Source organism: Drosophila mojavensis, unplaced genomic scaffold (assembly GCF_018153725.1).
Source record: "Drosophila mojavensis isolate 15081-1352.22 unplaced genomic scaffold, ASM1815372v1 contig_36, whole genome shotgun sequence".
Classification (NCBI taxonomy): domain Eukaryota; kingdom Metazoa; phylum Arthropoda; class Insecta; order Diptera; family Drosophilidae; genus Drosophila; species Drosophila mojavensis.
In genome coordinates this window covers 5203197-5275285 of record NW_025318858.1, presented here as the reverse complement: position 1 = coordinate 5275285, position 72089 = coordinate 5203197, and the positions used below count along the sequence as shown (strand labels likewise).

Below are 72089 nucleotides of genomic sequence, written 5' to 3'. Positions count from 1 at the left end.
GAGCAGACTGCGGAGATCCTTCAGAGCCTGCAGACCCTGCTGCATATGACTTTTCCCATTAGACCAATAGGGCTTGAAGAATTAATCTAATAAAATAAAAAATAAAAATTTGCGGGTGTTGATAGCATTTGTAATATTATGTTCTTTTTATTAATTTCCAATGCTGATTATTTATTTAAATAATTATTTTGTATTCTTTATTATGACAAAGACTGTTTATAGTATTCAAATGGCATTGAATTTGATGACAATCGTCTCCTACTATTGCAGTTGCATAAGTATTAGTGCGTAGAAGAGAGCTGGGCATATTATCCAATTGAGTTTGCGTATCAGCACGCTTCTCTTCCGCTAATGCTCACTCCTGCCGAGAGAAAGAGACAGAAAGAAACTTAGTGATTGGTGAGCCTAAAGCCGGCTATTGCAGTGTGGGAGCGGGATGGTTATATAGGCCCTTAGCACAGGTTTTCTAAGCGTGCATTGAACGAATGGGATGCAACTAGAATTGGGCAGACAAAAAAAGAAAGATAATTAATTCAATGCGGACATTAATAAATTTTTAAATTTATAAGCGTATTTTTTAAAGTACATTTTAAAGTTATTTTTGGAAATATATATATATTTTGCATACACATATTTTCTGCCTGGCAAATGGCAGTTGTTGGCAATGGTGTTGCCTGCTTGAAAGGGCAACAAAAATCGTACTCTTATATAAATGTATATATGTAAATATATATACATTCACGCCCACATGCCTGCACTTGACTGAGGGGCGGGAGCAATATAACTGTTATTGACACGGCATCATATTGAAAATATGCACTTTTTTACGCTGCTCGAAGTGAGTTGAGTTTTTCGTTGTTGTTGTTGTTGTTGCTGCTGTTGCTGCTGTTGCTGCTAGTGTTGCTGCTGGTTAGTGTTGCAGTTGGGTTGTGCTGGGTGTTGGGTGGTGATTGAGTCGGGCGGAGCCGAATGCTTGGGTAAATAAATGCGACAACATGGCGTCGCATATATCAAAGCGCACTGTTGTGCATATTTTATGTGGCCCACCCACTCAGTGGAAGCCCATCATCATTATATTACACAGATAAACGCCTTAGGCAGCGGCAACTGTCAAATGCAGAGAGCTGAAAAGGCGTTTACCACTCAAGCGTGTGCTCATATGTGTGTGTGTGTGTGGGTGTGTGTGTGTGTGGGTGTGTGTGTGGGTGTGGCTGTTCGCTGACAGCTTATGATTTTGTAATTAAATGCTGTTATAAGCAAACACCGACTGCACACCCAAAGGATACGCACACACACACACACACACGCACACAGATGCCATATAAATTTAGTCCTTGTGGCGATCAATCAAACTCAATTGACTTGGCTACGATTGCCAGGCCACATTCGACTCAGTATTTATGCGCTGCACTAATTAAAATCTATTTATCTTACAAAATATGCACATTATTGTAAAGCATATATATTTCCCACACACACACACACACACACACGCAGAGAGAGATGGGAAAATTATTGTTGCATACTTCCTGGCGCCATGTCGAATTCCTTTAAGTATTGCATTGATTAGGTGTAAATTTATGCACTGTGTATGCTCTTGTCCTGGCACCTGCAGTTATTGTTGTTGTTGCTGTTGCTGTTGCTCTTGTTTTTGAAACAATTTGTGCATAATTTATCGACGTGCCGTTATCAGAAATTTGTGAGCATATTGTGGTTAAGAGAACTTGATTTGAGCCTCGGTTGCCAGGCCTCATTCAAATTGAGGTTTGCATCTCCAAATTGTTTTGCTTTTGCAATGAATGCTGGTTTATTCGCATGTTAAGTGTCTTCTTGAAACCATATCGTAAAGTGGCTTTCGAATTGTCATACATGTGTGTGTCGTAGACGCATTTGCAGCCAAAGAATGACGTCTGCAAGCATCTGAATATGAAACTGTGGAATGTGTATTACGATTTGTTGAACACGAAACTGCTTTGAGTGAGAGTAACGCAGCACTTGCTTAGTTAAGTGATGTCAGGGTGATGAATGATCAGAAAGTCTGAAAGGTAATCTCATAGAGAGACTTGCGATAGAAGAATGATAAGTGAAGTAAATACAGATATATCTTTATATAGTGAGTATAGAATATTGTATAATTAGTGTATCTCAGAGTGGTAAATACCATAGATGAAACCATATATGGTATCAAAAGACATTCATTCATTCAGCTGTAGGTCGATGGATGATATTCGATGCTGGTATATCTCTTGCTTAGTAGATAACTAGCAGAGGGTTTGGAAATTAATAAATCCTTCGTTATAGGTTATTAAATAAGTTCTAAAAGTTCTAAAATTTAATTATTAAAATGTAAAAAATACTATATTTTGTATCTATTATTCATGATTATAATTTTTATAAAAGGAAAATATTAGGTAATATTATTCAAAAATTCCCTTGATGTGCATAGTTCTAATTATATAAAAGTTGATTGCCTCACATTGGGGCGTCCGGCCGCAAAGCATAGTAAAATTGACTCCAAATTTTGTTTAAAGAACGGGTAATTAAGTACGGCAGAGAATTCAGAAGATGCCTGGAACTAAAAGTTGTCAGAGAGTCAGGGGTGGTTAAAGGATAAAAATATAATTTCTAAAATAATAAACAATTAAATTGCCATATAGCTACTTCTCCAGCTCTTCAACCCACTTCATTAAATATTTTCAGTTGCTCCGTCAGAAAAATCAAAAACAGTTCGTTAAGCACCAGCTTCAGAAATTGTGAAAAAATCTGATGCGAAAAAGTGATGTTTAGCAAGCGTTACTAACTGCACTTAACTGTAGTTAAATGTAATATTGTGGAGTATTTTAAATTACTATTGATAAGCATTTTATTCTTCACTCTCAATCTCTATGTCTCTATCTCTCCTGCTTTCACTGTTTCTTTCACTCACTCTTTCTTTCTATATATATCTCTTTATCTCTCTCTCTCTCTCTCTCTCTCTCTCTCTCTCTCTCTCTCTCTCTCTATTCATTAAAATTGGTACTAGCGCAGATTCCCTTTAAAGGCTTCTCCCTCTGAGCATCTCCTGCCAAAATGTAAATGCATAAAATGTTGTCAGCTGCTGGAGTTGGGCGCTCGCCATGCTCAATTGGGCGGCAAACAGCAACAGTTACTCATAGACTGACCTACCGCAAGGCCTGCCAGCGCTCGCTGGTCATAAATCCTTAACTGACCCCACAAAAAAGAGAGACAGAGAGAAAGAGAGAGAGAGAGAGGGAGAGAGAGAAGTGTGGAGAGTGTATGTGTGCACATATATATGCATGTATATGAAAATATCAACCCGCTTTTTGTGGACGTGCCTGCATAATTTGCGTTGTCCTTTTCCGTTGGCAATTTTTCGTTTTAATTTTCATATCTGGCCGTCTCGCTCTCACTTAATTTTTGTGCTCACAACTGACAGCGAAATAAATTATTACGCTGTCATGTAAAAGCCGCAGAGATTAAGCAATTATGTGGCACTTAATGTTGGACCCGGCCCACAGTTCTGTCCCCTGCCCGTCTCACTGGTTATTTCAAGCAACCGACATAAATTTTTGATTGCCAACAAGTAAAACTATAGATAAACCCCATCCCCTCTCCCACCTGCAGCACAGGTGCATCGTTACGCATGCTTAACCGCAATTTGATTGGCTGCTTGGCCAAAGTTTTCTGCAAGCAGTTGCTGCAGGTGGGCAACTCCAGCAGCAGCAGCAGCAGCAGCAGCAGCAACAGCAGCAACTTGAGGAGCTGCAGTATGAAAATTTCAAATGTACATTTTCGGCTGCTATAAACTCTAAACTGTAAGCCAAAAGTTGGCCTAGTTGTTGTTTCTATACCCTAAACCCCATTAAAATCCTTGAAAAATAGGGTAGCCCGTTTTTAGAAAGGTGTATGTGACAGGTAGGAATGGGAATATTCACAAAAAATGGAAGTGACCTTGAGCGTTGACTTCAAAATTAATAAATCATATTAAGAAGGCCATAATTGCACCAGTCTTTCATATATTAAGAATTTATGTTCATATATGTATATCAAAATTATTAACATATACAAATGTTATAATTTATTTTACTTTTGGGAAATCTAGATAAAATGGTTTTGTGAAAAGTATGTAACAGGCTGAAGGAATCATCACAGACCCTATAAAGCATATATATTCTTGATCAGGACGACGAGCTGAGTCGATATAGTCCGTCCGTCTGTCCGTATGAACGCCTAGATCTCAGAAGTTATAAGAGATACGGACTTGAAATTTGGCATGCATACTCGTGTATACCATATGCAGTAAGTTTATCATTTTTTTTTTTTTTTTTCAATAACTCATCGGTTAACTCTTTTATCGAGAATAATTTTTTTTTTTTTAATTTTATTTTGTTTTTTCCTAATCTGAACACTTTTAGACCTGGAAACTCTTACATATGAGGCTTGTGCTTTGGAATGTACCCACACGTTAACCATATGATCGTCCCCTGAAAGTGTTATGAAGATAGTCCTACTACAAGAGAATCTATTCAACAATTAAATTCTCATAATACTGCCCGCACCGCAGTGCAGCCCAAGCGCTGTTGCTGCTAGCTGCGCAGTCAGCGCAGCAGACAGTTCAGGGTATCTCCTAGTCGAGCCATCTGGACTGTAGCTTTCTTACTTGTTTCTTTTTTTTTTTTTTTTTTTAAATTCAGGTCTCTAACAAATAAATACTAATTGTGAAATATTTTTAATTTCTGACGCAACGCTCTCCTCGAGGCGTCTACTTCCTGTATAGCCCCACCATATCCCCCCTAATGGAAAAAGAAAACTAAAGCTACAATTGCATAGAAACTTCGGTTTATCATACAATGAAATTAAGATACAACAATAAACACACAAAATAAATATAAGCCAGACAAGAGCAGCTCGACGCATTGTTCAGGTATCTCTTAGTCAGGCACTTCCGGCTAGAGCACTTCTATTTGTTGATGTTGTTGTTGTTGTTGCTGGCTTTTGGCAAAGTTTTGTGCGTGCGCGAAACCATAAAACCCAACGATGTGGCAAAAGCCTTTCTGACGTTACCACAAAATCGGTTTTCAATATTTTCGCTCAGCAGAGGGAAGCGCAGCTGAGGATTGAGTTGAAAATGAATTTTCTGCAGAGTTCCGGGCCATGCAATGCATTGATATACATATGTGTGTATATATAAAAACATATAACTTGACCAACAACATTTTATGGTTGTATAGATTTTAATTTAAAATTTTCTAATTGCCTTGTTGCTGTTGCCATTGTTGTTGTTGCTGCTGCTGTTGTTGTCTAACATAGAACATTCTGCAAAACTGTCGCATGCAAATCAATCTCAGCTGTCGCACTCAGCTCGGGCCAGACAATTTATGCATGCTGCCAGCTTTTGGCTACACCATTGTCCTTGCACCCTCAAGTTCTGGCATCTTCAAAACTGTCTTCTATGTTTCATTATATTGCTTCTTTTTTCGTTGTCGGTGCCACTCTTCGCTCTCTTCAGTCTCTCGCTCGCTCAGCCTCCATTCATCTCTGTGCATTTGCTACTCGAGTAGAATTGTAGCAAATGCCATAGGAGGGCAGTGAAACGAAGTTGTTGTGCAGTGGCCCATGTCATTTGTCATTAAACACTGTGAGGGCGAGCAGCGGGTGGAGAACAACAACAACAACAACAACAAAGAAACAGCTGTTGACAACGAGCCAAGCTTATGGTTAACATGGCGTATGAGCAATATGTTTGCATATGCACATCTGCCTGCCCCCGGCTTGTACACATTGTTGAGCTCTTGCCCTCCATTTGTTGCTGTTGCTGCCATTGTTGAGATTTTGTTTTCCCCTGGATCTATCTCTATTTGTCCCCAGTCTCTACTCAGTGTCGGCAAACCATAAGTAAAGATTTTAAGCGCATTTGCTTCATGCAAATTCCATAGAAGGCGGCAAGAGAGCGAGCGAGACTGAGAGAGAAAAAGAGGGAGAGAGAGAGAGCGAATCGCAAATGCAGCATTAGACATCGAGTGAAAAAGCATCAAAAATTAGTTTCCCTCTGTTTTTCTCTCTCTCTCTCTCTCTTTTACTCTCCCTCTCTCCCCTCTCTCTCTCTCTCTCTCTTGAACTCCGCCTAAGGTGCATGTAAATAAGCCATGCAGCAATAATTTTGCAATTCACTTAACCGCAAAAATTATTTACTTTTGGCCTAAAAGAATTATGAATAAAAAATTACAAAAAAAAAAAGCAATTTCATGAATAAGAGCGCCACTGGCAATTCAAAGTGAAGCCAACAACAAATAGAAAAATAGGAAAATATTGAAGTCGACTAAAAGACTATCAACTAATCCACTCAAAGTAGCCCTAGCCACAGACCAAAAGTATTTCAGCTGCGAATAAAAGACGGTTCGGATTTGATACCCTAAGTCCAATGCCAGCAGGGTAGATGGGGCGACGGGTCAAGTGTGGCTGACTCTTTTTAGAATGGAAAGTAGTACATATTCAGACATATAAATATTGCAATTGCCGAAACTGGGGACTTTTTTTGGGGCTAAGGACAGATCTATTAATAATAAATAAAATACAAAATAGATCGATATCTAATTGATCTGTTTTGACTGCACCTATATTGAATAATTGAATTGAGTTATATGAGAAATAAAAATGTGACATTCTAATTTAGCATAGGAGCTATTCTGACTCAACTGTGATATATGAATAAGATGATATGATTTATAGAGAAAATATAAGAAATGCATCTAGAACAGCTTATCGATAAACTATCGATCAACTAAATGTTATGCAACTTGTTTAATGCATTCGATTAGTTTTGCCTGGAAAATTTATACAAATTGATAGTAAAAATGAATTTAAGTGGACTCATCTGAATTCGAAATCTTAATCGTATTCCTGAAAAATTCTTTCGAGTATACTCAGGTAACAGGTATACTTATTTTTCGCTCCAAATGAGGCCTAAAGGCCTCACTCCATTAGTCGTTCACACCCGATTCGAGCTTCTCTCACTTTTCGGCTGCTTTTCTTTTTGCTACAATTAAAATGCACTTTCATCTTCTTGGCTCTCTGCTGTTGACTTGCAACATGTGATTCGCCTCCGGCCTTCGGGCAGCTGTTATCAAAAGTATTTGCTATTTGACTTGTAGGTTCATATTTATTTAATGCTGCTGCTGATGCTGTTACTATGAATTTCTTTTAGCTCGAGTATAATATTTTAAATAGAAACAAATGTTTTCGGAGCTCTTGGCAAATATAATATAGTAGAAGCATTCACACAGATTAAGTAAGGCAAATAAATTTATGAAATTTTCAGTTGATTTTGCTCAAATTGCCATGGGTACTAAATTTAAATATTCGTTAAATAAAATAGCCAAGCGAATGTTTCAGCATTTAAAATGCAGCAGGCAATTACCTTAAAAATTGCCAAGCAAGGAGAACGATTTCATTGTTAATAAACATACATTTAGGAGCAGCTTTGCCAACAACAATAATAACAACAACAACAACACGTGTCATTGGCACTTGAGAGTTCAAGTGCAAAATGCAATTTATTCCAATACACTTTCACATATTGAATTTGTGATTAGGCAAATAAACTCAATGGAATTACAAGTGGCATACAAGCTAACAGTTTATTATAGGCACAAGCACAAGCACCTGCAGCGCGTGGGGCTGTAACAGTGCTGTGGGGTGGTCTGTGTGGCTGTGGGTGTGTGTGTGAAGTGAGAGTAAGAAAAAAAAAAAACATTGTCATATGTTTAGCTTTAAGTAAATATTCATAGGCCTTAACTTAATGCCAACAGCTACAGTGAAAAAATCAAGTTAGATTTTTATAATCGGGCGCTATTGACCGCAGAATACATGTTCAGATTTGCAAATCTGCAATCATGTAACTATTAACGTATGGGCTTTGCTGTAGGTCTTAACTTATGTGTCTAACTGTAGAATACATAGGTCAATTTCGATCCGCTTGCATTGATACACATTTGCTTCCCAGATTTTCGACGATTTCAGTAGGCGTAAAGTAGATTAGTTCCATATAAAACATCAAGCAACATTGTATAGTAGTATTTATAGTATTTTGTAGTATTTAACAGTATTTTTTGTAGTATTTTATATAATTTAGATATATTTTTATGTCATTTAAAATATATATTTTTTTCTAGTGTTGTTGTAGTTTAGTTATATGTAGTGGTATTAGTCTCTTATAGTATATTGTGTAGTATTTATGTACCTATAAATTTCCCATATTTTATCGAATTTTCTATAATATTTGATGGCATTTTTGATCGGATTACGTATTAAATATATTTTAATATTATACAAATTTTTATAGTATGTAAGAAACAAAAGTAGGCGTGGTGACCGGATGAATACTATAAACGGAGACGCTATAACTGGACATATTCCTGATCAAGGTAACGTGCTGAATCGTTTAAGTCCAGTGCAGCTGTCCGCATGTTTTTAGTATAAATATATGTATATCACATATATATGTACGTTATTCGCTGATTTGCCACGCCTAGTTTAATATATTTTAGTACATATATTCCTTTTCTTTTCTTCTTCTTCTTCGTCACACATATTCAATTAATGTTCACCCAGTTACACATACATAGATGCATACCATGTGCTGCACTACACAAAACGAATATACCCTAAGCTTAGCTATTGAGCGAGCACACAGAAAAGAATAGAAAGGAAAATTCACATGTCAAATTTCACTCTGGCCACGGCATGTGCAGTGTGGGAGGCAGCCCAAGTTGTTGTTCCCCAAAAGATATACGAAAAATTGTGCACTGCAAAAATGAAAAAAAAAGCAAAAAATTTGGTAAAGAAAAGAAAAGTGGAAGCTGTCTGGCGGGTGGGCGTGGCAGTTAGCTGTCACTGTCGCTTGCCATTGTTGCTGTTGCTGTTCTTGCTGTTGTTGTTGGTGTTATCTGTTATCATAATAAATTCAGAAATTCGATTTATTTTTCAATCAAAATAAATATTCCGATTTTCGTAGCCGTTGCAGAACTTGAATCAAATTTACTTGATTTCATTTTGCAAATCTATTTCATTGATTGCTTACAGAAACATTAAAAAAAAAAGACAATAGCAGAAATTGTGTGCAAATGGAATTAATTCATTTATGGCTTTTAAAGTTTACATTTCACTCAAATATGTTAACCACATTGTGCAACAAATTGATGTACATTATATCTCGAAACTAACATTTGTACTAAAGCCGCAAATCTCTAGTCGCAACATTGTACAGTTAATTAAAACAATTAAAATAATTTCAAAGCAGCATGGCATAAAAAAAACACACACACACACACACACACACACACACACACAAAAGAGCAGTTTATATGTGTGTAGCGAAAAACCAGCGAACAGGTGAATTACAGCGCATACCTTGTGGAATGTAGGCTGGTGGGTGTGGCTGTGTGGATGGGCGCCTTCCCTGCGTGGGCTGGAAAATCTACATAGCAACAACATAAATTATGCGTAACAATACGAGCGCCAGTGTTTTATCTTGTCTATCAAGAGTGTTTAGCAAGTTTTTGAAACAGTGGAACCATTATGCAAATATGCATACGGCTGCGAGTCGTGGGCTGGAAAGTGCACATTACAGGGGGCAGAGGGGGGCCGTCTCACAACGGGTGGACGCTCAATGGGACAGACAGCAAGAGCAAGCTCTGTGCGTAAAGCAAGGATGTGTGCATATCTCTTTTAAAATATGTATTTTTTATGTATTTATTTTATTATAAAACTTATAATTAATGAATACAATATATTATAGAGTAGAGAGAAAATATAAATGAATATCATCTATAATTTATTAATATTTTGAGTTACGTATGTTTTTATTTAATTTATATTATATGCATATAAAAATTTTTTTTATGTTCAAATATTATAGTTAATATTCGTTAAATGTATTTAACATTTGTTTTTAATTTTCAAACGATTCCATTCCTTCAAATTTTGAAATATTTTTATTGTCATTTATTTTTAATTCTATGATTTTATTCAATTTATTTTATTTTATTTTATTTTGTTATATTTATTTATTTATTTTTATTTTTATTTTTTTTTTTTATATAATAAAAATCAATTTTAATATTCTTCATATACATATATCTGTCTTTATTTTAAAAATATATGAACAATAATTTTATGTTTAATAATAATAAAGTAGTTTTACTTAATCTTTGTATTTATTTATTATTTATTTTATTTACCATTTTACTTCTTGTTGTTTGTTTTAATTTTAGTTATATATAATTTCCCTAATTTATAAAAAATTTTATTTCATTTTTCTTTATTTTCCACCACTACTATTTAAATATATTTTCGCAGCTCAAAGTTTCTTGAATTTGCCTGTCTGCTCATACTTATAGGGCTCAAATACCTGTCAACAGCGCAATGTCTGCAAGTGTGTATGTGTTGGTTAAGCTCGTCTATGTATGTTACCATCAAGTTAACAGCGCAACCACTGTTAAACGCTCACAACTTCACTAACAGTGGGTCACTTCCATAAATGAACGCTGTTAAGGGGCAAAGCTTTCCAGGCAGGGGTAACAGCTGGCACCAGCAGCCAGCAGCAACAACAGTGCTGTTAAGCTGTTAACTTAACATAGGCGCTCTGTAAACGTTTACAGCGCCGCAGCTGCTGCATCGGCACGATAAATAATTTGCACAAAATGTCGGCAAAAAAAAAAAAATAAAGTAAATGTAATGTAAAAGAGATGGAAAAAAATGCAGAGCATAATGCAAAATAAAATCAACAATTATGCTTCACTTTGCGCTCGGTAATTATGGAAAAATGTCAACAAGCTTTGGCCCATGTTGTTGTTATTGTAGGTTAAGCGTGGTTAGGGCCTTGGCCACTGTTGGTTTTTAATTTCAAACACGGAAACTGGCAAAAGAAACGAGAGTTGGCTTACGCGCTGCTTGGGTGTGGGAATGCTGGGTGTTTGGTGACCGCTCAAAGGATATACGAGTGCGCACTCAAAGTTGCGTTTTGTGCACTTTAACGCCGCGGGCAGTGGGGCGGGGGCCGGGAATGCCGCAAGTTGACACCAGTAATTAACATAAGACAAAAGGCAGCGAGTCCAGTTTTAAGTGTTGCGCTCTTTGCCGCCGCTTTGCACTTTACAGTGATTAAAGTAAATTTACCTGAAGTCCTTGAGTCTGTTTGCCTGTGTGTGTGTGTGTGTGCGTGTAAGTGCTATAAATGTTTGCCAGAATCTCGTTGCGCATAGAAAGAGCAGCTTGATGTCGGGGTCGTGGTCGGGGTCTGGCTAGTGACACTCCAAGGTGTCGGGGTCGTGTTTTAATCTTAGGCATTATCAAAGGCTGCCTAGCACTTGTCTCTTGTTGTTGTTGTTGTTTGTCATTTCCGCTTGTCGCGCACATAAGTATGCAACAGTAGAACGAACTCTGCAGCGAATGTGTGCTGCAGCCTGCAGACACTTGGCAATGCATCAGCATCAATATTGGCACTGACTGTCACTCGATGCATGCCAAAAAGACAGCCGAAATTGATAGCTGAGCTATAAATAGCTGTGTGTGTGTGAGTGGGTCTAAGCAGCTGCCAAGTGGGTGAGTGTGTGTGTGGGCTATTAGCGGTTACTTGGCGGCTGCCTAAGCTGATTGTTGCTTTTAAAATTGCAGAGCTGAACATGATATTTGGCTGTTTGAGTTATAAATACATTTTATATATGTATGTAATATATATTTTCTTTTTCATTTTGCTTTTTTCTTAATTTTTTTTTTTTTTTTTTTAATGAGAAGAATTTGTACAACAACTTTATACTTTGAAATTTTATTCACTTTTCTAATAGAAGCAGTGGATGAAAACAGAATTTAGGGAATTTGCTGAATTTGCTCAGATTTCAAAGTGAGATATGACAGAGAATGAATGCAAAGTGTAAATAAGGAACTAGGAGGCAAACAAGTTTGAGAGGCATGATATTTTAGTGTTGTAAAGTGGCAGCTAAAGAATGCTTATGAGATAGTATGCAAAGCCTTGTTATGAGTATAAATGAAAAATGTATGCTATAAGGGCATATATTATTATACTTCCTTAAGAAACCATATTAAGCTTAAAGAATCCACATTAAAAAGATAAAAATGATTTTTTTTTTTTTTTTTAAGAATTGAAGTATATTACATATGTATATATATATTTTCATATAAATCAGTAATTCTAAATACATATACAATCGAGTTAAAGTTAAGCTTCTCAAAGCTATGCAGATGAGTACTACAAGCTTAAACACCTTTTATTATAACCTGAGGAATATATTTCTATTCATTTAAAATTTAATACATTAGCTTATTGTTTACTATAAAACAGGCTGCAATAAAAAAATGGGGAAAAAAATATTTTTTAAATTAATTTATTCCTATTAAATAAAAAATTTACAGACTTAAATCTTTTCTTAGCCAGAGCGGCTATATTTATTTGTTACTATATAAATATAAAAATGCAATTATTACGATCTAATTCTTCCTTGAAAATTTGCAATAATATCGAGGCTATTCAGCTGAGCTGCACTTTAGTTTACATAAATTTCTTAAATTTGCATTTGCCTGAGTCAATCTTAAAGTAAATGTACATAAAATAAAATCTGAAATTAACTGAAATTTTCATTTTCAATTTCCTGGTAGAAACTTCAGAAACTTGAACCTTTTCGGGGCTATGCTTAAAAGTTTTGTTTGTCCCTTTCAATGAATTGTAGTTTATGATTTTCTTCTTTGATTTCATTTGTTTTTTTCTTTACCATTTTTTTTTTTATATAAATTCAGGAGTTATTTTGGGTACGATTCATATTTCAAAGACCAAAACAAATGCAGTTGACATTTTTACGTCTTTAAGCTTCTGTGTCAGTGTGTATGTGTGTGTGCCTGTGTGTGTTCTTTGCTTTTTCGATTTGTGCTTGTCCTTCACATATGTCGCCCTTTGCGCCCCGCCTTTGTCTCGAGGCGCTGGCAAAAAGGTTGCCCATTGAACATTTCATAATGGCGAGTGAAAAGGACGCTTTAGCAGTTCAAACGGCTTCAAAGTGACAACAACGATTCCATTTTATATGCTCATTCACGAAAATGAAATGAGTATATTAGCTATGTGCAATGTCCATCCGCCTGTACGTATGAATAGAAAGAGACTTGAGATTTTTATCATATACTTGTGTATACCCTCGGATTATAAGAGACCAGAGACCAAAAAGATATATCTACGCCCATTGGTGTGGGGCAAATCGTTTCTTAGCCAGAAAATCCTAGCTGAAAATCATAAAATGAATCTGGCAGCATTTGTGCTGTGAATGAGTATTCTGCAGTCGTTAACGCCCGCCTGCAACGGTTTTACATGTTTGTTCCTTTTGTTTTATATAGTATTCGAGCCCACCTTAGCACGTGTAATCGTGTTGGCATCGGGCTCCTCTTGGCATTCCGTGTGGATGACTGTAATTTAATGCCGCTTCAAGCGAATCTAAAATATCGAAATGGTGCGTAAAAAAGTGTTTTGTTTGTGCTCGTTTCTTTTTTTTTATTGTTGCTGGAAAATTTAGTGTTTATTTCGTTGCTGGCAGCGAAACACATAAATAATTTCAGCCTGAGAATTTTATGTTAATTTTTTTTTGGTTCTTGTTGGAGCTTTGTTCAGAGAAATTTGTTTCACAATAAATAGCACAAAAATACTAATTGCCTGAATGCCTATAAATCAAAATTATAAAAAGAAATTAACATAAATAAAGGAAAAATTATATAAAAATTAAAGCAAGTTTAGCAAATAAATCAGAATTTAAAAAGAAATAAATATAACAAAATTGGGAATAAAATTTAAAAAATATGTTTGCAGTATTTTCCAGATTTGTATGTTATCATTTTATGGAAAGTGATAAAAGTGTATATCATTTTGATGTCAGTGAATCTGTAGATTGAACATTTGGAATATATAAATATGTGTTGGTGTCGCTTGTTTATAATTTTTTGAAAGTTCAACATTAAACTGAAAATATTACTAATTACATTACAAAATATATATATATAAAAAAAAAAATTATTTATACAAATCACAATGATTAGACTATAAAATATTACAAAATCTGATAATTGAAATAAAAATTATTTTATATACACATTTAACAAATAAAGTTATAATTTGACCTCATTGTTTTCAAGCTATTATACAATTTAGTTTAATTAATTTAATTTAATTTAATTTAATTAAATTAAATTTAATTTAATTTAATTTAATTTAATTTAATTTAATTTAATTTAATTTAATTTAATTTAATTTAATTTAATTAATTTAATTTAATTTAACTTATTATTTTTAGTATCTTATTCAACGAATAAGATCTTAAAAATATATATACAAGCCTTTACATAAATAAATACAAAATAGAATTTTTTCATTTTTGGCGGCTAGTTTAAAAATGAAAGTAAGAATATAAAAATAGAAATACATTTATGTATAAAGCATTAAATAAATAAATACAAAGTACAAAGAGAAATGTGTAAGCTTCTGATGTATGTGGAGTAAAAATATGTTTGAAATACTTAGAGCAGTATTGCTTAAGATTTTTTGCTCTATTTGGCTAGATTTCAGGCCGAGAGAATTGGGTAAGGAAGTAAAAACATATTACACATACGCCAGGTAAACAACGTGAAACTTGGCTGCAGCACATTGTTGTAGTTTTTAATAGAATTTCATTAAGACTAAGAAAGAGAGAGAGAGAGAGAGAGAGGGAGAGAGAGAGAGAGAGAGAGAGAGAGAATGAGTGAGAGACAGAGTGGGGAATCGAGAGAGGGAGAGAGAATAAAAGTATTGTACGAATTTGAGAGAGAATGAAAAGCTCTTAAGAAGTTGATTACAGTGATGGCAAGCCAAGAGCCAAACTGGCCAAAAAGTTTATTTGGCCATTTACTGGCGCCTGGTAAAAGCCAGCAAAGATGTTTTACTTAAGAACCGAAATGATATACGTGAGCAAGTGTGTGTGTGTGTAGCATTTATCTATCATGTTTGTAATCACTTTTCATTAGGTTTTGTGGCTGAAGACTTTTCGGTTCTGATTCGGAATCGCTCTCTCTCTTTTAGTGTGCGTGTGGGTGTGTGCAAGTATGGGTGAGTGTGTGTGGCTATTGACCATTTAGAATGGCATTCGCATAAAAGATTTTCGCACATGCTCCAGAATTTTCAAGTGTAGAAAAAACTTTTTTAATTGGAAAACACATTTAAGTGGATTTTGTGTGCTACCCCAAACCCTTTTTCTCTAGCCTTCACTGTGTGAGTATTTGTGTGTGTGTGTGTGTGTGAAAGTTTTAATGCTGTTTATTTTCGTTTCCCCTGCTTTCTTTTGGGCAAAGTATCGCATTTAAAGTACGAGCATAACAAAAAACTTTTGCTGCTATTGTCGTTGCTGCTGCTCTGGTTGCTGCTGTTTTCTGTTGTTGTTGCTGCTGCTGCTGCTGCTGCTGTTGCCTTTGACTTGTTTAATGTGCAATGTGCAATGTGCAATTATGTGAAAGAGACTTGAGCATTTCCCAGAGCATTACTAACTCATAGTTTATGCATAATGTCGACTTTCATTTCATTAGTTTACCCCCAACTGCAATTGCAGCGCATAAATAAATGTTGTTTTCCTCAGCTCTCTTTCTTTTTTTTTTTACATTTATTATACGCCACACTGGAGATTCCTGCCAAAGTAGTAAACAACATTTTAATGTTTTAATATTTCACAGCTTCGCTGCAAAAATGTGTGAGCATTGCATATTGGACGTGGTTGTTGCTGTTGTTGTTGCTGCTGCTGCTGCTGCTGCTGCTGTTGCATATTAGCCAAGTTCGAAGGCAGCTCTTGGTTATGCTTGCCGCTGCCTATTAGGAACCAGCCAACTCTCCAGTCAACACAGCTCATTAAAACTTTCCTTCCCTTCCCTTTGCGCGTCTATCCAACAAGCGCATTTCAACAAGCGCCCAACACTTCCACTCCGTGCATATTTTTTTCCCCCATATATACCTGTTTAAAAAGCGGAAGTGGGTATACAAATTTGATGAAACTCTAGTATATAATTAAAATAAAATGTAGAGGCTGGGAAATATCTGAAATGGTAGCAAAGATATATCGACAGGCTGTGCTCCTGCAGTAATTTGCTGATTATGAGAATGAGAAACAAAACAATTTTCTTAAGAAAAGAGAAAATATTAAAAAAAAAAAAAAAAACATTAAAATTTTGTCAACAAACATCAATTGAGTTGTGAAAGAAGTAATTCGTTGCGGACATTGGCAAATGTAGAGGATGAAAGTAGTTGGAGGATCTGGAAAAATCAGAAAAATAAAATCGCAGCAATGGAAGCATGGAATAAATGTTAACAACAAACAACTAATCTTAATTGACAGAGTCATGGATTATTCTGATAAAAGTTTAGGGAAAAGCAGCCAAGTAAAATAACAAGAGGAAGAAGAACGCTGCCACTATGGAGCACTTAAAGAGAAGAGCAAAAATTGTTGCTTTGATTTCTGATTTCTGAGTATTCCCGACCACTTCAGTGTTTATGTTAAGCTTGTTGAAAGTATGGAAGTACGGGAATTCCATCTGCTACAATATTTTTATTTAGGTCACATTACTCTACGCTTTTATAATATCCTTTTCACTCAACAAAATGCTCTTTGCCTTGGTTACTTTGCTTGGCGAACGAGTATTAAGCAGTCGTTGGCAGCCGATTGCTCTATGCACAGTTATTTACAGCATGGCTGCAGGCACGCGGCTCCCACAAACAGCTAGACTGACAGCACGCAAATGCCCAGTTTATGCACAATTTGTTAGACGGCATTGCGCGGCTGCGTAATGTAGGTAACTGTACTATATATTGCATATATAATATATAAATTATTCGGAAAATTGAAAAGCACAACCATGCGTCTGCGTGAGGGGCAATTTAAGAGAAGATTTTGATCTGCAAGAGTGCAACCTACGCAGCCCATTTGACTCCGCTAGCTACGTGCTTGGCAGGTAAATATATGAGTGAAGCGCACTTGCAGGTGCCTAAGAGGTGTGAGTGGTGGCTTAACTAAATGTGAAAGTGCTTTTTTCTTTTTTTTTTTTTTTGCCAACTGAAAGGTTGAATAAAGAGAGGTAAGAATAACTGAATGATAGTAAATATGTGGGGAAGTTATAGATAATAAACAATAAAAAATCACAGTGGAATCGGTCAAATGTAGGACAACAAATAGTAAATGGGCAACTTAGTATCAACACATGAATTAATAAGCATATATGTTATTTTAAATATGTTAATCTTAATAATATAATGTGAGTATTTTAATATTAAAATTATAGTAACTCAGTAGTTATGCTTAAAGCACTATACTTAATATATACGTATATATAAACATATTTGCCCTGCGGCGCTCAAGGAGCAACAACTTATGAGTGGTGTAAAAAAAGCCAAGGTAAACAAATTATCGCACTGCGTGTCTAAGACGCAGCCAGGCAGACAAAACAAACTGTGCAGACAAAGCCAGACAATGAGCACAAATTCCACGCTCACTGCAGTAAAGCACGCACACACACACAGTCACTCACACACATATGCGTGCTTTTAGCTGTAAGCTTGGGGGCGAGTCATTTGTCTGCTTGAAAGTGATGCGCGTCTCATCAGTGCTCAGAGAGTAACAAAAAAGAAAAGGGTAACAAGACATAGTTATTTATCATGTTATAAGTTATGATGTCAGCATGTTGGCATTATGTGACTGATAAGCGCAAGAAAATGAGCAGACACACACAAGCACACATACACGCACATGCTGATAGACAGCTCTTACATATAACATAATACAAATGAAATGAAAAATTGAGGTGTAAATCCTTTGACGTTGCTGTCATTTATAGTCAGACTAGGCTGTACGGGCAGCACTTTTTTTTTTTTTTTTTTTGAATAATGGCAGCTAGCACACACACACAAACACAAACACATACATACATATATAATAAATGAAAAAACCAAGAAACACAAAGGCAAGTTGTAAATGAAAAAGTTCATGCCAAGGACACATAAGCAACGTAAGCCTCAATGACATATATGCATATAGAGAGAGAGAGAGATAGAGAGAGAGAGAGAGAGAGAGAGAGAGGCAGCGTTGCATTTGAGCTTATATACCCAAAGCTCCAGTCAACTCAAGTCCAAGAAGTGTGGTCGCTGTCAACAAGGCCTTGAGGCCAGCAGCAATTTTTCATCTACTCTTTTAATTGCTGTAAAATACTTTTAAGCAGTCTTTTTCTATATATTTAAAAAATTTGCTAACTCGAAACGGACTTCAACTGACATTGTGTGTGCGCCCCACAATTAGGCAAAACACTTTTTGACACTGTGCTGCATAATTCATGAACCTAAAGCAAATGAAAAAGAACGTAGCAAGCAGTGAGAAAGAGACGGGAAAGGAGAGAGAGGGTAAGAGGGAGAGAGCTAGAGAGCAAATAGGCGGAACTCCAAAGTTTCAGTTGGCAGCTACAAATTAAAAGCTTTAATAAATATTTGATCAACATTTTGGCGCTCTGTAATTCTGCCACATTTTGGCCACTAATTTTCGCCTGAAGCCAAGACCCGCCTACTTTGGAGTACTCGGGGCGAGCACCATTGCCGGCATGCTGAAGTGATGACAGTGGCTTCTTGAAATATTGACAGCTGCCTGCGTATATTATTCAAGCATTTGACTAAAGCAAATAACTAAACTAAACGAACAGTTGGCAAGTACTGTACGAAGAGATGCTCTGTAATTGGGGCTTCAGTATGTGATTTGGGATTAATTTTCATGCTTGAGCAAGTTTAAATACAAAAATAAGTATTATTAATAATAATAATTAATGTATATGGATATGGATGAATCATTATGTTATTATCGTAATCAGAAAACAAAATAATTTGTGAGCTAGAGACTTCGGATCTGTTTGCATTTCCCTTCTATTGAACTGTACTGAACTTTTCGGGTGACACTCTTTCAATATAAAATTATTTAAAGAGAGATATACTTGATACTCGCACAAAGAATTGAAATACGTCGAAAATGTAGGAGAAAAACCATAGAGAGCCAAAAATGCTTCGATCCCGAACGAGCCTTCAACGTGCTGCTGTTCAACCAATGCAATCGGTTGGTCTCTAATACCATAATTTTTGATTGGCTGCAATTGTTGCAGTAGTATTCGTGTGAGATAGGGAGCTTCCTTCCATAGTGTTGAAGAATATATTATTCGAGCTTGCGTATTGATTCCAGGGAGAGAGAGGGAGACAACGCTAGCTGTTGATGAACGTAGAGCCGGCTATGGCTGCGTGAGAGCAAGATGGCTATTGAGGGCATTCGGTCAGGCTTGTCGTTGGAGTGAAGACTACCGATCTTGCTCCTGATTGGCATGGAAATGAGCGCTAGAGCGAGTGTAGTGTAAAATTGCATAATTGAGAGAGAAAGTGATATTCTAAAGCTCAACCAAACGAACGGTGAACAATAAAAACGAAACAAACAAATTTAGCTGACCAGTTCCTGAGTTCCATTACTAAAATAAATACAAACTTATGCTAAAAATATTTGAAAGATAAGCTGACCGTATATTGTAATAAATCTTAGCCCACTAAAGAACTCACTCTTTTCACCATTATTAACTAGAGGGTATCCAAATATATATATTCACAAAAGAGCAGATAAAATCAGCTTAAAAGGGCGCACCGCGCACTTTAAAATATTCACTTTAATTTATAATTTATAAGCTGAGCGACTTAGAGTTCGACTTTGATGCCTTTACGGGGTGAAATTTAGCGGATGAACTTTGATTGTGCTAATTAGCAAATTGGCGCTAACATTTGGCCACAAGCCTTCCGGGAGGCGCCACGCCTATCCAAGATGTTTGGAGCTTACCTTGCTCCAGCTCGTACCATTTTTATTCGCCTCATTGTCAACGGCAATTTGTTGGCAACATAAAATGAAGTGAAAAGGGTAACCAATTTTGTCGGGCCACATAAAACGCACAATGAAATTGCCTTTGCGGCAATAGTTTCGCCGCCCGCCTCCCGCCTCCTGCCTACACTGCATACATACATGTATTTCGTTTTTATTGTTGTTACTTTGGGCCTCTCGATTTTGTATTTTTTTTTCCTGCTTTTGTTGTCAGCTAGAACGTAAGCTAAGCAAACATTTTGGCTAACATGCAAAAAAGTGTTAGTATGCTCAGCGCGAGGCACACTCTGCCATCAAAAATGTCCTTTTACCACAGGTCTGTGTGCGTGAGTGTGTGCGTGTGCCTTGCATATATGTAAAAGCTCAGACGTGATGTAAATTTCTATTGAATGCTGAATGGGCAGAAAAAATATTTTTAATGGTCTTTGGGCAGCAGCAACAGCAGCAGCAACCACAGAGCCAAATCCGTTGACAGTTGCATGAATTGACGGGCGAGAGGCGTAGGAGTGAGCGAGGATGGACGAAGCTGTTAAAGAATAGCACAGATACTGGTTACTGTCTGTGTGTGTGTGTGTGTGTAGCAAAGCTAGTTAAAGCATTGGAGCTGCCTACAACTACTACTTTTTTTTTTTGCTCAAACTTTAGTGAAAGAAGCAAACAGCATCAGGAAATTTAAATTACATTGGCAAAATTGGCAAAATATTTGTTTAGTAATGTTATTTGAAAAAACGAAAGAAACAAACAGAAACTATAAATAAGTTAGAAATGATCTAAGGAAATTGTGAAATTTGAACGTGCATGGAACAAATTTGACAAAAGATTTTTCAAAAAATCCATGTGAGTTTGCCAAAAAGTGAAGTTGGAAATTGTAAATGCGCACAGGCAAAAGCCAAGAAAATAAACTAATTAAAAATGTAAACAAATATTTGAAAATTCATTTTAGAGTTGTCATCAAGATTTTGGATTCCTTGACAAGAGAATATAAAAATGCATATTTATAGAGATGCAGAGATGTCGTCCAATGCATATGGTCAAAGTAGACCTGGAGCTTCCTAGCCAGGAACATCTATACAAATATACATATATTCAATATATTCAATACCCAGTCTATATTCAATATATATTCAATACCCATAGAGATTGTCTACGGTGATCACTGGCTTATTTCCCACTAAAAATAGTTCCATCAAGTTGAAATCTAAATCTCATTCATTGCCATTCAGGAAAACAATTAGAGAGTGCACAATAAAAGCATAAAAAGAGCAGAATTAAATAAAAAATTACAAATTACTTTTGTTGCTAGTGCTTAAGTGCACATCAGTGTATTTGTTTGCTTAAAATAAAAAATATATGGAAAAAAAAGAAAATCCAAATAAAAATTCCATTACTAAAAGACAGTTTTTGCTCATCTGCTCATCTGTTTGTTTGCTTTTCACCTGGGCAAAGTTATCATGACAGCGAAACTATTTAAGGGATTTGTCAATGTCAGAATTACACTTACAAATATCTGTGCAATAAATACGCGCACACTCACACACACACACACACACACACTCACTCGATGAGCTTATCACATCAAGCGCATTCACATCAAACACATGCGCTGACCTTGCAGCGAGAGCAAAAACTAAACGAAATATTTGATGGTGACTGAATGCAAAAGGATAACAAAAACAAAAACAAAAACAACAACAACAAACATAACAAAAAATGTGGTAAAAAAATGTGAAAACAAATTGTACCGTTAGATGTCATTATGTTGTTTTGACAGTTGAATTCCAAATTCGAAATCGATTGTTTTTGGCCGCAGGGCGCGTGCCATGAACACGAATCAGAACAACAATTTGCATGCCAACATACACTGTATGTGTGTGTGTGTGGGTGTTTGATTGTTGCTGTATGGGTGCATATATTTGAATATGTATTGCATTTGGTGCTTTTTGCATAATTTGGCATGTATAACATTTACAACAATGGATCACAATGCGAAAGCATCTAAATATTGCATTTGATGCTTGCCAAGCTGTGCGGCTTTTCATTTTGATTGCAGTTGCTGAATGCCGAATGCTGGTTGTTGTTGTTCTTGTTGTTGCTGTTGTTGTTGTTGTTAAAATACCCTGTATATAATGTATATAAAGCATAAGAGGTAGACAACGTTTGAAAAACAGGATATATGATTTATTCAATTTTGTATATAAAGTTTATATGCATTCTACTAATATTTAGGAAATTAAAAGATTTATCATCAAAATTGGTATTTACTCAACTTAATCTAATTTAAATTTGATCTCAAGTGATATATTTATTTATTGATATATAATTATTTATACATGTTCTTGTCAATTAAGTGCCTTACAAATATTCAGTAAGATCTCATTAAGCTTCTCAAATGAATAATTGTGTACTATATATTTTATATGCATATAATACTTATATGCATTATATATTGATAATGTTGTTTTTGTCCTTTTACATACCTTACTTGATGTATAAATGCATGGACTTTCATCAGCATCATCAAATGCATTCAATGCAGGGTATTTGCAGTCTTTAAATCTGCTTTGCTGTAGCATAAGCTCGGGCTGCTGCTGTTCAGCAAGGCTTTGCTTTATAATTATGTGCCGTAAACTTCGTTAAATTAAATATTGTATTTCTCACTCATACACAGACACACATACATACACGCCTACAGTTCGCATTGTTTATGGCTCGCTGCTGCCGTTGACAATGCTCTCCTTTTTGCTACCCTGCAGCAATTGAAAACGAATAGAAAGGGTATATTACTTTGGTCCAGTTGTATGTACAAGGTGTGAGTAAGCTCCCTAATGTGTATGTAGCATAAGGTTTATATAGGTGAAGAGAATCAACGACAAAGTCGAATGGGTATAAGAAAGAGACAGAGATAGACACACACAGATAGATAGATAGAGAGAGAGAGAGAGTGAGAGAGAGAGAGAGAGAGAGAGAGAGAGAGAGAGAGAGAGAGAGAGAGAGAGAGAGAGGTATAGACATACTAAAAGAGGGGAAGCCATACAAAGAGAGCGAGAGACATGCAAAGAAAGAGAAAGAGAGAGAGAGTCTTAAACAGAAAGCGAGTTCGATTTTCGTACATTTTGTATTTGAATTATATTATAACAAATATGAAATGTCGAAATTAAACAAAATTATTTAAAGGCTTAAGAACTAAAGTGCATACTTTATCATAGTTTAGTTATTTTACATTCATTTACATATTTATTTAAAATCAAGTAAGAGAAGGTAATGGAAAATGGCTTTAACAAAGTTTTTTTATTTCAATTTTAATTTCTTTGTATACTTATTTCTTGTAGATACTTTTCCAGTTAGCTGCCATTGTCATGTGGCTTCCTATGCAGTTCACTTTCAAATCCATATATACAGGGCATTGTCTCGTCTGTCATACCCAACTGAAACACTCATCCTTTTTTTTGCTCCTGCATTTTACCTGCTCTGGCGCTGTTGCCTGTTTATGTTTCGGTGTCAGAGCGTCGCATTTTTTATGCAAATATGCCAAGTTTATAGCCTGCTTCACACTCTCTGGTTTGCTATCTGGCTCGGCGGTTGGGCGGCTTTTGGTGTGGAGCACATATTTATTTATCGAACCACCAACTATGCGGCAAACTTCTTTGGCGTCGCTTTCACGCTCTTGCGCCGATAGCCAACACCCAACACCCAACAGCCAGCATTCAGTTTTGTGAATTATTTATTTGTGCAGCATAAGTTTTCTGCTGCAGCTGAATTGTTATTTATGCTGACTTTGATTTTCGTTTGGCGGAATGTTTTTTGTTTTTCCATTTTTTGCCGCTCTTAGTTTCATTCCGATTCTACTCCATTTCAACTGCCAGCGATTTTACAATCCATTTTGCATTAAGTTTGTGTCTTGCTTCTCACTCTCTGCGTTGCTTCTCACTAATCTAACAATCTGTCCAACTTCACTCTTACCTCGCATCCTTCTTCAGCTTACTCTTCTGCAACTTCAATTTCGACTTCTTTTCATATTTAAATACATTGTTTAATTTTTTTTTAATTTTGTTGTTTTTATTTCAATAAAAAAGCAATTTATAAGCATGAGTCTACCTGGCAGAGGCAGCCCGATATAATGAAATGGCATACCTTAACGGCCCATTTCCCCGAACCGGGAGAGTTATGCCCATATAGCAGATATATCACAGTATCTCTATGCAGAGCTGCTGGCCATAAAAGTGTTTTTATTGCTCATTTGACAATATGGACATTTGCACCCCTTGTTGCAGGCCTCTCTAGTGGATTGTGCGATGCTGGCTGGCGATGCCTGCCGTTTGCTGTTGGCGTTTGTGCTCGTGTGCTGCCTGTAAATCTAAATAATTTGGCAATTTTGTGCTGATTTTATTACATGCCGCAAAGGTACATTAAAGGCGCAACGGGTTCTGCATGGCCAGTGCCAAATATGTCGATAAACTTGGATTACATTGCGTATACGTAATTTTCGTGCAGTTTCACTTTTGGGGATCTGGAGACAACGAAAAAAAGTTGGCATAAATTTCAAGTGCAGCGGGAGTAATGGAAAAGTCCTAATTAAACGACGACCACAAAGAGGAGCAGAAAAAACAATAAATTAAAAAGAAAAGTTTTTTTTCTCTTTGCTACCTGTAAAGTTATGCATTTTATGGCAGGTGCCTGATTAAACTTTCCAGCTGCAACTAAATGTGCTTAACTTCATATGAATTGCTGTCGGCTATGGCGTACAAGTTGCCGTTGCTGTAGCTGCCACAATTTTCGCACAGCCTCTCCGAGAGGCAGAATCGTCAGCAGGCAAATTAAGAACTCCATGCGGACAGAGACATTATAATTTGTGGGAAATGGGAAATGGAGGATGGCAAATGGAAAATGGAAAATGGGTAAATGTCAAGCGAGTTGACTTAATGAAAATTCATGAAATTCACTTCAACCACTTTCGAGTGGTTACAAATGCCATGGGAATCGAGTCGGAGCAGCATTTACCTAATTTGTAGGCAATCAACTTTTAACATTTTCTGCAGCTCTCGCACTTTGGCTTGTCGAATTTTGAGTGTAGTTTCATTGCTTGAATTTGAACGATATTCAATGAGAGTCGTGGCAGTAAACTGCACTCACTCACTGCCAGCCGTTGGTCAACAAGTTTTTAATTATAAAATAACTTTCGGCTAGCTGTACGGGGCACATCAGGCGTTGAGCATGTGCAAAAGAATTACGTATGCCCAACCAACATGAAGGACAACAGAACACCAGCAGCAACACTACGCTCTAGTTGTTGTTGGGCCTTTCAATTGATGGCAATGCTGTGTAATTAGCCACAAATTGTTTAGGCCTAGTTGCACACGCTAGCAGATGTTCAGATGACCGGGCTAAAATCCAAATATGCACACAGCCAAAACCAAAGATGACACAATTTGGGGCAATGCCTCGGTGTGTGTGTGCGCGTGTGTGTGTTTAACTGTATTTGACCAATTAAGTAGGCTACACTCGTACACACAGCAGCTCATGTCCACGCAAATTAAAATAAAATTTTTTTCCTGTTGAAATTTTGTGGCCGAACTCTGCAACTTGTCGCAATTGAGCTTTTATGGACGTTCTGTGCGGCGCACGTAACGTATACGCAATTACGCAGCCGGGCTGCAACAGCTGGTTGCAAAAGGGAGAGACAGACATGCACAGAGAGAGAGAGAGAGAGAGACGCATGTAATAGAAATTATTTACACACAAACAGAGAAATGTTCTCCGACCCGAAACCAAATCGATTTTTAGACAATTGTTTTCAAAGAATTTTTACTCACTGATGGTATGAACTAAGGACTATCTGATATCTGTGAGTAACTGGATAAATAATCTTTAAAAATTAATAGCTTAAAGAGAAAATAAATAAATACGATTATTTAAGTTAAAAAATAAAAATTCCAATAAAAAATTTTAAGAAAAAATTAAAAACAATTTGTTTAATACAACTAAAACAGTTAAATGAAGAGAATATAAAAAGTTAATTTAACCTACAATCTAAAATAGAATTATTTGAATAGTAAAAAAACTAAAAAACAAAATTAATTAATAAAAATAATTAAAAATTAATTAATAAAATAAATAGTTATAAAATGAACATTAACAGTTAGTAATAGCTTTGAAAGAGTAAAAATAATATTTATTTAATAATAATAAAATAAAATTATACAAACATTACAATAAGTGAAAAACAACATTTTTTTTTTAATTGAGAAAAAAATATTATAAATATAGTTAAACCATTTTTATTATATTATTAAGAAAATTAAATAAAATGAATTATTTTAAACCGAATATGAATCTTACACTAGCAGCCAGTAAAGTGAAGGCTTCCTACCAAATGGCTTTAAAATAAAATTTAAAAAAAAAAAAGTGCATTGTTATTCTTTTATATATTTGTATCCCTATTACTGTTAGCTGGTCGGCCAATAACCAGGCGAGGCTAGAGTTGCAGCTAAGTCAATTAGAAAACTCGAATAAAATTGTGCAATATGCAGCTCTGGAAAAATAATATGGTAGTAGCTCTACGAATTGGGCACTGTAAATGACAATGAAATTACATTGAAAATGTTGCAGTTGTTTATGTTGCTGTTCCTGTTAGTGTTGTTGTTGCGCATACGCAACGTTTGCCATGGCGAGAAGCACGACAAGGCATTGCCATTTTAGCTATTTCAGCCATTTTAGCCATTTCAATGCATTTCAAGCAGTCGTTGGCTGCTTGTCGACAGCAGCAGGAGCAGCAGCAGCAGCAGCAGCAATAGCAGCAGCAGCAGCAGCAGCAGCAGCAACTGCATGCCGTAGTGCCTTTTGCTCTAGCAGCAGCCGGTCCTGACTCTGGCCCTGACTCTGGCCCTGACTCTGACTCTGAGTCTCTTCTGTCTCCATTTGGCTGTGTAACAGGTGCAGGCAGCAGCATTTCCTATATACGTTTTCCGTTTTTATTTTTCGTTCCTCCTCCTCCGTCTTTTTGTTGTTTCTGCTGCCACAACTCAATTTATTTCAACATGTACTTTTGAAACAATGAATTTCACTTTAGTTGCTAATGGATTTTGTACGATGCAAGCAGCTTGTGTGTGCTGTCTAGCTATGGGTTTTTCTTTGTTTTTGTTTTTGTTGTAGTCTTTTTTGTTGCATTTTTGGTACGGGTCAGTTGCCAAGAAAACTGCGTGAGACAGGCCAAGTTGCAGTACTCGAGTGTTCTTTATGCTCTTCTTCTTCTGCTTCATCTCTGTTGCCTGGCATTAATGCATTTTGTTTGCTTTTGGTGACACGCCCACACACACACGCACCCACAATGACAAATGCAAGTTGACGCGCACTCGTTTATTGAGACAAACGGCTGATGCCAGAGCTTTGTGTGAATTTTTCTTTTCGCCTTCGAATGCTGTCACCCAGGCTGTCCGTCTCTGCGGCCTACCACGCCCACTCTCATTATGCTAATGCCAATGAGTGAGGGCAGCTGAGATCTGCTGCTGCTGCACAATGCACAATTAAAGTGCACCCAAAAGTGCGAACCCAAATGGCAATCGGACTCCTGCTCCGACTCCTGCTCCAACTCCGACTTCGACACTTGCATACGTAAGCCAGGACACTTAATTAATTTTCTTTTAAATTACAATTGCCATTGCCAGCTGGCAGTCCGGCAACAGAATTGCGCCATTCGTTCACTGTTGACTCTATAAAGTACATTTGCAGCTGCAGTTGGCTAATGTTGTTGTTCTTATTACGCACATTCCCTTTCCCCCTCACAGCTCCCAACACACAACTTTGCAATGCAAATACAAAACTTTCGCCCTTGTGGCCATTGTCATTGACGGTGAACTTTTATGCTCTGTGTAGATGAATAGTTTTCATGTTGTTTGTGCCTTAGGCCAGACAAGCGGCATCTAATTTAACGTCTCAACGTCCGCTCAAACGTCAATTTACATGGCATCTTTTCATATTTCTGATTTAGTTGACAACAGAATTTTACAAGCTGTATTGAATTTAAACTTTAGTGTGTCGATGAAGATTAGGATTATAATTAAATAAATGTAATTTGATTTACCGCAGCTGAATAAAACAAGTAAGAAGGCTCCAGTCGAGACTGCTCGACTAGGAGATACCCTGAACCCTTCAGAATATCAATTCTAATCATTCTGGATTTCTTGTATGCACACATACATATACATGCACTTAAAGGTACGCGCTCCGCTAACTGCGCAGCTAGCAGCGACTGCGCTTGGGCCGCGCTGCAGTGTGGGCAATATTATGAGAATTTATTTGTTGAATAATATCTTTTATAGACATACAATCTTAATGAAATTTTCAGAGCGTAATTATATGTACATTTCAAAGCACAAGTCTCTAGTACTTGAAATGCGTTTTTTACAAATTGGGGGCGAAGGGGGTGTGGTATCCAAAATCTGTAAATTACAAATTCTTTGTATCCATTAACTTTATATACAACGCAAATTTGAATTTGGTCTAAAAGTGTTCAAATTAGGCTGAAAAAAACAAAGTCGATTTTTCGATTATTCTCGATAAAAAAAGTTATCGGATGAGTTATCGACAAAATATGATAAACTTGTACTGCCTAGGGTATACACGAGTATGCATGCCAAATTTCAGCTCTCTAGCTCTTAAAACTTTTGAGATCGACGCATTCATACGGACGGACGGGCGGACAGACGGACAGGGCTATATCGACTAATCTCGTCGTCCTGGTCAAGAATATATATACTTTATGGGGTCTGCGATGATTCCTTCTGCCTGTTACATACTTTTCACAAAACCATTATAACCTGATTTCCCATTTTCAATGGGTTCAGGGTATAAAAAGGGTTGCTGTTAAAAATTCAGTTCATCTTTTATCATATATTATAATTATTAATTCATTAAGCATCCATGCTTAAACAGAATCATTTTATTCACCGAGAATTTACAAAGATATACAATTATTTTGCTCCAGCTGATCCTGTTCATATATGATATACTTAATTCAATGAACTTCTCGTTAGCTTACAAACAGAAAACAACTTTACTTGCACTTCATTTCACAAATATTTCAATACGAAATATGTTGAAATTGATTTCAAATAAATTGCATAATGAAGCTACTTTTTGGCCAGAGCTGCAATTGCTTCCATCAATGGCCCCAACTCTGGCTGCAGAGTCGCAGTCATGCGAACAGTTTTAGAGTCTGAGCTGAGGCTTAGTTACCGATGACATGTGTCAGGTGCAATCAAATACGCTTTCAAAGCTTAAACGCTTTTGCGGCAGTTCGTGTAAATTTCAAACAAGCTGCCACAGCAACTGTGAGCAGCTAGCAAGTAGGAGCAGGAGTAGAGGAATAGAGCAGGAGCACCCACCATGTCACGTTGCCAAAATTGTTAGGCTGCCATGTGAAGACCTGCATGCAAGCTGCTGAGTGAGTATGTGTGAGTGTGTGTGAGTGTGTGTGTGTGTGTGTGAGTGTGAAAGGCACCGAGTTTGGTTATGCTTTTACTTTTGTGGCATTGCTTACTAATTGAATTAATGTACACAATTTCCAAACAAAGTTTCTTACAGCGTGGCAGCAGCAACATGCCAGAGCAGCAGGTGGGGCGGCTGGGGCAGGTGAGACAGCTGCTGGGAGGTGCTACACATGTGCGCGATTGAAATCAGTTTTGGCAGCGCCAAGCGAATTCAATTTGTCGCCCTCAAATGCTCTACCATGAACTCTACCTCTACCTCTCTCTCTGTTTCTGTCTCGCCCTTTTTATCTGCTGCTCTATCTGTTGCTTTGTGTCTGTGTGTGGGTGTGTGTGTTGTAGCGTGCGTGTGTCGAAGTAATTTTAAAACAATTTGCTCGTTTAATGCCAAAACATGTAAAGTTTTTTAATTGTCTACAAATTGGCAACATTTGCAGCAGCTCGCAAGTGGAAAAGCGCTCAAAGCCGGCGCCGGAGCTGTAGCTGGAGCTGGAGCTGGAGCCAAAGCTAAAGCTAAAGCCAATGCCAAAGACATTGAAAAGTCGTCGCCAAAGTTGGCGTCGCCTTCTGGCCAAAATTGTTGCCGTCACATGTTGCACTTGGCGCCTGTTCACAGCCTTTTAATTATATTTAATTGAAATTCGAAACCACAAGCCGCATTCGTCTCTAAAGTGAATTTCACTTAATGTGCCGCCAAACAGTTGAAATTACTTTTTTGTATATTTTCTGTCTCACTCTCACTCTGTCTTTCTCTTATCATAGCTGCTGTTGAATTCGCGTTGGTTGCGATTGCTGTATAATTATGGCAATAAATTAAGATGTTCTTTAATTAATGAAAGGTTAATTTTAAAGGCTCTGAAGGAAAATTAAAAAGTACAAAATTAATAAGTAATATGAATGATTGTGAAATAATAATTACATAAATAAATCAAGAGATTAATTTGAATATGTGTGTACATAATTATTTTTTTTGTTCTATACTAAGTTACTTACTTCTTTATTTATGTATTAAAAAAAAAATAAAATGAAATAAATGAAATAGTTTTTTATAGTTTTTTTCTTTTCACTTGTTTGTTTTGTTTATTGTTTATTGTTTTGCTTCTATTTTTAGCAGTTTTGATTTGTACAATAACAAGAAATTCAGACATTTCTCGCTACTTTAATTATACAAATTATTTTTTATAGTATATATTATCAAACATTTTAGTTCAGCTTTGGTTTTAATTATTGAAAAGAAAATAATATTAATCATAAAATATATTACTCTAGTGTTAGGCCAGCTTAAGCTTAGCTTAGCATAGCTTTTAAATACCTTTTTTATATACTTAAATTTATTTATTTATTTATTTATTTATTTTTTTTTTAAACTTCTACAGCATCCACCACAAAAAACTGTTGCAATGTAAAGTCAGAAATGTTTATGTCATTTTAACTGTGCGCCATGAAATTTCAGACTGTGGCACTTGGCCACATTCGGCTCACTTGACAGTTTGGTAGCGTGCAGAAAACTAATTTGCACTTGAAACCACAAAAGCAAAAGTCAACCACGAGTCTAGCAGCAGCCCGATGCACCGCTAAGCTGGCTGCAGCTGCCTGGCAGCCGGACGGCTCAGTATCATGTGTCCTTGGGTGTCTGTGTTGTTTGTTTTTGGCCCTGTTGTTGGCCATGCAGCAGCCGAATGAAGTGTAAATGAGATTTTTATGCAACACCAAACCACCGGCCACAAGATGCAGCCAAGTGCTGTCGACATTGCGAACGTTTCTAGTTGTTGTTGTCTGATTTTATTGCTTAAGTTGCGAGTCATAAAGCTCATTACGGCCAGGAAATTGCATATAACATTACAGAGCACACACACACACACACAACAGCATCGCATTGGGTAGCTAAGCAACCGAGAAGCAGCAAGTGAATCAGAGCTTAATTAATGTGCATCCCGCACAACAGCTTGCGGCACGCAGCTTCGCCTTGCAACACTCAGTGGCAGCAGCAGCAGCAGCAGCAGCAGCAGCAGCAGGAGCGGCAGCCGCAACAGTAATCGGGCCAAAGGCTGGCAGGCGAAATAGAAAACGAAAACATGTCAGGCTTCAGCAACATAATTGTGTTAAATTTGCAGCAAATATGTTTTTGCTAGTTGCCATTGTTGTTGGCAAAGAAAATATTGCCATTTGACGTTTGCAGTTTGCCATTTGCCGTTTGCCGTTTGCTGTTTTCCCAATTTCTCATTTTCCTGCTTGTGCTGTTTGCTATTGCCGCAGCTAGTTTCCTACAGCATAACTCAACTTTTGTGGCTTGACGCATACGCAACGTGTGTGCATAAGATTAAGCATACGCACGGTTGGCTGCCCGCATCAACTAAGAACTTTACACAAATGTCATGCCCTGACATTCAATGTCATTCACTGTAAGTGTGTGTAGGTGTGTGTGGATGTGTGTGTGTCAAATATATTCGAAAATAAATTGCCAAACGTATGCTGGGAAGTCCCTGCAATAGCATTTGGAGCTCTCAGTCCCAATCCAAAGATAAAGTACAATTAAAATAATAATAATATGGGAAATATCTCAGCATATGCTAAGCAAGTTTGCACAACTAATTTATAAATGAGAGGCAATCAATCTACGTAACTGAGCTGAGACTGCTGTGCAATGCATTTGAAGCAAGAGTCTAGCAAATTGAGACATGCATGATTCCATGCAGTTTACTTTAAGTAGGAAATCGAACGGAGAATCAAATATATTATTTTGTATTTATATATAGATATATGATAAAATTTATAGATAATTACAAGCTTTTATATCTTTTGTCTAAGCATTTGATATGTTATACAGTTGTTGCTGTTGTTATATAAAATAGTTGCTTTATGGATTTTGCTGTGAATTTATAGTGAGTCTGCGTCTGAATGTTGAAATATATGGAACATATTTTGTTCATTTTCATAGAAAATTTGAATTATATATTAGGGAAATAGGCGATATATACTACATATAATAAGCATCAAGAACATTTGTTAAACCAAATTTACAATTTTTAATTTTAATAAATTTTTACAAGTTAAATAAAATTATTTTCTCGTATGATTATTGAGTTTTATTTAAAATTGAAAAAAGACTAAAACGCACTCCAGCTGATAAAAATTGTACAGCCATAGCTCTGAGGTCATAAGATATATATAGAGCATTAGGGTAGAATAGAGATGAGAGCTTATTCGTTAATTCAAAAGAAAAAAATTCAAAACTAAAATTAATAATAATAAAATATATATAAATAAATATGAAGATATTTAATTTGCAAATATTGTAAAAAAAATATGTACTAAAAAATTTTAATTAATTAAACTAAAGTTTCGCTTTATTAAATAATTACGAAAGTAAAAAAATAGATATATATATATATATATTTTTTTTTCGAATATATGTAATTACATTCTATTATCAGTCGACATTTTCAAGCAACCCTTAGAAGGTTTAGTGGCCAGACTCTAGGGTATACATATCTCATTTGTAACTCAGCTGCAATGCAATATATTCTTTGCCGTTTTACAAGGACAACATCTCCGAACCTCTTGACCGATAATTGAATTAAAACTCTGCCATAAAAACAATGAAATTAGAATAGATTTTTGTTTGTTTTGTAATTTCTAAGAACTTGCTCAGTCGAGCGCAGCATAAAGTTTGTATTTGTTTTCTTGCTTGTGTTGTCCAGTGTCAGTAACGGCTTTTAGTGACCGTGTCAGCTTTATTAAAGCAATTAATTTATATCTGTTCGATCGGCAAGCGGCCACAGCAAGAACTGTCGTAGTTTGTGCGACGATTAATTAAGCCTGTCATCGTGTAAATTTTGCTAAATTATTATCAGCGATAACAGCAAGGGCGGGGGCAGGGGCGGGGACGGGGCCGTAGTAAACCTGGGTATACCGGTTCGCTGGCGTTCGGCTGTCCAAATTGCAATTGCGATATGACAATAATGCAATCAAACAATCAATCAATTAATGTCTGCCCGAATTAATGTTGAATATTATGTATTATCGTCAATGCCATCATTAGCACTAAATTCAATTATATTACGAGGCTGGCAGGCAAGGCAACGCAGGATGTCAGCCAGTTTGTCAGTCAACCAACTGATGATTCATCATTGTTAAATTTTTGCCACCTTTCAGTTTTGGTTGTCTCTGTATGTGTGTGTGTGTGCGTGTGTGTGTGAACTCAGTTCTGTTTGTGTTATGCTTCAAAAAGATATAAAAATAACAGTATATTTCGGGTAAATTTTTACAAATTGTACGCTTCAACATGGCCTCCACTGGCGCCCCAAATATCGAGGTTCTTGAGATGTACCACGATGTCTATAACTCCAGGCAGTTCTCCCTCTGGTGCGTTGCTCTGGCATCGCTGGTCTTTATGTACTTTCAGCTGCAGAGGCGTCCACAATAAGCAAGTCCTGCTCTGGTTGGTCTATGGCTAAAATTACAATAAATGCCCGTTAAAAATCAAAGTGGTTTGTTTTCTTTGTTAAGAGGCAAGAGTCGGGAGTGCTGCACTGGGAGATACCCTAAAATGAGAGCAGAGCAGCTAGTTGAATTCATCTATGTTGATCTTACACAAAGAACTAGAACTAGGTCTAGTAGTGCTCACACATACACACATGCAGTTGTATAAACACACACAGAAGCAGACGCTTGTGAAGGTGTGGTAGCTATGCAAAGGTAATCGAATCATTCCCAGGTATCTACTGGAAATCAGGGTATACTGATTTAGTTAAAATGTATGTAACAGGCAGAAGGAGGCGTGGCAGACCCAATAAAGTATATAAACTGCTGATGAGGGTGAGCAACTGCGTAGTTTTAGCCCGGTCCATCTGCCTGTCTGGCCCAAAAAAGAAGCGAAGAAAGCGAAGAGCATTGAAAAATCAGGGGGACATCGACTTGAGCCTTACTTGTCTGTATATCATATATAAACCTTTGCAGCCCAACTGCTACTGTGTGCCCCAACCAAAGTCATCTTTAAAGTATTCAGAGAAACTTACTTCTGCTTTACTGTTGCCAGTTTAAGACACACAACAAGAAGTCTGAAGTTTATTTCCACTGCAGTCGAATTAAATTCGATTATTAATTAGTAAATTTGCACCGACATTAAGTTGCTTTAATAATATTGATATACATTTTTGGTAATCGCAGATTTGATATCTGATTAAATGCTCGGCTTACTTGTGGGCAAAATGTAGACGTTGCTCATACGCCACGTATGGCTGATGTCTCTCTTTGTGCGTGTGACATATGCAAATATTGATGAAAGTGCGTGTGCTTGTGTGTGTGTGAGCAGTTGTGCATAATAATATGCAAATGTATTGTGCGTCTGTCTGTGTGTGTGTGTGTGTGTGAGAAAAACAAATACACGCCTACATGCACAAAGTGTGGGGAGGGGGAGGGGGCCATAAAAGTTAAGTAAATATATAAACATGCAGCGGCTTACGCATGCCTGACTGTCAGTCGCTTATTGTTGTTGTTGTTGTTGCTGTAACTGCATGTTTATGTTGTTATTGATATGTATACCATATACATACAATGTATGTATGTATATATGTATGTCTGTAAGTCGAGTAAACATTGAAATCAGTTCTGTATCGAAAACCCAAGCGATAGTCCATGCACGAGTATATGAATATGAATATAAACATAAAGCCATCTACTTACACATATGGCTCTACCTCCCTTCCTCCCCCACCCTGTCTCTCTTCCTCTCTCCTTCGGCATCTGCTTGGCTCTTCTTTTTTCAATAAATTGTGCGTGAATGATGCATAAATCAAATAAAGTTAAAAAATTATATTTCGCCGTCGCACATCACACGAAACGTAAAAAAGCGTAACGCTTATATATTTTTTTATATTTTTCATCCAGCTGTCATGTAAATGGGTGTGAGTGTGTGAGTGTTTACTGGCAATTTGTGCATTTACATACAATGTATAAATATCCGCGCATTCAAAGTGAAAAGCAAATTGCATTAAGGCGAACGCTTGTTAATAAATAAACATTACTTTATTGCATCGCAGTATATTAAATACCCTGTTAAGACGAAGGGCCAAAGCTCTGGTATATTGGATATACACTTTCCAGCACTACTAGCAGTCTACGCGTTGCATATATACACGTATATATATATATGTCGAATCGAGTCTCGATAATTTCTACCCTGCTAAATCGAAAATCGCAGTAAATCGAAAAAACATCTATCCCCTTGAAAGAAATTCGTTCTCAATAAATCTCGATAATTTGAATTTCGGTATATATATATATATAAAAAAAAAAAAAAAAAAACTGATCTTGCTATTTGGAATTATCGGAACTCTACTGTATATATCCTTTAGGGTTGTTGCGAATTGGATTCAACTTAAACTCTTATAGTTTTAAAAGGTGTAACTTCAACATTTAAAATTGAAATGCCTGCTAAGCTTGTCTATATTTATAAATAAATAGATAACTAAAAATATATCGATTATCCAATTGCAGAGTTGGCAAATTGAAAAATGGAGCTGGTAGCCTTTTTACCACTAATGAGTATTCTGCAGTCGGTAGCGCCCGACTTGTTTTTTATAGCTGCTTTGCTTGGGAATTTCCGATCTGTGCGTGTGCCAAAGGAATTCATTTTGGCCAATACGCAATACGCCGGAAGCCTAGTGACTGTTTACTCTCATAACAAAAAGGTTCTGTATAAGATGAGCTATGGCGCGATTGATGTGATATATATGAGAGCTGAACAAGTAAAAAAAATATTATAAGTGTAATTGTTTTAATACGTTGAACTGACTCGATTGCTGAGGATGTTTATAAATTAATTAGGACGTGGATATCTCTGCTATGCTCATGCCTAAACATTTTGCAGTAGATCGAAAAACGTTAGTGCAGGAATGAACAACTTTTTTCTGATGTATCCAAGAAGTTGGAAGTTGAAGTTTTTTTTACTTGTTCAGCTCTCAAATATATCACCTCAATCGCGCCATAGCTCATCTTATATCATGGTTGAACATCATGGTTGATAGTTCGTCGATTGCCAGCCTCAATGCTTGCCAAATGTAGAGCTTCAAGTTGCTCAAAGTGTGAGAGAAAATCACAGTTACAGACATCCAGAAGCGGTCAACAGAGATTTGCACACTCTGGCTGCCACACATATACTCATATATATTATTAGCTTATATAAAAACTTGCTGCTGCTATATTACAAAGTATCTACTTCATTTTATGAGCGTTCTTCCCTCTTTATGTATGGGTGTGTCCAGCTACTTTTCAGCACATCTAGTCAAATTAAGTCTACAAAGTATTGGAATAATTTCTGTTATCTAGCTGAAGTGTTTCAGGCTTTATCGCTCCTTATTTAGCTTGTCGTATGCAAATGCAAATCTGCAGCTGTTACAGCGCTTCAGCGACACTTTTTTTTCCGCACTCAAGTGGGTCAGGGGCTGCTGCTGCTACTCCTGCTGCTCCTGCTGCTGCTGCTGCTGCTGTGTGCATACTTGGGCGCCGTCAGGGCGACTGTCAGCGTGTCAAGTTGGGCTGGGTTGTAAGGCAACTTGAGACAGGCAGCCGCAGGATGTCATTTTGCAGAGGCTACAGCTGCTGCGGCAGCCGCTGCCCGCACTAATGAAACAAAAACAGACAAGTTAATGTACAGTTGATGTACAGTCTAATGGCCAGGCAGCCGGGCGAATGCCGCAATGCCATCTATCTGGTTAACTGGCCGCCAACTCTTGTCTGCAGATTTGCATAGAAAGTAGCTGCAAAGGAGGAGAGGGGCGTGAGGGGCGTGAGGCAAGGGGCGTGGACTGAGAGTCCTAGCTAATTGAGTGACTAAGCATCGTTGGCTAAAGTTTTCGACATTCTAATGCCATTGTCAAGCTGCCACTGCTGCTGCTGCTGCTGCTCAAACTAGTTAACATTTCCGCTGCTGCGGCAAAAGGCACTTACCTGCTGCTGCCCCTTTGCGCTGTTCCCAATTCTCCATGAATATGGCTTTTATAAATAATTCAAGCGTATGCTGATAGAGACTTTAAGCCCCCGCTTTTTGTTGCTCTGGGGCTGCCATTCGAGACAAATTAACAGAGCGCATTGAATGCGGGGCGGGGTCGATGATGACATACAAAAGACTAAGAACTTGTACAAACGGCACAAATGTCACAGCAACAATAACAACAACAACAACAGCAACAACAACAACAACAGCAACAACATTAACAAAGAGAGAGCTACAAGCAAAAGGCAGCTGAAACTTGCGGAAGTTGGCCTTTTGAAATGCAAAACTTACAGCCGCACAATTTTCACAGTTTTCACCATTTTCACAGTTTTCACAGTTTTGTCGGCGCTGGCAGCAGCAGCAGCAGCAACAGCAACGACGACGACTACATCACATTTCTTTTGGGCATTAAAATCATTTGTTCATGTTTTTCAGAATTATTCGAGCATAATTTCTCAACTGGCAGCAGCTGCCTTCGAGTATTTCTATATAGTCGGCATATTGACTTGTGCTTTGGCATATTTTTAGTTAAAAAGTGTTGGCTGCCCATTTTTGGGCGGGGTGGGGCGGTGCGGCACGCGCTTCAATGCAAATGAGCGACGCACAAAAGTGTTGCCTACTTTTCAGGGCAGCACGCGCCACTGCAAATTAACAGCAACAACAACAACAACAACAACAGCAACAAAACTGTCAGCAAAAGCAAACAAAATAACACAATTTACAGTTAATCTAAATGTTGGTTTTTATTAGCCGGCAGAAGTTTCTGAGGCTGCGACTGCAACTGAACTTGATAAAAGTTAAGCCAGCCCAGCCAGCGCCCAAATGGAATGCTGTTAGCAGCAGGCGGTGGGTGGCGGTTGGCAGTGGGAGTGGATGCTATGTGGGTGTGTCTGTGTGTGTTTGTGCATGATATAGCAACAGCAAAAGTGACTTTATTATAATTTTCAACTTTTGATTTACTGCGTACTTTGTTACTGTGTGTGCGTGTGCGTGTGCGTGTGTACCAAATACATACACACATACAGTTGATTATGCTTTGTGTGTGTGTGTGTGTGAGGCTCAAGATGCCAGCAAGGCCAACAGCGCCAACCCACTCGACAGGGCAATCGGCCCAAGGCAGACAATACAAAAGCCATGAGCAACCACACAAAATGATGCTAATTTTTACACCACAACAACACGAACAACAGCAGCAGCCACAACCACAGCAACAACAACACAAGCAACAGCAATGACACCAAATTGTTGCCAGAGATAGCAAGCGGCAAGAAAATACAATTGCAAAAGTTTCTTACAAAAAGATTTACAAAATTACAATAATAAAAACAACAATAAAATTAAGCATTGTAATATGGTGACAACAGAACACAAAAAACAGCAACAATAACGCAGACGAAAACGAAAATGAAAATAAAAAATACAAAAATACAAAATGAAAACAGACTCTGGCAGAATCGAATCAATCTTAAGGCAACTCGAGTTGTTTATGCTCTCTCTATGAGAATTATCTATGTATTGGAAAAGTTTTATGACTCTGGGAACATTTTTTATTATTGTATAGAAGTATGTATTCATACTTGTACATATGTATATATAAATACAAATTTGCATACGTAAATCAAGTGAAATCGAATAAATGAATGCGGAGAAAAAAATATATATTAAATTGAAAAAATTTTTTTAATAATTATTTAAAAATAATATTTTTTAATTAACACAAAATACACCATACATATATTTTAAATATTTTGTACGTAATATTTATTATATGCAAAATGTATTATAATTTTTGTATTTTTGTGACCATAAAAAATGTTCGGAAAAACAACTAAATAAAAAATTAAAAATAAAAAAAAAATGCTATATTATATATATATTTAGTAATTTAAAAAATAAGAAATTTTAATTTTTTTTTTTTTTTTTTTTTTTTGTAAATATCCGTAATGTTTAATATATTTTTTAATTTTCTTTAATTAATATTATGCTAACAGTATAATATTTTTTTATTGACATATTTAAATTAGTAAATGAATAATTGGCAATGCTAAAACTAAGTCATCGATTCCTCAGCGCAAACTGTAGAGCTTGTTGAATTGATGCCTGTAATCAAAATTAAAAGTAACTTCAATTTGATTGCGCAAAAAAAAAAAATAATAATAAAAAAAAAATTATAACTGTCACACACTCTTACTGTGGTCGATATTTTGCCTTATTCGATTTAAAAGGCAAATGGAGTCATGTCTATGTGCATGTGTGCCTGTGCATGTGTGTGCGTAGTGAAGTGTGAGTTCGGCTTTAAACTGTACCTGGCACGTGTCATAATTGCAAATCAATGAGCTGCAGCACAATAGTGGCACTGATTATGACTATGTCATAACGATGATTACGCCAATTGTATCGGCCGAGATATACATGTACATGTACATACACAGATATATGTATAGATATAAGCATGTCTGTGTGGGTGTGAGTGTGCTTTGTACGTGCATGTACCGTTAGTGTGTGTAGCATTTTAATAAATTACGTGACAAATTGCAATGCTCTAAGCCTGGCCTGTGGGGAAGGCTTACATTGGGGTGCAGCAGGTGGCTCCCTCTGGCGGCGACGTCGCCGTCGCCAGCTCCAAATGTAATTACATTTTCTGTTTTGTGTGTTAACAAACCGTATAATTGGCCCCGGCTCTTTGTCGCGTGCGCTCTTGCTATCTCTCTCTCTCTCTCTCTCACACACACACACTCTCCCCCTCTCTTTGCACGCCTGAGTTCTGCATTCATGTTATCCTTGCAGCACACTGCCGAAATCCTTGATGCCACCTAGCCCGGCCAACACTCAGCAACAGTTAGCCGCACAATTCATTACGTGTTTAATGGCAGCGGACATTGGCCGGGATGCAATTATGTTGAGAGCCATTCCACTTATTCAATGAGCAGAAAGAAGTCTAGTGCTCACTTATTATCTACACTAATTAACTGTTCAAACTTTAACTGAACTTCCATATTAGTTGCGTTTGAAGCTTCAAATTCAGTTATATCTCTGTTAGCCAGCTGCTTGTGCATTGTGGTCAAATGCTGAGCATTTCCAATTACCAACATTTTCAAATGGGCTACCAGAATACCAAGATAGCAAGGTGCATATGCGTGCACCACACATACACACACGCACTTGCACATGCACACGCACACACACAGAGTGAAAGGAATGCAAGCAATCTGCTCGTGTGTAAATATGCAGCTGGCATATTACTTGCTCTAGCACAATTGCAGAGTCCCTTTGTCACATATTTTTGTGGATGGCATCAAGTAAATTTAATGAAATTGTTGCGGCTGCCACTGTGTTGCCACTGGCAACAGAGCAAAGTGTGCGGTACGGATGAGTCGACGGCTGATGGTCGACGGTCGACGCGTCGTCGACGCCATCATCTTTGGCACTTTGTTTGCTCAGGCGTAGTTCTGCAGGCTCACCTCCGTCCGTACCCCCGTCACACGCGTTGAACCCGACCCACATTGCAGAAAGCCCCAGCCCCAAAAAGTGGGTCAGTTGCACAGGCAATGCGGCATGAAATTTGAGTTGCTCGGCATGTTAAACAAATTTTGTGGTCAGTTGTCAGCAACAAAAAGCCAAGAAGCCAAATATTTGAACAACCAGCTTCAGGTCCCAAGCACAGCGTCATCTTTAGCCTCTGACAATTGGCTTCAGCTACAGCTGTTGTTGTTGCTGCTCACGTTGATCTCATTATCAAGGCGAACTGCGAAAATATCCACAACACAACAAAAGCAGCCCGGCCCACACACACAAATCAGCCTACGCTCCAGCATATGCGAGCCTTTTTCAAAATTGATTTGCTCCCTCGGCTCGCAGGTTTGTTTGAGTTGCACTTGACACATGCTGAAGCCATGCGTAAATCTTTTAAAACAACTTGAAAAGGAAACAGCACATTAATTGATTTTCCACACACTTCAATGAACATTCAAGTTAGTAGACACGCGCATTACAACAGCAGCTAACGGGGAAAGTTACAGCTAGTCTACGATACAATACCCTCGAAAGTAAAAAAATGTTTGACATTTGAAATTAAATAATAGATATATAAAATAAAACCATCAACATATATAAGTAGGACTTAGTATTGGCTGAAACAGCATTACAAGGATGTTGGCTTAGCCTTTATCGCCCACCTCTTTACCCTTTAGCCTCGTATATATACGATTTACTACATATCACATGTCGTCCTGCTCACTCTCCAGCCACTCACCCACTACCAATCACGATCAGCGCGCCAATCAGCTGCAGCGGAGGACTAGCTTTCTGACATGCAGCTTTCAACTCATACTGCCTTCTCTCTCTCTCTCTTTCTTTCTCCTGTGCTCTGATATCTGATCTATACATGTATGCATAATGAATAAACTTTCCGTTAATGTTCACTCTTGCCAGTCTGCTCACGCTTACAGATATCACATTGCAATGGAATATCTCGTTTCCTAGACCAATGACTGTGCTTTTCGGTTTAATTGGTGCGGCGGCATTGCAATTTAATATGGTTTCTGATTGTTAATTTCAACTTTTATTTTAAAATTTTATTGAAACTTTCTTCTTCTCTGTAATTTAATTATAAATTAATTTTAAATTTAAAATAACATATTTATTTGGCTCAAGAATTTTCTAATTATTATACTATAATAGCTCCAATATTTTTCGCAGCTATATAGTTAATTTTGTACAATTCTTATTTCGGTAGGCTATATACCCGCTAACCATTGGGCATTGTCAAACCTAAAATTGAAGCTGATTTGCGGCATTCTCATAGGCAGGCCGGCGAGCCGAATCGAGTTGAGCCGAGGCAGCACGGCCCCGGGTCCAGGGCCAGTGTCAGTGAAGCGTGCCAGGCGCGTGGCCGACTGACAATGGCAGGAGCAACAAAAGCAAAAAGCAACCAAAGAACAAAAAAAAAGAAGGTAAAAAGAACAGAGCAATGGAAGAAGCTAAAATAATTGTAATGGTTGCTTTGCATGCCAAACGGCGCACTGTGCCAATTTTTCAGTTAAAAGGCCGGCGGAGCACACAAAAAAAAAAAAAAAAAATAACAAAAAACGACAAGAAAGGAAAAGAAGAAAATATTGTGCAAAAGCAATGTAATAAATGCGTCTGCTTTGTGGGGCTGCTGATGAACAGCCGCAGAGGAAAACAAGCAGCCGATAGAAGCAGCAGCAGCAGCAGCAGCAGCAGCAGTAGCGGCGGCGGCATCAACTGAAATTGAAGCTCAAACTGAAACTGAAACTGTAACTGAAACTGGAGGTGAGGAGTCGCCACCTTTTGCCTTTGGCTGATAAACGTGGCCCCATTCCAGTCCGCGTGCCTGCAACAATTTCCACGTTTCTCTTTTTGTATTTTTGTGTAGTCACATCAATGCATCCCGTCGGATCCACCTGTGCGTATAGGACTGTATATGAGTGTGTGTGTGCGTGTGTATGTGTGTGCTGACTCGTTTTTATGTAGCGCACTTTAAGGCGCATAAAAAATGTCCATTGCCTTGGCAAGCTGCTTTATCTTTTAGCGTTTTATGTCGCATTTGCGTACTCGCTCGTCGCCCAGCTCGTTTTTATTGTAATAAATTTAAAACATTTTGCACTCATACACATTTTATGAATCTTCAAGATGGCAAGCGACTAAAGTGCAGCTGAGCTGCTACTTTTTTCGTTGTTGTTGTTGCTGGGGTAGATATTTTATTTGGCCATTGAGACACGGGCATGGCAAAGTGCACTGCAATTGGGATTTATGCAAATGGTGATATATACGAGTGTGTGTATGTGTGTGTGTGTGTGTGTCTGCTTATACATTTTTGTGCGCAGCAAAACTTTCAACATAGATTAAAAAATGTCAGCGCAATTTATGCGAAATTATGCAACAGCAACAGCAACAGCAGCAGCAGCAGCAACTCCAGCTCGAAATCTTTTATGCATATGCAAAGTTGACATTACGCATACGCCACGTATGCTGCAAAAGTTTGTTGCATTGTTTTCAATGCCATAAACTCAACTATGTCGCTAGCAATACTCTCGATAAGGAAGTTTTTATGTGATATGTCAAATGTTTAAATATATATAGAAAGTTGGTCTGAGTAATAAAAAAAATATTTAGATCGTAATTAATTTTCTGCTTTTTTGTTCGTCTTATTCAGATGCAAATATTTTATAAATTGTTTTGTGCATATGTTTTTCCTGTATTATATTAATTTGTTCTTCTTATTATATTTAAATTATATCTATTATATAATATTTTTGATTGTTCTTCTTACCACTCATGTGTATACATCAGCTATTATTCTGTAAGATCTGTTTAATCATATTAAATTCAAGCTATTTGCCTCTACATTGCAAGCTTGTTAGCTTCGCATATATAGCTAAGCTCTTTACTCTTGCGCCTTAACATTTATAGCATAGACTGTCATCCTGTTCACTCCTCAGCTGCTTGCCTGCTGCCAATTACGATCAGCTGCACACTATTGCACCAATCAGCTGCAACTGAAGCCTAGCTTTGACGCACTGTTCTATTTATAGTGCTCACTCTTCTTCTTTCCATCGGGCTTGCTCGCTTCTCTGCTCTAATGCTGAGAGCCGTTCGGTTTAAATGCAACCTATGATATTTCTACCTGCTCTGGCTTCTCTCTGGTGCTCATAAGAGTATTTACGAATCGTTATTATTTGCGCGTCGAGCTTTGTCGTTTATGTATTTTTAATAATAGAGTCAAATACATATTTTATGATAGCACAAATCGTTGCCAGCTGTGCATTAAATCAACTTGCAGCAGCATTTTAATAACTCCAACTGTAAATGTAACTCACTCAATAGAAAGAAAGAGAGAGAGAGACACTGAAATAGAGGCGACTTAAACTGAGGGAGTACGCCTGTTCTTGAGGGAAAATTCAGCTGTAACAGAGAGATGAGGAACAAAATGTAGCTGTTCATTATGGCAGCAGCAGGAAAATTGTTATGAAAATTGAGTTTTTGGCTGCAGGCGAAACTAATTTTGTGCGCTGCTTTGCCTTTTAGCCTGACATAAAAGTCAATCGGCAACTGCATTGACTGTTTCTGTGGCTCTTTGGCCACAGTTGGCTCTGCGAACTTGGTCGGCTGCTATCGATAGACTCGTTATCGTTATCATTTGACTGGCCATTTGCTGCTTATCAAAGCTGATTGCAGTGCCCGAAGCTACTTCGCTCACTCTGTTTCGATTTCAGTTGCCATCTCTGCTCCAGCCGCAGCTTCTGTTGCTATTTCTGTTTCAGTTACTGTTTGTGTAGCTCTGGCTGCTGCGTACTTATTGCATAGCCTGCCTGGGTCCTTGCCGTTCTTGTTTATTGTTTTCGAGTTTGTTGGCGCATTTGCCGACTGCCTGACTGCCTGACTGCTTCACTGCCTGCGAGCCTCGACTGACTCGACTGCCATGTTATTGCATATAAACTTCATAAATCTTTTGCTCGCTTAAACTTTTGCAATTGAGTTGTGGATACAAATTAACTCAGCTCGCTGAGCCAAAACTTTTACCTAAATAACAACAACAATAACAACAGCAATAAGAGCAGCTGCTGTGGCAGCAGCAATAAAATTTATCTATAACTATATCCATGCCCCGCTGCATTTTCATTCGCTCAGGTAACACTTTAAAAAGCTCACTCATTATTCACACCTAATTTCATCAATATTTATTTATTTTCCCAAAATTTCAGTTAATTTATTGGATTTCAAATTTCCCAAAGGTTCTTTCTGAGTGAAAGCTCAGTTGGCAGCTCACTCGGAAAGTCACTTTTATTCAACTTGTGCCTCTTGCCTGGCTTTTTCTTTTATTCACTGTCTTTGCACAAATATTTTTCATTATTTTTATCGTCGCTTATTCTTCTTTCTTTTTATTTATTTTTTTTTTTAGCTAAGTTGTGCCTTTTGTGGTTGTGCAGAAAGTTGCTGGCCGGAAATGGACAGCGTATGGTCTTGGCGGCCAGGGGCGTGGCTGGATGAGACGGGGGCGGCGTCAAGTTGTCAGTGACTCGATTTCCACTTGAGTAAACATTAACGTGCCGGACGCTCCATTGAAATTCAAGCGTGCAATTCATTTCCACTTAATTTTCAACGCCACTTTTGCGCTTTCCCTGTGTTTTCACCACTTTTCTGAGAGCTGCCCTCTAAGAGGGTAGTTTAGTTTGGAGAGTATTCAGATTGAAGGCTAAAAACGAATGATTAATGAGAAGAGACTAATATTTAAGGATGCAAATTATGAAAATGAGTCTATGAAATCTGGATCGAACAATCTCTAGTGAAAATATTAATAATAATTTATATTATTATATTATAAATCAGAAGTCCAACATTTATTTTTCCATTATTATTTATTATTTCCCAGCTCATTCCAAAAAGTTCCTTATTATTATACTCTTTAATGGAATAAACATTACATAAATAATCTAGTCAGAAAAAAGGACTATGGATCTAAAGAGTCTAGATCTTATGACCCATGGTATAAAGGCACACTAATTATTGAAATGCATAAAATCGAAAGCCTCAAGTTCTAAAAATTCAAGTTGTGAAGTCTCTAGACCTAAAGAATCTGAAGAGCCAGGATCTAAAAACGTAACAATAAAAAAATATTGATCTAAAAATTCAAGACTCCGGAATTAAAGGCTCCCGATCTGATGGTGTAGAGATAAGATATCAGCATTTAAACCTAAAAGACTTAAGATCTAAACGCTGAAGAAATAGAAAATCAAAATAAAATTCAAGTTCTATCAACTAAATAAATGATATGATTCTGTCTAGGGTATGTGTTAGTCGTGCTGCTCACCAGCTCCCACAAACGTATTTTTTTTTAAATTTTGTCATTTCCTCTTTGAGCATTTTATATAATTTTTTTCTGCTTAGTTCAATTTTTGTTGTTGGCAAAGTTTTGGAGGGAAATGTGTTGCAAATTAGCCACAAGTGTCGAAATTCTGATGCGCTGCGCGTCATAAAGTCAATTTACCGCAAATTTATGAAAACGATGAGGGAAAAACAAACAAAACAACACAAAAAAAAAATATAATAAATAGAGATACGTTTCTCGACAGCTTGGCTGCTTAAGGGGGCCCCCGCCCCACACTTGACCACAAGACAATAGGCTTGGGTCGTGTAATTTGTGGTTAAATTGAAAGCAATTAAGTGAGGCGCGTGGCTCGTTTGTGAGGCGATTTGATTAGGCCCGAGTGCCTGATTGAAATTGATGGAGCGTATGTTAGTAGTATTTCGATCAGTGGACAGAGTGTTTTATGCATTTGCAATGGAATGACATTAATTTCATTCGCTCGCCCGCTGACAACTGGGCCAGGGGCCATTGATACATATTTATGTGATTTGTGAGATTAGAGATTGCATTTGCAGCAATTGCAGATGTTGTTGCTGTCTTAAAATGTGAATGCTGTTAGCAGCTAAGTAAAATGATTATGCCACAATCCGTATCATTTCATCTGTCATCAGCTCGATGGATATCAATTATGTGCATTAGTAGTTGCCAATCCGATTCAGAGTTGTTGTTCATTTCCTCTACACGCTCAGCTGCTGCTTGACAAAAAGGCTACATTGACAGGCACGGAGACAGCAGAGGCACTTGATTGCTCTTGCCTCGCTCTGTCATTCAGCTTGTATCCTTATTTGTTTTCTCTGCCTATTTAGGTTTGATTTCATTCCGCCGGTTTGCCTAATTAATTAGATTGTGTCATTTGGCGCCTCAGGTAATGAATCAACTTTGCTCCGCACCTATTCCAATTGTCACCTACAGCAGCACAGCACAGCAGCCGACTCCACCCACTGCTTCCCCTCTCGCTCTCCCTTTCTACTCCCTTCCCATTTGTTGTAAAATTGATTAACTGACTGACAAAGTGAACGAAACTGTAACTGTAACTGACTCGCAGCACCCATTGGCGCTGTTTGTTTTAATTAAATTTCTATTTCCCGTTAACTGCATAATTATCTCATTTCATTATGCTCTAAATTATATAAAACTAATTGAATACCATCAGCTTGAAATAGTTTGTGCAGCTGTTCGATGTGAAAACTGAAATTGTAAATTGTTAATTGGCAGTTGACTGAAAGAAGAGCTGTGAGCAATACAGTTTGAACAGCTATAGATGCTTAAATACTCAGTTGTATGTATAGAATTTGGGTAGCTGGGATAATGATGTGTAGACAGACAAGTAATATGTATCAGCTGAGATATTTAAACAATATTTGGTATTTGTTTATAATAAGATTTACATACGTCTGCCAAGGGTGTGGATAATATTGAAAAATTATAGAATTTTTTAAGATCTCTAGATGATAATATTGAATAAATATTATGAACAATATGTATATAGATCGATTTTAATTAAGTTTTTTTTTATGTTGTAGTATAGAGTTTCAAAACACGACTATAACTCACCATATCATATTTAATTCTAAACTTTGCGCTGGGAAGAACAGAATTCTACCATAATGAAGTAAATCATTAAATATTGTATCTCAAAATTGAATCTGTGTTTGACAACAGCAAAACAAAGTGTCAAAATATTTAACCGAATCATCTTAAAATGGAACTCTAAAATAACCCAAACCTAAATAATCTATTATCAATTTTTGAGGCCTCTTGGAGTTCTATTCCACATTCAGTTTTCTTAGCAATTGTGGGCATTTTGGGTTTCTTCTCTGGCTAATAACACTTTAGTTAAATGTTAACAAACTGCCCAACAATGTTGTGTGTGCATTAGCACGGTCTGGATTATGGCTCTAAAAACATATTTGTTGCTGGCACAACTGTTTCTCTCTGCGTGTGTGTGTGTGTGTGTGTGTGTGTGTGTGTGTGTGTGTGTGTGTGTGACATAACAAGAGCAACAGCAGTGGAAAGCAACCTGTGTTAAAGTTAGTTTATTACTTAATTTTTACTAGCTGCCAATGCCGGGCGACAATTTGTGTTCCTCCGAGGCGAGCCAATGAACTCAACGCCGGAATGAGAGCTTCGACTACGACTACGACTACGACTACGACTACGACCGGCAGATCATCCTGCTTATGCGGGCTATGAGCTGCTGCACTTGTTACGCACCCGCAGCATGAGGAGTACATTTACGGTTTACATTATAGCCAACCGTTGCCCTAGCCCTAATCCAGCGCTCCCACGCTTCCCTCTCTCTCTCGCTCTCTCTTGCTCTCTCTCTCTCTCTCTCTTTCTCTCTCAGACCGTTTCATGCATTGTCCGGTTTTTATGGCACGTTGTAAACACTGCGCATAAACTTTGCACTAAAGTGTTGTCGTATAAATTGTATTATGGCAGCTCCCAGGCCGGCCATTTTCTGTATAACGGCGACGGCGGGCTATCCATGAAGGGGAATTGTGTGAAAAGTAACAAACAGCGCGACGGCCAGACAAAGAGCACAAAAACAACAACAGTCAAATAACAAAAAAACAACACAAGCAACAACAAAAAAAAAAAAATAAGAAAAGTAAAAGTACAAGTTTTGGTTTTTGTTTATGTTTTAATTCTCGTTCAGCAAGAGAGAAGACAGTATATAGGGATTTCTAATTTGGCATATATATGATTATTTAAAGACTATTCAAAAAAAAAAAAAAAAAAAAAACATGAGAATTTGTTGGCATGGAAGGTGGTAAATCGTGAGAAGCTAAATCCTACCTTGAGGTTTATTTTTATAAATATATACATAAAAATATATATATTAAAATAATTGTTTTTTCACTAAAAAAAAAAAAAAGAAACAATTTAACTTGATTTCTTATTTTCAATAGATTGTTAACATTTACACAAAAAATATAAATTATAAAAATTTTTGTCATAGAAGAAAAACTTAATTTCCCATTTTCAATGGATTCAACAAGCTATAAAAAAACCTACATATATGAATTTCTAATCCCCGAGCGAGTATTCTCCAGTCATTCACAGCCATCTACAGCACTCTAACTTGGTTTTTGTTGAGCTTGTTGGGAAGTGCTTCGGTTTTTTTGCCAAGATATTTATCATTTTGGTTAGCGCAGCTTTTAATTACAATTGTTGTGGCTGAGTTTTTGCTTGGCCAGCGCTTGCCCTTCAACAAGCTACAGCCAGCCCTCTAGCCATCAGCCCTCACCTCGCCCGTTACCCCTCGTCTATCCGATTTCTGTGCTGATCCTGAGCCGTCAGTCGTAGCCAGTAAATTGCATTTTCACGCCCAGCTGCATGGCAGACGCAAACTCAAACGCATCGCATCGCATCGCATTCAACATTTACAGTTGCTCGCATCAAACTCACTCACGTCGACATTCTCGTCCTCGTCATCATCATCATCATCATCACCATCAGCATCAGCATCATCATTACTTTCGTCGTCATCTTCATCATTGGCAGTGAATGCCCACTTTTTTTTTCTCTCTCAGTTTGGCTTTAGCCCCCTTTTTTTTGTAGGGGGGATTTCTTGTCTGTTTGGCTGGTGAATTGCCCTGATTCGTTTTCATTTCATGACCATTATTTCGACTACAGCACAGAGGAGCCAGAGAATTCCAGCTCAGCCTCTGCTTGGAGCCTGGCCAAGCATTTCAGTTGCTAAACTCATTTGCATGATTTTTGGCTGGGCATCGCCTCCTTCCCTTTGTCCAGCGTCTACCCCTTCTGCTTTATGCCCACTTTCATTACACACACGCCTGCCAGACCAAGGTAACAAAAGAAAACCCCTTCCAAAAAAAAACGATGCATTTTTCAAGTTGATGTAAGATTTGAGCTCGTTTATTTGTCCGAACTTGATTTATGCCCCAGCTCCTACTCGAGCCTCAATTGAAAGCTGCAAAATGCATAAAGCTATATATTGAAATGAAATTAAAGGACAATTGGCAATAGCGAGCATGTGAATTTTAAGTAAGGTAAAAATATTGCCTCCATGCTATACTCTTTACTGCATCTCAACTTAAACTTTGTCTTCACTTCTCTCTCCAGGATGCTCCACCTTATGCGCTTAGAGCATTTCTGTCTGAAAGGCATATCACAAGCAGCTTTGAAAAAGTCAATGAAGAATTATTTTTGAAATATTTTTCTTTTGAGTAAAATCGTCACAAAGGTTGAAAAAGAGCACATATGGATCGACAGGAGTCTCCTTGCCAACAACTCAATGAACAAGAGTCCAATCACCTGCCTAGTAGGCAGTCAGACGGACGGACAGGACTAAATCAAGTCAGCTCGTTGCCCTATTCAAGAATATTATACATACTTTATAGAGTCTGCCACGCCTCTTTCTTACATACATTCAACAAAACTATCATATCCTGATTTCCCATTTGAGTTCAGGCATTCAAAATTATAAATGTATGCTTCGTTAAAATTAAATTTTTGATGTTTAAATAAAAATAAATGAATTTTGCCCATTTAAGCTCATTTAATTTTTTTTTTTTCAAGATTTTTCTACATTTTGTTTATTTACATATGCATTTTTATATTAAAATGAATAACAGCGCATATTATAAATATAATTAAAAATTCCAACATTTGTATATATTATTTAATAATATATTTAGAAAATATTTAATAAACAATAATATCAAACTAAAATTAAATAAAAGCAAATCATTTTATTTAATTCAGCCCTTTAACTCTTTCCACCTTGCTGTGTGTTAACTTCTTAAATTTGCAATAATTATAACAAAATTATTGTATTATTTTTGTGCACTTTTTAATTTGCATTGACATTTCGAGTCCGTGTGCTATAGCCCATTATTTAATTGGCGAATTTCTAGTTTTCCGTTGCACTTTCTATTGCGGTTAGACGGTGCCCAAAGGGCCATAAATCATAGTTGGTTTATTAGAGTTTTTTCTATTTTTATTTTTGGTTCTTTTTTTTTTTTTTGTGGTTGAGTCCCACGGCCGCTGTCGCTTGGCTGTCAGTTTTGAAGGGCAGCTCGCGCATATCGACCAGGAGCCACGAGCCACGATGCTCCGCCTGGCCACGGCAGACAATGGGCGTGCATTTATATAGCCGGGCGATGACTACAAATTGGTCGCATTTCCTGGCACAAAGTTCCCAAAAACTCTGAAGCTGGCGCGCTCGGGAGCTCGGGAGCTGGGAAGCTCGGAGTAGTTGGAGGCCTTCATGACAATGACTCAACCGCGGGCAATCGTAATTTTTCCTTGAACACACAATTTTTGCTGCACTTTGTCGTTGCAATTCGGTTTCTCTTTTTATTCCATTTTTTTCTCGTTTTCATTTTTGTTTGTTTTTCTTTTTTTTGGTGTTTGCTGCATTTGACATTTTGTGACTTTTGCTGGCGCGTAATTTATGTGAGTTTTGCGTTCACTTCGTGGAGAGCGAGAGGGCGAGTGAGTGAGCGAATGAGAGAGATGGCAAAAAGTATAGAGTAAAGGCAACTTTAACAACCCAGAGACATTATGTGAAAAGACAGTTGCATAGCGCGAACAACAACAACAACAACAACAGCAACAACAAATGGCACAACTTGCCGCATAACTTTGTTTGCCTTTGCCCCACATAAGTGGCTAAAGTCCTCGTAAGTAAGTAAGTAGTTTGTTCCCTGTTCCACTGACTGTCTGACTGTCTGCCTCTCTGTCTGTTTGTCTTGGCGCACAATCAGCTGACTGTTTGTTTATTTGTTTGGCCGCTTTGTTGCTGCTGCTGTCAACTTTGGCCGAGTCGCGTGCGTGTTGGCACATTCGAGTTTCTTGTTATTCATATTCATTAGCGAGCCATTGTGTGCCATGAAATTGCAATGGGGCTCTAAATTTTACTACCAATTAAATGACAAAATGAAAAATGCAGCAAAAAGTAAAGACACAACGCAAGTGAGGCAATAAATCGTGTTAATCAGTTGCTGTCATATTCGACTTTATTATGGCACATAATTTTTAAATTTTCAGTCTAGTCGCCTCTGACATCATTGTCACTCCAGCTCCGGCTGTATTCGTCCCTTTCCATACAGACTCATTCTTACAAAATATTTCAAAGCAATAACATCTAAATTCTTTTGTAGTCTTGATTTGTTTTTTTTGGTTTTTAAGTAAGAAATTAATTTAACAAATTTGTAATACAATTTAACTTTTTTTTCTTAAATTTTCTTCTTTTTTTTTTTTTGTGTGTACTTTTAGAGATCAATCATGTGTTGCGGACCGTGCGGTGGCTGCTGTGCTCCCTGCTGCGGAGGTTGCTTTGGACCTAATGTGTGCGGACCCTGCTATGCCACAGGTCCCTGCTTCGGCTGCTGCGGCGGCTGTGCTGTCGGGCCTTGTGGCGGCTGCTGCAGCAGCTGTGGCCCCTCCTGCTAAAAATCACCTGTGTACCCTTTGTGTTCTCGAATTTCCGATTAGACTGCATTACATGTGTACTTTTTGGCTAAAGAATACAAATTTAACAGACTAATAGTTTTTATCAATAAAAATGTAAGAACCAACTAAGATTACGTGCACTTGACTCATTGACTCTATGGATGAAAGGAAGATCAAGATTGACTACAAGATTGGTCGTATTCGACGAACCCATCTGGCAACCCTACAAGATTGTCATTTGGTTCAGTTTTTAGATATATATGAGCCCTGGCATATTGTACACGTCTCTGTAAAAATAAACAGGGTTGCCAGATGGGTTCGTTATATATGGATTACCTCGCATATACCAGAAGATCTAGGACAGGGGCTTTCGGCTACTTGGAGGTACATCATTTTATGGATTTAGTTGCAAAGGAAGACCTGGCAAAAATATATAAAATTAAAAAATATATTATCTTACTTTCCTGCTCTTAAACTGAAACATAAAAAAATGATAAAAAAAAAAAAATCACCAATATCAATATTTTATTAATATCACATGCATTCAAAGAAGGCTAGTAAGTAGAGCATGTTTTAACAAAAAATTTGTCCCTTTCGAGCTGGGATGAATTTGAAAATTCGTGTTGACATATCGCATGTTGTTGATAGATTGGCAAAATTGGCAGCGGCCACGCTTGTTTACACGTTGGAAATTGCATTTGAGTTAAGCTTGTGATTCGAAGCAGAAAATCAAATTGACTTGGAAAACTAATTATTCTGATCAGGTCATTGAGGCGCAGCGATGATGTACTTAAAACGATGTTCGGTTAGCGGGACTTGCCAATGCGCTGTAATCGTGAGCGGCTAGATTGAAATAAAGCCTCAATTAGATATTGGTAAATTTCGCAATAAAGCTGAAATAGGAAGTGCGATGGGCGATGGGCGAAGGGCGAAGGGCGGAACGCGAAATGCGAAATGCTCAACATTCGGTATTAACTACTCATACTCCTCATATGTGTGGCTGCTGCTGTCCGGGCTGGGATAACAGTGGGGCCCGACCACAAGCGGGAAAGCTGCCAACTTTATTTAACTGTTTGCCAAGATGTCAAGCGCTAGCTAACTGCCACCCACCCACACACACACACACACACATACTGACACAAACACACACATAAGTGGTACTATTTGGGGCTTTGGGCAACGGGATGGCACTGCGGCTGACTGTGGGCTGCGGACTGTGGACTGTGGACTGTGGGCTGTGGTCCTTGTACCGGTTGGGAGTGTAGCGTAAAAGCCAAAAAGGAAACGCGCTACATTTGCGCTCAACGTGTTTGCCTTTTGCGAGAGTCTGCTGAGCTTCAACGTTTCACGCTTCGATTGCACGGCAGAGCCAAAGCCGAGGCGAAGCGCGAGGCACCTGGCGCACAAACAAATACACACACACATACGCAGATGCAGAAATGCACACACACACAGTTACGCCCACATACACAAATTTTAATCTAGCTGCAGAAAAATGTATTCGAACCGCCACAGCAGCATCAAGTATACGCGCTGTGGTGCTCGAAATTAAATTTTAAATATTTATAAAGCTGTTGGGCCAATAAAAGGAATTCGCAATTGACCTGATTGGCTTTTAATCGCAGCAGACAGTTTTTAATAAATATGCATAACGCCGCTGCCAAACGAGAAAAGGCCTGCCCAGCTGGACGCCGGCCAAGAGCTTCGCTAGCCAGGCTAATATCAATTGTTTTCTGTGGGTGTTCCGGGCCCAGCAGCTCAGCATCTTTTGCCTACAAATACATATATACATATATCTCGTATATGAACGATTCGAAGCCAAACGGAAGCTGCATTGTGTTGCGTAAAAATTGCGCTGCGGAAAAGCCAAAATCAAGTGCAATTTATGATTGCCATAAAGTTGCGTGAACGCATGTGGCTGGCCCTGTGTGTGTGTGTGTGTGTGTGTGTGTGTGTGTGTGTGTGTGTGTCTGTGTGGCAAGTAGCTCGAGCCACACATCCTGCGCCTTCAACAACGGATGCCGGTGTCTAACCAAAGGTTCTCTGCTCCCTACACATTGTTGCTAGTGATACAGGATACAGGCCGGGGCTTCCGGTAAGTGCATAAGATATCCCACATCCTCTATCCCATCCAAATGCAACTGCAATTTCGTAAATCGAAGAGAACTGTTAGCCCAGCCAGCATTCAAAGCAGTCTGCTATCGAAGCTGCCAAAAACTTTACACACACATCAATCTCAACATCAGCAGCAGTAGCAGCAGGAGCCGCAGCAGCAGCAGCAGGAACAGCAGCAGCAGCAGGAGTAGCAGCAGCAGCATCAGCAGCATCCTTGTCGTTGCTTTTATCGTGCAACTTGTCGCGTTGACTGAGCTGATAAGCAGCACAGCTCGCAATATGGGCTTGCCTCCGTGACTGGCTGCCAGTTCCGGCCTGCTCCGTTCAACTTTGTTTATTTGCTGGCAAAATTGTGAAATAATGCGCTGCAATCAATTCGCAATAGAGTTTGCCAGCCAATGATACAGCACTGTGCGGCATGATGAATATGTTTACATCAATATCAACAATCGCATGGATCAATAAATCGCTGCTCCAACGCATTCGCTATCCGCTCGCCATCTCCACAGCCCAGGCCACACACGATGAACACGTCAAAATGAGTTTACTTTGCGGTCCTGATGATTGCAGTCAACAACTAGGTGCACCAAAGTGCTTCATTAAGGGCAGTCGGTAGAAGGGAGAGAGAGAGAGAGAGATAAAGTCAGAGAGGTGAGAGTGAGAGATTGAGGAACACAGAGAAAATGAACGCAATATTGAAGAGTTATCCACAATTTCGTATAGTGGTAAACTGATATCCTTTTGTGGTTTTCAAATAGGTAAAAGGCAGCCAGGGGCGTGGCAGACTCCATAAAGTAAGCAAATTCTTCATCAGAACGATAATTTGAGACAATTTAGCCCCGAAGGTTCATCTGTCCAGCCGTACCTTTGTCGGGCTTCCCGTATATGTCTAAAAGGAGTCTATAAGAGCTAGAGACCTGCATTTTTTGGTAGGTCCCTATATATAAAGCGCAAATTGAGCTTGAAGAAAAAATATAATACCCTTCAGTTGTAGAAATACATCTCATAAATTCTTAAAGATTATTCCTTCAATCCCTTCATGTAGCTTTTGTTCATTTTATACAATTTTGATTATTGTTATATGGATGGTGGATACTGTCTCCATCTTGTGCAGAATTCTTTAACTGAAGGTCAGTCATAATCATAACTATTAGGCCATTAAGCCGGTACTGGTTCGTAACAACTCTGGCTAAAATTGTTAAGTTAGTTTTATTTTATTATTATTATTCTTAATTTAATTATTTTTTTCTTATTTTTTTTTATTTATTTTTTACAAACATTTTAAAAATGAAATTAATTATTTATTTAATATTATTATTATTATTATTATTATTATTTTTATTTTTTATTTATTTTATTTACTTTTTTTTTTTGACAACTATTTTACTTGTGGTTTTATCTCGTTCTTTACTTAAAATATTTCCCCAACTTCGCTTTCTATTTTTCTCTTTCTTTTTCTTCCTCTTCGGCCATTCTCCATTCATCACACTCATGCCAGCTATCAACAGCCTCAAAGTTATCGATAGATTTATACCTATTGATAATTAATCATAATGCTATTCCCTATAACCTCTTATTGTCCTACTACATTTGAGTGTTATATAACGTATATATTATATTTAATTCGCACCGTCGTTTGAAGATATGGGTATGTTGCCAGTCTGGCAACGCCAACTAGACCATATTTTGTCGTCGACTTGGCTGTCAATTTTTGTGCTTCAAGGCCACGTTGTTGAAATTCAAAAAAAAAAAAAAAATAAACAAGATTGGCGTTGCTGGAAAATAGAGAATTCAAGGAAAATTCATATTATTGTAGAATTTTCACCAGACATACATATAGTATATATATTTTTTTTATAGTATTAGATTTAGTCACAGAGAAATGGAGGGAGCTGATAGCGTAAGGGGTATTTTGAAGGGCGCCACCACCATGAGCAACAGTGCCATGCTGAAGACAGCCAAGTTCGATGAGATGAATGTGCTGGAGACCTTCCATCCGGCGAACAAGGACTATGGCCACATGATAATCGACGAGCCGAAGACGCCGTTCGTCTTCGAAGATGACTTGCCGCATGATCTGGACACGACGACTCTGATGCGTAAGCTGCGCCTGGCCTCACAGAGTGAGACGCCGGCATTTGGCATCGAGGACGATTCGGATGATTCGTCCGTCGACGAAGACTATCCCGAGTCGGTGGACGAGAAGGTGCGTCGCCTGGAGTTCGAGCGTCGCCGCAAACTCCATTACAAGGAATTTCTGTCGGTGCCGCTCGCACGACGCCTCATCGCCCAAGAATTTGGTGACATGAGCATCTCGGAGATCAGCATAAAGTCGGAGACAGTGCGCACCGCCGAGAGCTGCATCGAGGAGGTGTGCGGCGATCATGGCGAAATGGATGGCGTCAGCGGAGAGATGGCAGGCGAAAGCGATATCACCTGGGGCTCGGCCAAGCCGAGCACGATTGACGATGATACCGATGTGCCGTCCGAGCCAGAGCCGGGCCTCGACATAAACCATCCGTGCTACCAAAAGCTGACGGCCGAGAATAACGAAGGCAGTCGACTCAATTCGGAGGTCCAAGCGAATCCATCGTCCCCATTCGCAGGAGTCGACCATCCCGCGGCGGAGTAGTCGAGCCAATGGCCTAAACCATATACCTAAATGGATGTATATGTATATGTGTATGCATATATATATATGTCTAGTTGCACATCATATTTGGCTCATGAATCGAATTTTACTGTTAAATGCATTTTGATGTTCTACTTGTTCAAATTAAGATTGTCTGCTAGCGATGTCTATTAAAATTGTTACGTTCAAGACCGGAACTGAGCTTGAGATTTGGACGAGCTGCTTTGTCCCGTTGGCCAACAGTTGATGCCAATTGTTTTGACATCTATCTCTCTCTCTCTCTCTCGCTATCTCCATCTCTGTCTTTGTCTCTTCCTGCACTGGCAGGCTGAATATTTAATTACGTCTTGGCCTGGCCAGTTGCTTCCTGTTGTCGTCCTGGTCCTGGCCTGATAGCTTCCATTACATTGACTGTCGCAAAAGTTTGTTTAATAACTAATTTCGGCATTTTGTTTTGTCTGTGCGAGTGTGTGTGTGTGTGTGTGTGTGTGCAGTGCAGCGTAATTGAAAATTCCTTTTTTGGTCGTTGGCTATGCAGATAAATTAATTTTGATTTATTGTGGCAACCGCATCTCCTGCCACTTAATTATTATTTCTGGCTAGAGATGCCGAATGGTATTTTGGTCTCGTTAACTGTAATTTCCATCGAGTCGTTTAAAACAATTGCGCATAATAATTCAATTAGCAATAAAATGTGCTCTAAGCTGAGCTTCCATTATTATTATTAGTACTAATATTATTATTATTATTATTATGGGCTTGATTAGATAATTTCTCCAAATTGCTTCGCTGCGCATTGAGATTAGATATTCGAGAGTTTGCCATTCCGATAAATAAAATGTAATCAACTGTATAAAATTTCACTAATAGTCTCACTTGGCAAACACAATTGAGGCAATTGCAATTAATTCATTAAATATGTTCAGCTAACAAGTGCAAATTGTGATGGAGAGAATATTTGTGAAATGCCAGCCACAGCTAAAGAGAGAGAGAGAGGGAGGGAGAGAGGGAGAGGGATGCAATTTAAGTGGCAAAGGCTTAAATTACATTCGAGCACAAAAGAATCAGGCACTTAATGGGCGCAATGCCCGCTCGACGCACGTATCCTTTGGCCACTTGTCGAATCCGGCCCGCACGTAGAGTGTGCAATGGCCAAGAGCCTTTAATATGGATTCGCGTGGCAGCAACATGTGTGAAATGGAATTTAAGTTGGCCCAGTTTATAGCCAAGTCAGAGCCGTAGACATGGCAATCTTCATGCAGCCTCTCTCTCTTACTTTCTCTCTCTCTTTCTCTCTTTCTTTGCCTTGGCAATACAATTGCCGTGTACATTTCATTTAATTTAAGTGCATAAGCCGTCGCCTGTCAGCGCTGCGTGTAATGCTTTTTAAGCTGCAAAAATTATTTTTAATGCTATTTACAGGGCTTGAAATGAAAATGCAAGCGTAAATAAAGCAACGAAGCAGTCACGAATGGGTTTTCCTCTCTCTCTCTCTCTCTCCCTGTCTTTCTCGCCCTTTCTCCTTAGCCAATAATAGCCGCACAACAAAGAGCCAATGCAGGCAAGTTTAAAGCACTTTGGCGCATCAAGGCAATCGGAGCCCTCGCTGCTTGAGGTGGGCCAAGCACGCGCGCGTGTCACTAAGAGTGCAGCTAAATATTTGCCAAAGCATTTTTGGTATTTACGATGGCATCTCGCGTGGCATGCGGCCACTTGCTCCCTTAGCACTGCGCCTCCAGCGCCAACTCCTGCGCCAGCTCCTGCTCCAGCACCAGCACAGGTTGAGTGAAGCATGTGAATGGCATGCTGCCTTTCAGTGTCTGGCTTTGTGTCGCTGCAAGCCAACGACAAATACCTCGAGCTCCCATGCACTGCGCATCAATTCTCATTTTGATAAATTATAAAATGGCCAACGCTGTTGCTACCAATTTAATAGATTGGCCCAGTCCAGCATAGTAGCTGGCGACTACAGTTAGCCAGCGCAATTCCCAAATGCTCTGGAATGTCTGAAATCATATTGAGTTCAATTTTACTTGAAATATTTATTTTTAGTATTTATTTACAAATTTATTTAAATCAACCAAATATTTCCTTTTTATATTTATTCATATTGAATAATATTTAAATAATAAATTATTTATATTTTTACTAATTACATTGGCATCGTCTATATATAATAAATACAATTTTTGTTTAGGTTTATTACATAGACATTCAGTTGATTAAATTTTAAATATACATTTAGTTAAATATAAATAAATTAATACATTTGTGCTTTATGGATGTATAAACATTTAAGGACTTTGCCTGAAATATTTATACCACATGTTTAGGAAATTAATAAACACTGCTCCTCTATGTGATTCTCATGTAAGGATGTTACCACTCTCTCTCTCTCTCTCTCTCACTTTCTCTCTCCCTCTCTAGCTCTACTCTACCCGCACTCTATCCCTCCCTCTGTCTCTTGTGCTGCTTCTTCTCTTCCCTATCGATATGCTCCCCAACTTTTATTATTCCAACCTCTCTCTTTTTCTCTGCCAGAACATGCTTTATTTAACAACCTGTCCTCTCTTTCTTTAGTATTCTTTCCTTTATATTTCTTTTTCTCTTTCGTATATCTCATTTTCCGTTTCTGTTTTATTTATTTTATTTTCTATATTTTTCTTTCTCATCTCTTCCTTTTCTCTCCTATTTGAAGGTCTTTCTCTCCTTCCTCCTCTATCCCCCTTCTCTTACTTTCTCCTTCTTTTATTAATTTCTTTCGTGCTACGCTTTCTTTATAGTATTGTGTTTCCCTCAAGTATACCAACTTATCGCTTGCCAATTATAGAGAGCTCTCTATCAGATCCACCCATATGTCAATATGTCTATATCAATGAAGCTTTCCCTTTTGTGTACTTAAAATTCAGTTGGATTTTTAAATGTTCGAATGACGCATTCGACATGTGCGCAATGAAAACTCGCACTATTCAAGACTGAATTAAATAAATAGAAAAGGTTTGAGAATGAGAGAGGGAGAGAGAGAGAGAGAGACAGCACGTAAAGCTCATTAAAAGGGCAGTTCACTTGAGTGTCCCACAGCAGAGAGTCCGTAGCCAGTGCATGGCAAAGCTGCTTAGTTTAAGTCGAGCGTGCGTTGACTGACAGGGCGAATGACATTGTCTAATTGATTGTCGCTCTGCCCACAAATGAAGCTAATAAAGATTTATATTGCTCAAAGTTTGTTGATTTTCTGAAGTGCATTTTGCTTAGCGAGCACTGCAGTGCAGTGCATCTCTGTCTCTCTCTCTTTCACCCTCTAAGCGGAGTTCGGAACTCTAGCACCTGGTCAAACAAACAAACAGACAATCCACGCTGTTAGGGTGGGTCAGGCTTAGGTTATAGCACGTATCAAGGTTCACCCCTTTAGGATTTTTCCGGCCTAAACAAATATATACATAGTTAGTCAACTGTTTGTATGTATTGTATATATATGCTCTTGTGTGTGTGTGTGTGTGTGTGTGTGTTTATTTGTAATCAATTATCGGATAGCGTAATCTATTAGTCGAGCAGCTGGACGTGGGCCAGTGCGCCTGTCGCAGCTGCCCTTTGACTGCATAAATTCGAGTAATACCAAAAAATAATTATGACACCACACGCGAATTTTACATAAATTATGCGAACATGCATGCGATTTTCTGAGCACTTTACCATTAACGAACTACGCAAATCGAGCATGACAAATATTAGTAAAAGAAAATTTATTGAAATTAATAACATTAGCTAGAACATCGCATGCTAGCGAATTGGGTTTTAGCTACACTTTAAAATATTTTAAAAATAGATTTTAGATTTAAAAATTAAATTTTTTTTTAAGGTTTTATACAATTGGTGTAAAAGAATTATTAAATATAATATACATATTTTTTTGAATGTTAATAATAATTAAAATATTGTACATAATTAGGTCAACTTTATTTGCTTCGGCATCAGCGTTTTTAAAGCTGAACAGGAGGCACAAGAACGAAGCCCTGAGAGATACAATAAGTTCTGTCGGTATACGAAAATCGAACCGCAATCATAATGAGCATGATTAAATAAAGGAAAATAAATTGGACTCTGGGATACCTACTGAAAATACATGAAAATGCCAACCATTCCCAGCTTCATACATGTTGCAGCTTTCAATCAAATCTTTAAGAATATGTTTGGTCTTTCATTTGGCATTTGCGGAAATCAAATTCAGTTTAGCTAAATCCATTTAAGACACATAACTTTCAAGCAGGATTAATGCAGACAGCGTAAGCAAGCCAGCCCTCTCTTTCTCTGTGTAGCTGACTCTCTCACTCTGTCCCTCTGCCACTCTCCCACTCTCTTCGCCTTGCTCATGTTTGTTGCCTCGGCAGAGATCTTTGGTTCAAGCCAACTGAGCGTAAATTATTTCCACAGTCCGCAATCGTGATTTACTATATAATGAAACGAAACTAACTTTGGCTCAACTCAAAGTTGTTCAGCGCTGTGAGTGTGCGTGTGAGTGTGCGTGTGTGTGTGTATTCTTAGCATCTTTATGCGCATATGTAAACACTTCCTGCTTGAAACTGAAGCCATTCAAGGACGACAAACGAATGCGCCGGCACCAAGAAGTGTAAAAATCCGCTGCTAAGCAACTTGGCTTTCGCTTTGGCTTTCGCTCCGGCTTCACACATCGCAAAGTTTTGCGGCAAAGTTTAGTTTTCGGGGAGGCGAAACTGCGAGCGAACGAACGAGCTGTGTGCATACAATGGCGTTATAATTTTTAACTAAGGCCTAAAACTTGTATTTTTCCTGCCAGCTATGCAAATTAAATAGATTCGTGTTGCCATTTGACATTGAACAGAGCAATAACAACAGTCGGCGCCTTGTATTTTATTTACATATATGTATATACATATATATATGTGTCTGTAAATATTTCTATCTGTTGTTTATTTTTAATAAAGCTGCAAAGCCAGCTGTAGCTTTATATTTTGTATTTCAATCGCTTTGATTGCCTGAATATTTCATAAAATTGAAAAAAAGGCGTTCAAAGCTTAAAAAAATAAAAAAAAAAATAAAATAGAAAGAAAACAAATAATAAATAAAATGCTCCTAAAGAGTTCTCATTGAAAGCTGATAGGGCTATGGAAGAAAGGCAAGCGGGTGTGTGCAGCTAATGATACACGCTCCGGCTGCGCTGGCAGTTAAATATTTAATGAAACGTTTGCTTTTTATTTATTTTATATTTATTATATTGTATGTACTTTCTTTTTTAAATTTCAACAGACGTAATTAAATAAAAAGAAAAAATAAATTAATTAATAAATGCCGAATTGTATAGCCTAAAAAAGTACACTACAATAATATCACCAATCTTATGGGGGTAATTTATTTGTCAGATCAGGAATATAGGCTTATCTATGGAAAAGGCCAAGCATCCAGGACTGTAGATATATGCTTATACATACACACACATACGTACCCATACACATACGTAGCTCAGCAAGTTTTCAAATAAGTCTGCGCACTTATATATTCCCAATTGCAAACCAATATGCTCACCTTTAATCCATAGGCGAGCATACATACTGCGTGAAAAGTGTTTGCAGGCAAAGTGCTATGCAGAAAAATACTTTCATTTTACAATTTTCACATTATTTTACAGCATTTGATTCTCCCTTTTTGTGATCTACTACAACAATGCAGCATACGAGCGGACTAGCTGACTGACAGTCCCGTCTCTGACCAGAGATTGCAAACCATGTTTTTTTTTTTTTTTTTTTTTTTGTTTTTTTTTTTTTTTTTTTCATTTTCTCATAGGGTTTTTTGCAAAATGTTGTGAAAGCCAGGACAATACTTGTTTACAGAGCTCTTCGTTTAGTGCACCGAAAAAGCACGCAATACGTAAAATAAAAATATTTAAAGAAAGAAAAGCTACAAAATAAATATATCAGAATATTAGGTGTAAGGTTTTTTTTTGCACACACACACACACACATTCACATATGAGTGTAAATAAATTTTATGGAATAATTTTGAAAGTGAACCCGAAAAACATTTTTTTTTTGTGTTTGTCGCAAAATTTATGCGTAAAATGCAAAATAAATATACAGCTATTTGTTTTTGGGGCGCGTCATAAATATTTTCATTGATTTTATGGCAGCAAACAAAATGTTTAATTTCAACCTGTGTCGAGAGTTTGGCTTCTCATATATCAACTGGTTTCTGTTTTTGCTTCAAATAAAGGCCACAAATGGTTTATAAATATAATTTACCAACTGTTTTTCCAGCATTCGCTTTAAAATATTCATTAAATATATAAAGGTGAAAATCAATCACAAAAATAATAATGCATATAAATTGTAATGAAAACCTTTGAGTGCTCATATGCTCACCCTTTTTTGTTGTGATTGTTGTTAACTGGTTGTATGAAGAGCTAAAATGCTTTATAAATGCGATTCGACTGATTGAACCTTGAATGTTAAATGAATTAAATGCATGTGAGTATGCAGAGTTTTGATTGTCATTCATCTTTTTATACTAATTTTTGTATGGAAATTAAATATTTGAATTAACTTACTGAAATTATAAGAGCATCAGTCCGATTTGAAAAGTGGCAAAAATATTTTTATATTGAGCAACTATACATTTATTTTTATATATAACAGACTTGAATTTAAAAGATACATATCTACAAGCTTTATATATACTAGTCGTGTATAACCATTTATATATTATTTTGCCATTAATTTATAAACATACATATATTTTTTTTATTGGATTTTCATAAATCTTTAAGATAGGTTTATTTTAAAATCATATATATGTATATATAAAATAATAAAATCCATAATTCTATATTTGATTCGAACATTTCCCAGCCAACAAGTTAAGCTCAAATATATCAATGATATCGATTTTTATCGATTTTACCAAAGTATTAAATAAACTGCAGATTAGCTAAAACATTCCCCATTACAGCTAAGACTTAAGACTTCAGTTGTTCTAGATAGACCAACAGATGGATTCACAGCCAGAATAGCTATAAATTTCTTAATCGATTTCGCGCGCAACCGATTTCAAGCACAAAATTATCGATTATTTACTGCAAGTTTGTTCCATTTAAATTCAATTAAAGCTCAATTCGTGTCTGTCTGTGTACAATGGATCTTAGCAGACAGACAGACCGATAGGCATAATCCGTATAACAATTGTTGTGAATAGTAGATATTTAATAAAGTCGACCAGAATAAATTTATGCATAGAATTTATATTTATATATATAGCGAAAAATATATAGGATTTATATGTCACACGAGCTCTTGATACTTTATACAATTGATATGACCTCAATTGAGCTAGAGCATAAAGTGAAAACTTGTATTGTGTGTGTGTGTATGGGGAGGGGCGTACACTAAAGCTAAAGCGCCCACAAAATTGAAGTTTGGACGCACACGCATGTGACTGCGCTGTCTGACGTCGACTTAACAGCTCCGCAGCACTCGCCGTGTACACAAGCAGCGAGTGTGTGAGTGTATGAGTGTGTGGAATGTGTGTGTGGTGTGTGTCGTTTAGATTTAGTGCCGCTTGTTACGTTTTGATGCTATGCCATTTATAAGCGGCGCATAGTGACCACAGTGCGCTCTGGACTGAAGCCCCTCCTTTTGTCTGCTCGGACATTGTCCATAACGCGGCAGCAAATGCAAACTGACATTTTTGCATGGCACAACTTTGAACCTTAACATGACAGACCACGACAGCAGCAACGGCAACAACAGCAACAACAACAACGATAAGCAGCTCGACGGCCATGAATAATGTGCAACTTTAAGTGTTTCGTCACTTAAAGTGTTGCGTTGCGCATACGCCACGTATGCCGCTCGAGTAACGAGCGGGCGGAGGAAGGCGAATTTGCCATACCAGCCAAGTAATTTACGCACAATAATGCGCTTCGTTGAACTCAACTGGCATGGCCTGGCCAGATGATTGATGTATGGACGTGTTAATTAGGTCTACTCCTGGCACAACAAAAGAACCAATAAAATAGCAGCAGCAGCAGGAGCAGGAAAAAAACTTGAAGAATTGATTGATTCCTGGGATCCACAAGCACATTAATCAGCAATGCGCTTGATTTTGATTGCCGCTTCAAGTTGCCTGCCAGCTAAATTAGGCAGAACACACACACACATACACGCACGCATAAACACACACACACACACAAGCTCGCACGCATGGAAAGTTAGCCTGGCTTTGATTACCGCTAACTGTCAAGTGCTTCGTGTTGGACATGCACTTTTGCATAGGCCGACAAATTCAATTTATTTCAAGTTTGGCCAACAGAAAAAAAAAGAGACGAAAAAAAAAAATGTGTAGGAAAATGCAAGCTGCTCACTAAATCAAAAACAGATTTTGGCAACAAATTCGTTATGCACGTGACATGTCCAAAAAGGCAGCCAACACACTCAACAAATACTCTCCCCAACACACACACTGACACACCCACACATACAATGCTGTTAGCGTATGTGTGTGTGTGTGTGTGTGTGTGTGTGCGAGTGTGTGGGCAACTAAAAGAAATTTGAATAAGTGAATTTAAAAAGCTTTGGTGCTAGTCAAAGGCTAACAAGAAATGCCACAACGAACACTGTATACCCTAGAATAAGCTTAGCTTGGCTAAAGTATCTAAAAAATCCAACACATTTATATTTAATCATTCAATTTAATTAATATGTAAGCTTAGCTTGAGCAGCTTCAAGCTGTTGCATGTTGCTTGCTCTAGCGTATATACCCGCACAGAAAAACACAATCTAAGCTCATTCTAAAGCCAAGGACACTTTTCATGAAATGCAATTTCGCACTTGTAAACTTTTATGGCTGGCTACAGTGCTGCGCTGTTAGCCATATTTTAGCTAGTTTTAGCTATAAGTTAACTGAAACCAAAAAAATCTGTTTCCATGGACTAAATGCATGCATAGAAACATGAATAGCAAATAACATGCACAGTTGGCAGTGCTGAGTAGTTGGCTAGTTTCTAGCTAGTTTAAGCTTTTAGTTACATTATTTTTTATGTTGCCTTTATATATATGGATTTTTATTAATAATATTATATACTACAAAATTCTTTTCTGTGTAGCAAACTTTAATACAAAGAAAAAATACCGCTAAGCAAGACCAAAACACGCTAAGAGTGATACTATTCATAATAGCTACATTTTCCTAGCTGCTTAAATATTTATTTAATAAGTAAGATTTATTTATAATTTGATTGTAAATTGTTTTTTTTTTTTCCAATTATATATGTAAAATAAAAATTAAAAAAAAAAATATATATATATATTTCTATGTAGTATCAGTTTTTAACAGATAAAACGTTATTTCGACTATAAAGACTCTTTAATATTCTTATAGAAATATATAATATATCAAATAAAGCCATCCCAGCAAAGATTATTATAGAAAAGTTAGCAAAGTCGATTTGACCAAATTTATTTTATATTTATTAATAAGCCCAATAAATAAATTATAAAAATTCTTAATTATTTAAATACTATAATTTACACTATAAATATATTTGCTTAGCTAAAATGTTATTAAGGCTTTTTCACTCACCCAGCTCTTGGCAGCTCTGATTGAGAGCTTTGCTGGCAAATGTGGCTAGATTCTTGGGCTTGGTGAATTTTTGGCTATCAAAACGGCAAAAAAATTTCACATCACTACACACACGCGCACACAGAGACACACAGATATACACTTGATAACTCTGTACCTACTTGGTCCGAATGTAGATCAGGCAAAATGCAAATCTGCTCGGCTTTGACTGTTGACGGCACATTTGGCATTTTATTTGCAGTTTTTTTTTTTTTTTTTTTTTTTTTTTATTTGTGTAGCCTTTCTTTCGACTATATTTCCCTCTATTTTTTTTTATTTGTGTATTTTTGGTGTAACTTGTTTATTTGGCTGTCGTTGCTTTCATTTGCTTGGCCAGGCTCGCTCTCCCTTTCTTGTTTGCACACTTTGGCTAATGGATTTTTTGGTTTGCACTTTGCGGCTGCACACGGCGTATGCTTAATATTTGAGATCTCTTCCTCCCGCCATCTCTCCCTCTGCCATCACTCTGTGCAATTTATGTTTTATGTTACAGCATTTTTCTCCGTTTCCTTTTTAGCGTACGCCTCATTTGGTTTGCATTGGGCTGAGCGCCGCTGGCATTTCGGCGACTTAATTGAAAATTCAATTAGACCTGCGCAAATATTTTGTTGGCCAAAAGGCGCAGCGCTCCACAAATTGAGTTACAGCTGTTTGTCTAAATAAAAAGTGCAGCTAGTACCTGCCCGCCTCCTGCTACAGCTGCTGCTGCTGCTGCTGCTGCTGCTGCTATTGCCTTGGCAGCCGTTGCATTTTAATTACAGCTTAAATATCTCAGTGCGGTCGGCAGTTGCAAATTGCAACTTCAGTGAACCGCAAAATGAAAGTTGTTGATTTTGCCTCGGTGGATTTTCCACAGGAATTTCCCGAGCCAACTGAATCAATTTTGATGAAACGTCTTCAACTTTTTTGCACTGCCCAGCATCCAGTTTTTTTAGTTTATTAAATAATTCCACTTTCACTTTGACCCTCACACTCTACTATATATATATGTAGATGTATATACATATATATATATACATATATTGTATTTGGCTTCCACTTCGGCAGTCAGCTGCACTGTGGATGGGCTTTGAAATTCGCTTTGTTCCAGTGCGGCTGCTGCTCCTGCTCCTGCTGCTGCTGCTGCTGCACGTGACTTGATTGTCAGTTGCAATTTAAGAATTTGATAGTTTGACATTGCATTTTGGCTCGTTTCACATGCTGCTCCTGCTGCTGCTGTTCCATTTCCCTCAATTTCAGACGAAAACAATTGCAATTCACAATCGCCAATCGCCATTCGGTGTTCGACATTTGCTTGCGTGCTGCTGCTTAGACATTAAAATGCGACATAAATAATTGTATTCTTTTCTAGAATCGATAAACGAATTTCAAACAGCATTAACACACGTACATCTAAGCATTATCTGCAGATGGCCAAGAGAATGGCGTCACATAAAATAACTCGTCATAAATTTTCCTTCTTAATTTATAATAAATTACTGCCAACAAATTATATATGTACACACATTTTATGAAACTGCAAAAATAAAGTGACCAAAATCAATAATAAATTTCGTTTATATAAACTTTTTGTGTGAAAGCGTAAAATTAATAATTATGATTTGAGCCTTTCACACCAGTGAAGATGCTTCTACAATAATATATATGTATGTACATGCATATAAAATGCATCTTTCAGTATCTAAAGGGTTGTCCATATTCCACGTACCCATCTGGCAACCCTATATCTTTTGACAGAGCCGTGCACAATACGCCATACAGGGTTAAGGCGGCATTTGAGTGATCTAATATTCAACAAATCTGCTTAAAAGAAATCAAATAGTTAAAATTGTAAATATATTTAAAAAAAAAAAAAAAAACGGATTTAAAAAAAAAAAAAATTAAAAAAAAGTGAGGGTAAGGGGTCGGAGGTACATTTTGACAAAAATCGAAATTCTATAAAGTACATATGAATCTACATTTAAAATTTGGCGACTTTAGCTTTAAAGATGTAGCAGATATAAATTTATTGCGGGTTTTCGATAACGTTTTTAAACGATAACAAAATAGCGGGGCGAGCTATCGATTTTTTAAACAAAATTCGATATCTATGTAGGGTTGCCAGATGGGTCTGTCGCATATAGAAAACTCTATATACTAGATTCATTGAATGATAAGAACGCCCACTGTTTGCAGAGTTGAGGGTATTTACTAGCTGATCAGTCTCTCGACTAAATAAGTTTTATTTACTAAAATAGTTACAGGCATTCAGTTGCAGCAACCAATGATTTTATGATTTTAATCAACTCTATTTTCAAATATAAACCTTACATATTAGTAAATCAAATTCAAACAAATTAATATATATAAAATGTATATTTTTAAAATACGATAGCTGCATAGATCCCTTTCAATTAGCATTCGTTTCCAGTCCAAAAATTTCACATTGGCTTATATATCCATTTATCTATGACTCTCGAAGCAGTCACATAATTATTACTATGGCAAATGTCGAATGGGCTGATGCTCAAAAGTGTTCAAGCTACTTAGCTGTCATAACCAATTGGGTCAATTGATACACAAACAACGTTTCGCCTGCTCGCTCTCACTCGTGCTATCTCTTTTACTCTCCTTCAGTGTGTCTCTTTGCATATTGGCGTTGCAGCAGCCATGTGGCAAAACATTTTCCGCCTTTTAATACGCTTTCCTCCATTTTCTTTTTTTATTCCACTTCGAGCTTAACTCATTCATGTGCAAAACTCTTTCAATGGCAGACAGAGCTGAACCATCCACAAGCACACACAAACACACACACACACACACACACACAGAGAGCACTTCAATAACAAGAGCAACAACAACAAACATAGTTCATTTAAGCGTGTAAAAACATAAATCAAAAAGCATGGCCTAATAGCAGACCAGACTGGCTGCTCGTTATCTATCTTTCTCTCTCTCTCTTTTGCTCTCTCTTTCGTCTCTTTTGTTGCCTGTTACTCTTTAAATACCTTTATCTCTTTCTGTATGCGTTGGCCAGCAGGCGACAGCCACATAAAGGACATGAAGTGTATATAAATTGCCTACTTGCATTTTAATTAAACTGACTAAAAACCAAGCCAATGTCAAATGTGCTCCAGTTCAGTTCAGTCCCACCCCCAGCTTACCAGCCTAGTTACAGTAGGGACTGCTCCTACTCCTGCTCCTGCTCTTGCTGCTGCTCCTGCTGCTACTCCTGCTGCCAATAGCCTGGCGGCTATAATAACACACAATGTCAGCTCATGTGGAAATTTGCTTTAAATTGACCAACTGACCGCAGCAACCTTTAAACAAATTAGAAAAACTTCTGTTTCATTGTTGTGGTTTGGTCCTTTTGTATATACCCTGTGCACACAAGGAATGAGTCAAAGGGGTATGCAGTCAGAGATCTTATACAATCTATAGTTTTTATATATGTATAATTCAACTATATCTGAGTTTATCTAGCGCTGTTCTATTTCTATTTATCTGTACTTCTAGTACATAAAATGATATGGGTAATTAAATCTATATAATGGCCACATCAAATTTCTTTTAAATTATCGATAACTCAACTACATGAAAATCGATAAAATTGTAAGTTAATTTTTAGCTTTTTAATATCTGAAAATTCATAAAAGCTAGCGTCAAAAAAAAAATATATATATATATAAATATAAATGAATTAATTTCTCCTAGGGTATTCACAGAGCGTATATACCCTACTTTTTGACTACTTCAATCCATATCCACATAAAATCATTAATCAATTTTAGGGCTCGAAATTTGTGCTTTGTTCTTTCTTTTCTTTTACAGCTCTGCAGGGCATCTGCTAGTCAGTCACTCCTGGTTACTTCTAATTTCGGGCTTGATATTGAGACATTGGGCTCTTTTTATTGGGTCAGTGATTAGCGTTGGCTTTTTAATGGCCATTTGGCCCACAAGTTCTTGGCCGCAGCTGTGCCGCCTTTTGATGTGAATAATTTTGCTAAATATTTTGTAGCCAAGGTTTTTTTTTCTATGCCATTCGCGGCACGTACATTAAATTTACATTTTGCAGCTAAAAAGTCAACAGAGGGAGAGAGAGAGAGAAAGAATAGGGGAGAGAGAGAGAGAGGGAGAGCGTGAAAGTGAGGGTGGCTCATTTTGGTCTGCGTCCAGTTGACAACATGTGGCGACTCGCCCACTGGGCAGGGGCTGGCAAGGGCTGTGCAGGGGGTGGCTGGACTATGCCGTTGCCATTGTAGGGGCGCGTGACCAGGTAATGGACTGTAATTATGCTAAATAAGCCATGAACAAATGCTGATGTGTGTGTCACGCATATACATATATAGTAAAAAGGCAGCATGGTGTCGGGAGCAGGACGAACATATCCCATATACCACATCCGGCTGTCACAGTCAATGCAACGCTGTAGGTATGCAAAAACTAAAGTTAAGCCAGTCGTTGAATTTGGTATATACATATATTTTTATATATCAATATATACATATATATTTTTCCTGAATAGTGAGTGAAAGGACAGTAGACATTAGTTTAGTTTTTAACTAGTAGAGTTTAAATAAGGTTAATATTTATTGCATTTTTTCTACAAGTTTTTCCCCCTTGGGCATATGTTACTTTTCATTTTTTTTTTAAATTTCAGTGTTCATGATGAAATGATTATGTTTAAGTTGAAAAGTATTATGGTGTCCAGTCCTCTTAACTAAACGTGTAGGGTATACTTTTACATACCGACATTTTATGAAAAAGCAAAGAACATATTGCTTTAGAGCTACAAAATGTCGCATTTAAAATGCAAATTTAATTTAGCTGCTAAAAGAGTTGAAAATGAGTGTAATGTGGGCAAATTAGAGCAATTGTAAACGAAATTGTTACTAATATTTAAATGTAGCTAAATATACATACTCAACAGTTGTAAGGGAGCTTCAAAGTTCATTTAGACGTTGCTCAGTATGTTCTCGTA

At 37.5% G+C, this 72089-nt stretch overlaps 1 protein-coding gene and 1 long non-coding RNA gene across 2 annotated transcripts; both read left to right on the top strand.

The window, feature by feature from the left end:
• The first annotated feature begins 52317 nt into the window (after window positions 1-52317).
• Window positions 52318-52869, top strand: LOC26527215. Its single transcript, XR_001449353.3, has 2 exons — window positions 52318-52475; window positions 52564-52869. It is a non-coding gene; the product is annotated as an uncharacterized LOC26527215 (long non-coding RNA).
• Window positions 52870-56589: 3720 nt separating this feature from the next.
• LOC6576007 (protein phosphatase inhibitor 2) lies at window positions 56590-57684 on the top strand. Its single transcript, XM_002001975.4, has one exon. The coding sequence runs from the start codon at window positions 56738-56740 to the stop codon at window positions 57485-57487; it is 750 nt and encodes a 249-aa protein (XP_002002011.1). The 5' UTR covers window positions 56590-56737; the 3' UTR covers window positions 57488-57684.
• The last annotated feature ends 14405 nt before the right edge of the window (window positions 57685-72089 follow it).

Coding starts and splice junctions, on each gene's coding strand:
- LOC6576007 (XM_002001975.4), top strand. CDS start 56,738: ATGGAGGGAGCTGATAGCGTAAGGGGTATTTTGAAGGGCGCCACCACC.